A 72089-nucleotide genomic window follows, 5' to 3' on the forward strand; every position below is an offset into this window, starting at 1 on the left:
GTTGAAACAATGAGGAGTACTTGTGGCACCGTATAGACTAACAAATTTATTTGGGCATAAGCTTTCGTGGGCTAAAAACCACTTCATCAGATGCATGGTGTGGAAAATACAGTAGGAAGATATATAGAACAGTACATGAAAAGATGGGAGTGCCTTACCCAGTGGGGGAGGTCGAGACAAATCAGTTAAAGTGGGCTATTATTAACAGGATGAAAAATCACTTTTGTAGTGGTAATCAGGGTGGTTCATTTCAAACACTTAACAAGAAGGTGTGAGTAACAGTAGGATGTAGAAGCCCTCTACACCAACATTCCACACAAAGATGGATTACAAGCCGTCAGGAACAGTATCCCCAATAATGTCACGGCAAACCTTGTGGCTGAACTTTGTGACTTTGTCCTCACCCACAACTATTTCAGATCTGGGGACAATGTACACCTTCAAGTCAGCGTCACTGCTATGGGTACTTGCATGGCTGTACAGTATGCCAACATTTTTATGTTTGACTTAGAACAATGCTTCCTCAGCTCTCGTCCCCTAACACCCCTACTTTACTTGTGCTACATTGATGACATCTTCATCATCTGGACCCATGGGAAAGAAGCCCGTGAGGAATTCCACCAGGATTTCAACAATTTCCACCCCACCATCAACCTCAGTCTGGACCAATCCACACAAGAGATCCACTTCCTGGACACTACAGTGCAAATAAGTGAAGGTCACATAAACACCGCCCTATACAGGAAATCTACTGACTGCTATACCTACCTACATGCCTCCAGCTTTCATCCAGACCACATCACACGATCCATTGTCTACAGCCAAGCTCTAAGATACAACCACATTTGCTCCAATCCCTGAGACAGAGATAAACACCTACAGGATCTCTATCAAGCTTTCTTAAAATTACCATACCCACCAGCTGAAGTGAAGAAACAGATTGACAGAGCCAGAAGGCTACTCAGAAGTCACCTACTACAGGACAGGCCCAACAAAAAAAGTAACAGAATGCCACTAGACGTCACCTTCAGCCCCCAACTAAAACCTCTCCAGAGCATCATCAAGGATCTACAACCTATCCTGACGGATGATCCCTTAGTCTCACAGACCTTGGGAGACAGGCCAGTCCTTGGTTACAGACAGGTCTCCAACCTGAAGCAAATACTCATCAGCATCTACACACCACACAACAAAAACACTAACCCAGGAACCTATCCCTGCAACAAACCCAGTTGCCAACTCTGTCCACATATCTATTCAGGGAACACCATCATAGGACCTAACCACATTAGCCACACCATCAGGGGCTCGTTCACCTGCACATCTACCAATGTGATATATGGCATCATGCGCCAGCAATGCCCCTCTGCCATGTACATTAGCCAAACTGGACACTTTCTTCGCAAAAGAATAAATGGACACAAATCAGACGTCAAGAATTATAACATTCAAATACTGTGGGGTTTGGTCATCAAGTGGGTTATTACCAGTACAATTGTGATGTGAAAGTGGGATAGGGACATGTTAAATCTGTGGCACATTAAGGGGGGGGCAGCTGAAAGTGCTGCTCAGCCCAGCCTATAGAGACCAGGAGCACATAAGGGTGACAGCTTGAAGGTGCTGCTTAACCCAGCCCATTGAGTACAGGGACATATGAGGGTATCAGCTTGAGAGTGCTGATTGACACGGTCCGCTCAGACTTGCTCTGTTAGTGTGTGTGTGTGTGTGTGTGTGCGCGTGCGCGCGTTCATCTAGTTCCAGGGCTGGAGGAATCCAGTCCTGGGGAACCTAGGTACTGCAGGATAGCTCCATTGGGAGGGGACTTGCAGAAGGAAGGAGTAGAGCTCCATATGAACACGCAAGTGACATTAATAGAATTACAGAACACCCCCACCCCAGAAGAGTAACCCTAATAAATGAGCATACCCCAAAGTAATGGGCACATCTGGTAACAACACCCCTGAGCAACATAAGTTACATTTTCTTACAATGAAGTGAGCTGTAGCTCACCGAAAGCTTATGCTCAAATAAATTTGTTAGTCTCTAAGGTGCCACAAGTACTCCTTTTCTTTTTATTGACTTAAGCAGTAGTGTAGACCAGCCCTTAATTGGAGTTTTAAAGGGAAGAAAGGATTTCAAGGACCCGGAAGAAACCCAGACGGATGAGCCCTGTCTACAGCACAGTGATAACTAGCAAGGGCACAAAACTACTGAACTCCGGTAACCATTAATTCTTCTGCGAAACAAGGAGCAACTGAGGTAAGTAAATTAAATTGAAGCAAACTGATGCATACAGCAAATGGGACAATTTGTCCAAGAGGCTTTTGAGAAACCTTTATGAAGATTCTTTGCCGTATTAGCTAGTATTATTGGACTGTATTGTGTATTGATTATTCAAGAGAGGAAATTTAAGCTGAGATTTATGTTGGTAATACCATGTAATAAAAGCAAGGCTAAATGCTCCTGGTCAGTCTATTTACATTGGCATACCGCTGTCATTATTTATACCATTTATCTGTAAATTTACTAGTTTTATTCTAAACTTTGACACTGCGTGGATTTAATCCTATACACTATCTATGTTGCTGGTTGGTTTTGCAAATAAAAAAAATCTTACTATGTAGAGACACTGTATCAATAGTCCATTAAATTTATTATACATATACCAAAATAATTTGTAATGTTCGCGTGACTTAGGGTCTGATTCAGACTCCCATTGACGTCAATGGGGTTTGGATCAGACAGCCCCTTTGTGGATATCTTGCTATTGTATTTGAGGAATTTAAAACCACTTACAATGAGATTACCCCAGTTTTGCAAGACTTTAACCCCATGGTGCATAGAGGCGGACATCTCAGGGAATGGACAAGGCTACATAACAGAAGGTTGCTTTCTTTTCTGAATGTGCGTGAAGTGGATGCTTCATAAGCCCCTATTAGGTCTAGCAACCCAGCTGTGATGGGGAAATCAAGGCAGACGCTGCCACTACTGTTGCAGAATGTACTGAACTGGGAGGAGGGAGGAAAGAAGATATAAGAGGGTAGTTCAATTTGTTGTAGGATTTGAAACTCCAGATATAAGGAGAGTTTAGGTTACTTTCCTGGAAAACTCTCTGAGAAGCAGATGTAGTTCAGGAACACCTTTTCTTATTTTCCCCCCTTTTTCTTTTTCAGGTTTCCCTCAGTTCTCCTGCCTTAATTTGGGTATGCTGGGTCTCAATTACTGCAATTGTTGCCACTTCCCAGAAGCTAAGCTGGCTTTTCTAATGGCTATGCAACTGACATGAGACTTTTCTGGTGGGATAAATAGTATCATTACCTTTCCTTTTTTTATCTACATCTTCTTTTTCACTCCTTTTCTCCTTGTATTGTTTTTATTTGCTCTCCTTTTTCCATTATTTCTCACCCGCTCTCCATTGTCTTTTTTCTCTCAATCCCGAAAACTGAATCTTTTCTTCCATCCCCTCTATCTCTGATTTTTATCTTCTTTCACATCTTCAGCAGGCCTCATTGTCTCTCTCATCTTCTCTTGTACCAGTCATCTGTCTCCTCTGCATGTTCTGTTCCATTGACAAGCCTCAGCATGCCGCACTGAAGCAGTTTGGCTATAGACAGCATCTCCTGCAGTGAGAGAAATCATTGCACCTTGACATGTTGCAACACTTCTGTGGGCCATTGTTTTTAATATTCAGGACATATGGTTTGTTGCAAGAAGGTTCATGTTTCACGTTATTCTGGATAAATACATATACAAGAAAAACAGTCATTTTAAAAATGAAACTGCAAAACAAAATATACTTATAGCCTTAAGTCCTGTAGTTGGCTACTCTCCTGCAGGACTTCTTTTTTTTGCCACCAGCCGCTCCCTATCAGGCCTCACAAAGTTCTCTCCATGACACAACCTGTTTCTATAATCTCGTTATACAACCCAGTGCAGTAACCTCTATTTTTGTCCAGCAGCAGGACTGTAGAATCCATGATCCACTGCCCAACCAAACAAATTGAAATGTAAATATCATGCTTATACCATTAGGGCTTAGAGAAGCTCTCGCTCTACCGCAGATGTCAGTCCCTTGCATGAGCCATCTTCCAGGACTGGTGGAGCCTCTGCTGTTTATCTTTACCATTGCCTTGGAGATAGTAGCATATGCTAATCCCTTAATTACAGGTTTCAGAGTAGCAACCGTGTTAGTCTGTATCCGCAAAAAGAACAGGAGTACTTGTGGCACCTTAGAGACTAACCAATTTATTAGAGCATAAGCTTTCGTGGGCTACAGCCCACTTCATCGGATGCACAGAATGGAACATATAGTAAGAAGATATATATACATACAGAGAAGGTAGAAGTTGCCATATTTAATTAGGCATAATTAGCTTCTTACAGTTTGTATGGCAACTTCCACCTTCTCTGTATGTGTATGTATATCTTCTTACTATATGTTCCATTCTATGCATCCGATGAAATGGGCTGTAGCCCACGAAAGCTTATGCTCTAATAAATTGGTTAGTCTCTAAGGTGCCACAAGTGCTCCTAATCTCTTAATTGTCTCCTTACTAGAGGGGGGTAAAGAGCCGCAGTCTTAGTGTGGATTTAGACACTTGAAACCTGTCAATTTTGTCTGTACTCTTACCATGTTCCCAATATGAGCATCTTAGATTTTTTTTTTCAATTGCTAACCCCCTTGTATAACAGCTACCTTATATTATGCTCTAACCTTCATATTATCCTCAGCTCTTTGATCTGTTTCCTTTTTAGTTTATGCCAGGACAATTCTATTTAATTCCAGTTCATCTCTATTACTGTCTTCCACCCACCGTGTCTCATTATTCTTGCCAAATGTGAGATCTTATCTTTTCTAACATTAAATTACTATCTGCTACTATTCCCTCTCTACTCCTCATCTGTTCCTATCCTCCTGTAGCTGCAGTTTGTCCTCAGTGGTATCCACTATTCTTCCTGCAGATGATGTGAGGAAATTACAGAGTCATATAATGTATTGCTTTCTCCAAGGTTATTTATATCAATGTTAAATAGTATTGGCCCAAGGATCAAGCTCTGGGCTGCTCTGCTAATTACATTTGCCAATTTGCTTGAACCCATTTACTGCCTACCTACCGAATTCCACCCCCACCCAATCCAGTCAGTTTTCTTGCCAAGAAGTTATTGTCTCGCTGATTACAATTTACTTGTACGTTTTAAGTTCTTACATAATATTTTGGGGCCTTAAGAGCCAAGGACTGGATTTTCACAGGTGCAGATCCCCACAGCTCCCTTTGACTTCAATGGAAGTTGTGAGTACTTAGCATTTCTTAAAATCCCAAAGGAGTTAGTCAGCGCTCTAAAGTAAACTCTCAGATTTCTTTCTCCCAGTCACCATCCAGTCATAGTCCCTCTCTCCCCTATGGGAAAGTAACTGATGAGAGCTCAGCAGAGGCAAGGGTAAGGGGCAAGGCTCATAGAGATGCAGGGAAAACCACAGAAAGTTCTTGTGAACTGAACCTGGAGTTCATGCATCAGTGTTTAAGAGCTGCTATCTTATGTTTAATAAAGCCATTTCAGTTTACCTATCAAGAAGCTGACTGGGTTAATCATAGGTGAGTATTCTTTATGGCTTCCCCAGGGGATATACAACATCCCATGCATAGTCCTTCTGCTGAAAAATGGCAGTTTGAATTGAGACAGATATTGACTAGCTGCCACATGAGGTGCATTTTTATTCATGACATAGTCAAAGCCCTCCACGGGTGATCCTGTAAAAAACTAATAGCAGTTTGCAAAAGCTCTTAAAGAGAAATGAAAAATGTATACAGGGAACTTAGAGAAAATTTGGAAATAGCAAAACTTTGTATTTTTCTCCTTCACTTTCAGTGAACTAGATACAGTATACAACACATAGTCAGTCCTGTTGAGAACAATTAAAGGAATCCAAAATTATGAAGGATATATTGAAGTGTGATCCATCTTTCCTTTTACCCTATCACATCATCAGAGATGCCATGGGTTGGCTGTCCTTCAGAGTGAGATTTACAACCCGAAAGAGTGAGATTCAAGGCCAAAGAGTGAGAATTCCCCCCCCCCCCCCCCAAAAAAAGGGCCGGAGTGCCGCCCCTTGAAAAGTGTCACCCAAGCACGTGCTTGGTTTGCTGGTGCCTAGAGCCAGCCCTGAATAGTACAGGTTTTTAATCCAAACAGCACTTAATAGTTTGTTTTCAAATGTACACTGCTTAATATTGTATATGAAACACTTAAATGTCCTAATGCATACTAAAGTCTAGGGCACATAAGAATTCTGTATTCAGTGCAAACCAGTGGATTTTAATAAAAACAATTATTTGCTATTTGCAACAAAAACCTGGACGGTTGGAGATCCTCGAGGACCAGAGTTAATAAAGCTTAGTTAAATAGTTAGATAAATATTTAAAAAATAAACTGTTTTTATATAAACCTAACAAAAAAGCAAACTTTTATCAGTACAGCAATATTTTTTTTGCCTATTACCTTGTCAGAGTAATCATCTGTTTGAAAAAAAAACCCACTTTACAGGACAATTATTTGATGTGTATATTATTGCTCATATTACATTTATAACAAACTAAAATAATCAGATTCCAAAATAAATAAATGCAAAGAAAATTAAATAAATGTATTAAATAAAGTAAAACGCAACCAAACAATACATTAAATGAATGTAAAAATAAATAAAGTAATTAAATTGAATGTAATTAATTTGAAGCTAACAAATCATAGATAAAGGATTCAGATTCCACATTGCTTTTAATACCTAATTTGGTTTAACGTTTTATTCATGTGCGTTGTTATATTGCCGTATAGGCCCCTTTGCTGTTTTGAAACATGGCTCGGGATTTGCCAGCCTCACTTAGATAATGGAGCAGAGTGTCCCATCTAGTCCAACGTTTGGTCTGAATGGTGCCTCACTCTTTTGAAAAAGACTGAACACTCTCTCTTCTGCATTTGAGTGGGGTAAAACTAAGACAAGGCTAGCAACCCTGGCCAGCAATGGAAACTTGAGAAGACCACTAGGGCTTTTGACATTGCTAAGATATGCCCGCACAGTGTCCATCCTGTATTGCACAGTAGCATTATCTGTGTAAGTCTGTAGTGCTGCCTCAACCCACTGAAGGATATCTGACTTCTGCATCAACTGGTAATCAACAAACTCCTCTTGCCGCTTCTCTATCTCAGGTGGAGAGAGACTAAACATGTGCTGGTATCTGTCAACAAAGTGCTCAACCTGTTCAAAAGTGCAGTTTTCTCTAATATCAAAGTTTACAAATGCTGCCATCTTTAACATTTCATCATTAAAAGTAATTTCTCACATGCATACTTAGCTACACTAGTATAGAATGCTCTGGCTGCACAAAAAAACGTCCAATTTGCAAGAGGACTAATATCCCCTTGCTCTTCCAGCATCTGTACAGCCTGCTTTGTGACCAAACCTACAGACACTGTTTGTTGTCTTTTTCAGTGCCTAAGTAAAAATATTTTAAATCTTTATATATTTACTCAAAATGAGTGAGATAAGCTTAGTAATGTGTGCGAGAGTGAGATAGCATGCTAATGAGTGAGTCTCACACCCAGGGAGTGAGACTTGACATGTCTGCATTTCATATGAACAAGAGTAATTCAGTGAAAAGAATAGCTGGCCAACTTAGAACAAGTTAAAGGCGATACTATTTAATACAGTTAATGTCTAGAATTCACTGCTGTAGGAGGTCGTTAAGCAATTGTTCCCAACCCCAAGCATTCAAAAATCATGAGTTGGGACCCAAACAAAATTAGACTGGCTTAAAAATCATGAGATTTTAAAGATAATAAATGTTGGGTTCTTTTTATTTTCTTTGAGTTCTGAGCTATTTTGCATATTTTTTTCAAGATTTTCTCCACAATCCTAAGGGCTAAAATCTTATGAAAGAATATCATCACTTGACTCCTGGAGCTGGGGACTAAAGAGGAAAACAACACATATATTGGAAGATTCATGGTGACAACACTGTAATATTGAGACTGGACATAAATCAATGGACCATGTATAATTATAAAAGGACAAACAATTAAGCTTAGGGGAAATAAATGTCATGCTTCAGAGCCTATACTGATAGCTTGTAGGATTTAGGATGGAATTTTTTCCCCATACACAACACTGCTCAACCTTTCTTGGAAGCATCAGGATCAGTATTGGCACTTGTCAGAAGCAGAATATTGGACATGGTGGGCCAATGATCATATGTATTACTGTTTACAGTGTAATGATGTCAGTTTTCAAAAATTTTCAAACAAAAAATCTTTCCTAGCTTTGTCTGTGTTTTCCATTCAACTTTATCATATGTTTTCTTTGGCTTTGCTGTCAGTACAGTTTTTGTTATATTATATGATAAACATGAAATCTGTTTAGTGTCCCAAACTTTCAGATAAAGTGTATGTGTGCATATAAACACACACACACACCCACACATACACAGAGAAAAGGGAAGCTGTGGAATCCTTATCATTGAGATTAGACAAACATCTGTTAGGGATTGTCTAGGTATACTTAATCCTATTTCAGTGCAGAGGGATGGACTAGCTGACTCCTTGAAGTCTCTTCCAGTCCTACATATCTATAATATACACCAATAGACATTTTTCTGCTTTATGTAAAAGATAATGTACATTTCTGACTTTGCAGAGTCTGTGCATTAAGATTTCAATGACTGCTGTTTGATGTGGAAAATGCAGTGCCTGTACAATAATTGCTACCTCTGCGCAAGACTGTGTGGTTTGTTCTGTGCTATATGCAGTACACACAGACATAAAATAGTCTGGATATAGCCGGGGACACTCACACTGCTCAGATGTCTCAAGATGCACACTTTCAAAAACAGAAAGAAAACTAGTCAGTTTCAATATTTTTCACAGGCCTTTAGAGGCAGTCTCTGGTTAGCACTGATGAGTGGAAATACCTGGGAGTATGGATCAACAGTTCTTTAATAGCTAAAGAACACAAAGAAAATGTTATTTACATATCAGCCTCAAGCTGGGGGGATGCTGAGTCATATTTTGCTATTTTAAAATACAGCAGTATTACACTACAGAGATGTGATGATATCAGCAGACAAGCAGGTCTTTGGGGCCACAGCAACAGAGAACCTATCTGTGACCTCTATAAACAGGTGAAGTTACTATCCTTAGCAGAAAGGACAAAATGTCAATCAAGGGGCCAGGAACAGGGCAGGCCAGGGGGACATGGTATTTGGCAAATATCGAATAATACTATGAACAGGGAAAGGTGAAAGTGAAACAATGAGAGGTGCTAGGACAAAGGAATGCCAGTTTGGGTTATCTGAGGGAAGGTGTTCAAAGGAGTAGACTTAGCCCTTTGGAGTCAGCAGGGTGCTAAGCAAGCATAAAACATTGCATTACATTGCACTGAAGAATGGCATGGTGCACTGGTCAGCATAGTTAGATTGTAGCTGCCCCTTTTAACTACTTAATACTTGGGATTTTGGTTTTTGTACTTAACTGAATACCTATATTATCAAAATATTGGATTTTGTACTCATAACTGAAGACCCAAATGCCTACATTTACTGTGGAGGGTATGCATGCCAGTGGAATCACTCTAGATCTAGGAAGCAATCTCACTTGGGCAATTAATGCACATTAACAATTAGGCAAATCTCTTCTCAAACCCATTCGTCAATGGAGAATGCCAGCACACAGAACTACTCCTTTCTTCTCCAAAAATCGTTGATTTTTTTTAAAGAGAACAATGCTTTTAAATAAAGCTTATTGCAGCATGAAGTATTAACTTTAACCTATATGCTCTCTCCTATAAATCTGAGGATTTTATTGTTCATTTCTACCTGGTATCACATCACGGTGTAGCCTGTCTTGTAGTCAGGGAATAGCTGAAGTATCATGGCATGCCCAAGAAGTTGTATAGCGATCATGAGATGGAATGTTTTCATAGACTCAGATTTGAAAGACCCGAAGGCCTCTTTGACCATCTAGTTTGATCTCCTGCATAACACAGGCCATAGACCACAAGCTGGTAATTTCTGCATCTAAAATATATACTATATATATATATTATAGCTCAAACAGAAGTTTAATTTGTCTTAAAGACTACAAAAATCCATCAGAGAATTCATCATATTCCTTGATACATTCTTCCAATGGTAAACGAACATCTCTTTTAAAAAGTACACCTTATTTCTGGTCTGAATTTGTCTAACTTCAGCTTCCAACCATTGAATCTTGTTCTGTCTTTCGTTACTTCTGCCTTTTTTTTTCTTTTTTTTTTGGACAGAAGGAGGATGCCTCTACAAATTCTCCCCTTTATGCCAATTCTTCTGAGCTAGTCTGGGCCCAGCCCATTTTGTCAGGTAGATGGTGTATGCCTGATCCTCAGGTAGAAGACTGGCAATGCCATACCTCAGTCCCCTGCTCTGTTTGGCAAACTTTTCAGATCCTTTCAATTCATAACCTTTGCTGAAGCCTAGCAAGTCAATGAAGCCATGAATTTCCTTCCTTAAATTCACTAATCAGTTACAAATGTTTCAGTAATCCCTGCTCCCACACCTTTTAAAATCTCTGTACACACTGCAGTAAACTATGCAATGGGGAAATTTCCATCTGAGTCTCTTTTTAAATAATAGCTTTATTCTGGCCATTTTCCAGTCTTCATGGACCTTTCTTGATCTGTGTAAGTTTGTCTAATTTCTTACAGTACTTTAGCCTGCTTAGATGTATGTTGTGAGGTCGTCATGCCTTATCAATTAACAGCTTATAACATTTTTAATGCTCGTTTCTGGTATAATATGTATACTTCCTACTTCCACATCCCATAAATGTGTTATTGGCAAATGTCCATTTTATTCATTTGCAGAAATAGATGGAGAGTAATTATTTAACCCTTGTAGTGCAGGATACACATTTTTATGATATTTCTACACAAGTGAACTGGGAGGAGCTATGGGCATTCAGCACTCAGCAGACTATATTTTTTCCTTAGGAAAAAATAGTATTTGTGGGTTTTTTAGTATTATAATTAAACTCACTAATCTAACGGCCCAATCCCGCAAACACTTATGAACAGGAGTAGTTTAATTCAGTTAATGCAGTTAGCTCAGTGGGACTAGTTACATGAAAAAAGTTATGAGTGGAAGTGTTTTCAGGATAAGAATTTAAAGAGTAAAGTGTATCATGTTTTCTGATTATCGTATTTCATAATTCTTGATTTGTATCTTTTAAAAATTCATTTTCAAATTGGAATTCCAGTGCTCTCATGCTACAGTGGTGGGTGCTACAGAAAACCCTTAGATAGCTCATCAGTCATTACATCATGACCACCTGATCAGTCATGCTCATTAATTTGTCATGAGTTTCCTGCTCATCTTAACTTGGCCTGGAAGTGTGGCAGTTAAAGGAGCAAATGCTTTAAAATTTAGCCCTAAGGGACAAATCCAGCCCTATGTCTGGACTCAGAATTTTGACTAAAGATCACAATTATGCAGTTAGCTCCACATGGACAGACCCCCGCCCAGATGTGACTTTCATCCCAAATGCATAGTGAACATCTCCAAAATATATAACAAAGAGCAACAATGATAGAGGGTGCTTATTGCAGTTGTTGTTTTGATATTTTTTTTTTAAATTTTGTTGTATTTCATTTTTTGTTTGGCTGTATGTAGAGTTACATGACAACACCCACTGAAAATTATTACAAGTGTTGAAGTGTAGCATCTGTATCTATGTCGTTTTATCAATAAAAGAAACCACAGCAGCTGCTGTTTGTTAATAGTTTTCCAGCTAAGAGGGTTTAGCTGAAGCACGATGCTTAGCACTCAAAAACTGCCAGGCCCAATGGCTTAACCAGCTTTAGTCATCTCTACTCCTTCCTCCATCTAGCTGTAATTTGTTATTTAGCTTGAGGGCATTTCTCCTACTGTTTATAAGATCAGGTTCAAGTACAAAGTCAGGACCATTTCCTCTTACTTCCCTCCCCTCCTGGGAATGTGGCATAGGCAGAACATTCAGGAGGCTGGCATGGAATAACTTAAAAGAAAGAGTTGAAATGCAGAGCATTCTGTATAATGCAGAGCAGATGAGATTTCTCTGTGCATATCCTATTGGGAGGGTACACATATTTTTTCCTCATCTTGCTCATTTTCCCCCCGAGTACATAAGATAAAACCCAATGAGAGTGTTTGGAATTCAGTCAAAATGCAGAACTGGTAGCTTTTTCATGTAAACTGGACTCTGAGATTCAGCATTTGGGATTTGAGGATCTCACAGCATTATTTTTTTAGTCTGAGTAAGAAGAGAGAAATCTACTTATCACACAATATTATATGTGAAGTTGTTATAGCCAAATGAAGTTATAGCTGTATTTGAGGAAAAGATAATCATTTAATTGGCTTGTTCGCATTACTGTATAATACTTTGAAGTAATTGTTGGTGGTAAGAGAAGGGCGTGGCTGTTTGGTCTGAACACAGGACTGGTAACCAGGAACTCCTGGGTTCTAATATCAGCCCTGTCATTGACTCTATATGTAGCTTTAGGCAAGATACAATTCTTGCCTCAGTTTCCCCATCTCTACAAAAGTGATACTTACCTAACCTGCTGTGCATGTCTCAGAAGCTGCAGCACAGGATCTAGCCCTGTGTAATCTTGTTCCCTGGTCTACACTGGGGGGTGGGGGGGATCGATCTAAGTTACGCAACTTCAGCTACGTGAATAACGTAGCTGAAGTCGACGTACTTAGACCTACTCACCACGGTGTCTTCACTATGGTGAGTCGACTGCTGCCGCTCCCCCGTCGACTCTGCCTGTGCCTCTCGCGGCAGTGGAGTACAGGAGTTGACAGGAGAGTGCTCGGGGATCGATTTATCGCATCTAGACTAGACACGATAAATCAACCCCAACTGGATCGATCACTGCCCGCCGATTTGGCGGGTAGTGTAGACATGCCCTTAGGCTGTGCAGCACTCAGGTTTAGGCAGCAAAGTCCGTTTGTGAATGTGGGCCTTATACTCTTACATACCTTTGGGGCTGTCCATCAGTTACGTAATGCAGTAGGGGATAGGTGGGTCCTGAACTCTGCGTGTTTGTTTCATTGTTGCAAGGGGTGGGTAGGTCTTGAAAAGCTCCAAAAAGTCTGTTACGTAATTTATGGACAGCCTTTTGGTTGAAGGAACTGAGTCTATTTTAACCTAGTTGTGATATCTTTTGGAGTTCCATTAGCTTTTGTCCTCAAGGGTTGGTTTTAATGCTTTCTTATGTGAGTAACTCCCCAATATTTGTTTTTTCTGACATCTAATACCTTTCTATGTTATTGAATTCTGTGCTCTGTGCAGGTTTCAAGTAACTGCTGTTCACTGATTCTGAACTCCTCTACTCACTCTCAAATTCTCCGTCAGAGCTTCACTAATGGTAAGGCCAGAATAGCTTCTCTCACTAGAGACTCCAGTTTCTTCGTCATAAAATTCTCTTCTGCACAGATTAAGAACCTATTTGATGATAATGCATGTTTTCATGTACTTTGTTTCCCAACATATATCATGTTAGAATCTCACATTACTACAATGCCCTGCAGTTTAGTTATGTGTTTTAGTAATTTTTTATTCTCACTTTCTTCCAGTCCTGGCAGCCCTACCATATTTCACTTATAGCTGCTAGGTCATAGATTCCACCATTTGGTATCACTCCTTGCTCTTGCTTGCTTCTTATGCTCCCAGAATGTGTGCGTAGGCAATTATTTTCTTATCTATTATTCTTAATACACATACCTCTTGGAGTTTGACTGAATCACGCATGGACTGACTGTTTCTCTTCTGCAAGCAAGGGGTCAGTCTCCTTATTTATTGAAGTAACATAGACCTAATTGAGCCTGAATCAACACAGTATCTGAGTTTCAAAGAAATATCACTTCAAGCTTACTTTGCACACTTGGGCCTGAGACTCAAAGTAAATGACAAACACCCCCTGTATGAGAGAGAGTACAGAGCATAAGGTAATATCCTATTTCTCCAGATGATTAGGTATCAGTTATGTGGAGCTCATTTCAATAAAACATCAGTAAGTTATAGAATGAGTATTAAGGTGACTAAAACCACAAATTCACCCCAAAATATTGATGACTCCCACCACTCAAAGCCATAAGTAGCCTGCCTTCTCCTGTTCCTTTAGAGCTAAATCTAAACTGGAATCCTTCAGAGCCACAAACTAATATACTAGAACTAGTTTTACCCCCTAATTGTCAAGTATGGGCCTATTTCATAAATAGCCTGTCCTCCATTTTTAATTCAAAGATAAGCTTTGCCACTGGGAGTAGTGAACAGCGGATGTGTATTAAAAAAAAAACGGACATGAAAGGAAACAGCAGAAACAGGAAAATGGCTAATTTGGAATAAAATACTGCCCCTACCCTATCTTAAATAGGAAGTGATGGAAGGGACAAATAAACAAACCTTTACTTGAAGTTCTTTAGAACAGGGGCATTTCAAATCCCCGTATCACTGAAACACCATTCACATTTCTGGCTTTCAGCTAAGTTTTTTGCCAGAAAAATCAATAAGTTACAAGCATTAATCAGACGCATAGTAGTATGGGGGGGAAGCACAGATTTCAGATAAACTAGATAGATGAAAAAGAATATGAAACATAATTGTCTAATAACCTGATCAAAGGATAAATTAGCAGGAATCAGCAAAATGCAAAGGCTTTTCACAACCTGCACATATTAGACAGCAATATCTTACCCTCCTCTTTTTAGATGAAGGCATATGGGAGCCAATAATCGATGAGCTTGTTTTTGAAGATCAGTTTCTTAGCAAAGATTGATAGCTCAGGATCAATTAAGTACAGGTTTAGTTAAGCTAATGTTAGTAAGGGGGCAACAGTGCCCTTACATCTCTCTGAAGTGGTGCAGGGAAGGGAAGAAATATAGTTAGAGTGATTGGTAAAGCTAATGGTGACCTGTAGCTAAATCAGGGCCTGACTGTAAAACCAACTTTAGCAGGACTCCTGCTGGTGGTATACATTGTCCTCACTCGTGTTTGCAAGACACTAGCATCTGATAATTTTCATTGTTACTTGGATTAAAAATAACTCTTTAGAGCAGTGGCTCTCAAACTGAGGGTCATGACCCCCCAGCGGGGTCACAGAGTTATTATGTGGGGGTCGTGAGCTGTCAGCCTCCACCCCAAATCCCACTTTGCCTCCAGCATTTATGATAGTTTTAAATATTTTAAAAGTATTTTTAATTTATGGGGGGCGGGGGGCTTGCTGTGTGAAAGGGGTCACCAAGACATAAAAGTCTGAGAACCACTGCTTTAGAGGAAACAGACAACTATGTATATGTTCTTGAAAATAATTGGACAATGGGATAAAGCCAACACAGTCTAAGTCTCACTGAAATCTCCTCCTGCTAAGGTTTCATTCTGCTAATTACAAATTGGATGGATTTGTACTCAATGAAGCATTAGGCTTCATCAGAATACAAAGGAACCAAACATCCCTTTCTCCCACAAAATATATACTCTACCAGCTATTGCCTGGGTTCTACTTTTTCTGACAAAGCCTTCGGCAATTCTGCAACTCTTTAGTTGGGGGGGAGAGAAAACCTTTTGTAGTGATAAACACCCATTTTTTCATGATTTGTGTGTATAAAAACAAACATCTTCTGTATTTTCCACAGTATGCATCCGATGAAGTGAGCTGTAGCTCACGAAAGCTTATGCTCAAATAAATTGGTTAGTCTCTAAGGGGCCACAAGTACTCCTTTTCTTTTTGCGAATACAGACTAACACGGCTGTTACTCTGAAACCTTTAGTTAAATGGAGTCTTAGCCTGTGTGCAATAGTAGTTTTTAGGAGTTATTTAAAATTGTAATTTAGTAAATAAAGTATAAATTTAAAATTTAATTCATTAACCTCATTACTTTGTACCTCATCTGATTAGCTGCAATACCTCATAGCTTTGCTACACAGTTTTAGGATGATGACATTCCGATTCAGCCCCCATCAACAAGTTTAACTTGCTCTTTCCTGTTTCCCTTTGTTATATATATAGAAGCATAAAAGCAGGCGAAATTGTAAGTGATTGAGCTGACTACTACATTGCAATCTGCCCTGTTTAGACTCCAGTGCCTCAAAATATGTGTAAGGGGACTGTTGCCCCCTTACTAACATTCAGTGGGGGTGTTTTAGTTTCTAGCTCCCAGTACTAAAACAGGGGGAAGGGTCGATGGGGAATCAGGACCCTGAGACTGACAGCCCCCAGGAACAATGGGGAGAGGCCAATGTCCCAAGTCAGCCTGAATGACAGGATGGGCAGGGTAATCAGGGAGTCAGAAGGCCAGGGAGGTCCCGTCCTCCGTGTGAGCTGGACTTGCCTGGGTCAGACAGAGTGGGACCAAGCTAAGGAGAAAGCAGGCGCCCAAGCTGAGCTAGGGAGCAGAGCTGGGCCAGATCCAGAGAGAGCAGCCCCTGTTGTGGGAGCAGAGCTGCAGCCCCAAAGCCAGAGGCACAGCCCAGAGAGAGCAGACTTGCCCTGGGAGGAGAGCTGCACCAACCAGAGCCAGAGGGGCCAGAAAAGCAGCCCACGAAGCAGGTCAGTGCTGGGAGCAGAGTCACAGAAGCAGCCTGCAGAGCAGACCTGTCCTGGGAGCAGAGCTGTAGCAACCAGAGTCAGAGGGGCCAGAGAAGCAGCCTAGGGAGCTGGAGGCAGAGCAGCAGCAGCAGCGCTGAGACCGAGTGGTGGAGCTGGGGCTGGAGCAGTCCAGAGCTGGGTGTGGTGAGCAGCTAGGGAGACTGAGGGGGACCCTGGGCAACGGGCCCAGCACAGGGAGACGCCTCAGCCTAGAGGCTCTGCAGGCCAGGCTTGGATCGTAACCCCGACAGGGCGGGGATGACACTGGGAAGAAGGGTCCTACCACTTAGATCCTGAGAGCATGTGGCCACCACCAGAGCAAGTGTCCAACCCACAGCATCCCTGCATTACAGCCAGGGCCTGAGAAGAAGGCCTGGGACTTACAAGGAACAGACTGTGAACGTTCCTGACCTGACATTCCAGAGACACTGTTTGTGATGTTCCCTGCCACAGAGCGGGTTGATGTGTTTCCTTTAACCTTTCCCATTTTTCCTTATTCTTTTAAAAAAATTAATTGTTGATTAAATAACTTGCATTTGCTTTAAATTGTACGTAATGGTCAGTGGGTCAGAGAAGTGCCCAGTGCAGAGAGAGTACCCCAGAGTGGGGACACCCTAGCCCCTGTCCTAGGTGACCACAGCAGGGTTGGGGGTCGAGCCCCCCAGGAATTCTGGGCCCAGCCTTGTTGGGGTTACAAGGACTCTGCCAGACAGGAGAGTGGACGGGGAGTCCTCAAGGGCAGGGAGGCCACTGGGTAAAGGAAGTGGGAGCGAGGACTCTGATCCTTTTGCTAGCCCACTTCACCAGGGTAGTGCAGAAGCCAGGAAAGTTCCCCACAATAGCAGGACTATTCCCCCGCTTACATATGGCTTCTTTACTGTCTACTACTCAGACCAAGTACTTCCTCTGGTTTGGGACGCTTGACTGGGAAAATGCAATAAAGCTGTCACAATAAGGCTGTAGTCTCCATTTAGGGATGAGCTGCAGTAGTGAGTCTGTGTAGAATGATAACGGAACCAGCTGGAATATTGTGAATTCCCCCATCTTTTGTCAATAGAAATTAATTCCCCAGAACAGTAGATGGTTTATGTTTCTCTCTCTCTCTCACACACACACACACATGCACATATACTCACTTGTTACAATATTAAGATGGTAAGTTGCAGGAGCACGTCCCACTTTGGGTTATTAGATCTGCTGAACTTAATCTCTTCTTCTGGGCTTTGCAGTTTCCATTTAACTATCATTTTTGTCTAGAAGTAAAGAGATGCTATACATGCCACTGCATGTGTTAAATGTTTCCTTGGTGCCGTTTTGTGGTATTTGCAGCCCTCTCTGACATTATCAAATGGATTGACATTTCAAATATTTGCAGTGCTCAGCGGGTACTAATTCAGTGAAGGTGAACCATGGGCTCCTCACATAGTGGCACAGCAAGTGATGTGTGTCTATTTAATCACAGCTGCTGAAATGAGATCAAAAGGCACTGTGTTGTTAAACCCTTGAAGCTGCTGTTACAGCAGAGAGATCGGGAGGGGCCCACTGCAGGAAGCTGAGCGCTGGAGAATAAACTTGGACCAGCAGCTAATTTAACCCCACTAAAGTGCTGTAGCCAATGTCTCAACCTTTCGATTTACAAAGAGGCTCCATGTTTTAAATGTAAATTACTGTGTGCAGATGTTCAGAATGAAGACTGCTCAGGTGAACCTTTAGCTATTCAGGATTTAAAAGAAATTAACTAGTTCATTAAGGGGCCTCATTAATGTTCTGTGAATAATTTATATGATCCATTTTGTCCATCAAAAACATTTACCAATAAGATTTTTTTCCTTGCTAAGCTAATGTTTGTTTTCATTATGATCTACTTTTATCAGGCTTAGCAAAATATACATATTTTAATTGTAACACTTGGTCTAGGTCTTGAGTGGTCACTGTGCTTCACCTTCAGGCTGTTTGGTACTTCGCTGTTAGCAGTGGCTGATCTCAGAGCCTCCTGCCCCAATGCACAAGCTCCTATTACTTGATTCTCTTTTAGGTGCTGGAAGTTTATGCAGTTGAGCAGTTCCGATTCTTGCCAGTAGAGGGCAAAAGCATACAGACTCACCAGTTCTTGTTTGAGGGCTCTTCCATACATATATTCCAAGGTGAATAACTCACACTCTGTCTGGTCTCAGACACATAGAATTATTACAAGTAGTGTCCATTGGTCCACACCCACACCCTGGCTCTTCTCTTGCTTTGAACGGGGTGGGGAGGACCAATGCCTCTTCAGTTCCTTCTTACCACTACATGGCCTGAATCAGAATCTCCAGTGTATGGAGCCTTTCCTTCTGCCTTTTTTGTCTTCAAATCCCTAAATATTTCAAAGTTTTATACCATTATTTTATACAGTTATATAGAACTGCCTGGCCTCCCTGGTATGGGACTTACTTTATTCCAGGAATGTCAGCCTTTAAGAACTGTGTCTCCTGTCCCTGGGTAGCGACGATCACCACCACTGTCTTAGAGAAGCTCATATCTCTGCTGTTTTCCCACCAGACTTAGCAGGCATGAGAACTCCAGCTGAGGAAGCACCTCATGGAGAAAGCAATGAGGCCACAATCAGACCAAGGCCAGGGACACCCCCAGCCAGAATCATCAAACGGCTTGCCTCTTCGCAAGAGATCTGATGTAGAATCAGAAAGCAGAAAACTCAGGGACCCTTCACCGGGGTTCCAAGTATAAGAGAAGATTCCCCGCTAAGTCCACTCCAAAGAGACTGGATCCCTCCTTCACTCTGTCCAGGTCAGGTGAGACTTCACGCCCACCTTCTGAGAATGCAAACTGTCTTAAACCTTTTATCAGGGTCATGATAAAAAGGTGCTCAGGAGCAAGGATCCTCTGACACCAGACTCCACACCAGGAATGGTGCCATCTGTGGTAACATCCAGGTCAAAGGACTGAGATTCCTTGTACTGACAAAAAGCATCTGATAAGAACTTCATTCACTGGCCATGATCCCTTATATATTGGCCTTCTGAGGAGGACTCTTTAGTTTTCCTAGATCCACAGTCTCCCTTGTTGATGGAACTGATCTTTGGGAGGGAGATTTTAACCCTGCCCGGAGACATGGATTCTGGGAGAAGAAGTCCATCCACTATCCCCACCTACCAGCTGCAGCGTTCCGTGAATGGTACTGACGGCACCACCGATTGAGCTGGAGCCAATCTTTTCAGCATCAGTAGAATCAAATGCAGGAGGAACCATCATCACTTCCACCAAGGGAGATTAGTTCAGATGGGAGATCAAGACCTTCCTGGCACCACCCTCGTCCACCCACCTTGGGACACCTTCCTCATTATCAGTGGTACCTCATTCCTCGGAGACCCCCACAACCCAGATTCGACCCCTCGTACAGGTCTTACTGGAGCCCATGGGACCCATACACATGACCACCAGGGTCTGTGTGATCTAATAGGGAGTTATACCACTCTTTCCCTCCAAAAGAAAAACTAGAACTTGCTACTGAGCTCGTAGAAGATAAAGTATGAGCTGGATACAGTGGTTTCACCAGTACCAACAGGGGTATCCTCCTCATCTCCTGATGAGGCAATCACTCCAGCCTTGCCGACTCCTCCAGATGACCATAAGCAATTGCAGGAGCTGCTATTAAAGATGGCAGAAGAGCTCCAAATCTCCTTAGAGAAGGTCTAGGACACACAACATAAGCTCCTGGACATGGTGAAACCCATGGGTTCCCGCTGAATAGCACTCCCAGTGAACAAAATCACACTCGAACCATCAAGTGCTGTATGGCATACACCAACAACATACGCCCCTATTCCCAAGAGGGCAGAGAAGCATTACTTTGTCCCGGCAAAGGGAGCAGAGTTTCTATGTACCCACCTTCCACCTAACCCGTCAGTTGTTCAAGCACCACAGAAAAATCAAGATACCAACACCCAAAAGCCACCCCCACAGATAAGGAGGCCAAGTGTCTTGATCTGCTGGGGAGGAAGGTGTTTAAATCTATTAGCCTCCAGTTTAGAATATTAAGCACTGTAGGCTAAGTGTGATTTTCTAAATTATTCTAAGTTCCTAGACTTTACAAACAAATTACACCAGCAGGACAGATCTCAAAATCTTCATGAAATCAATGGCTATTGCCATTGTGATGTGAGGGGAATCAAGGCTTCACTCTTCAGGGTTACCCAGCGAAGTCCAGAACATTATTCAGGATTTGCTCTTCTATAAAGCCAATCTTTTTTTACAAAAAGATGGATGAATCTTTGCACACACTAAAAGACTCTAGGGCAACCCTCTACTCCCTGGGTATGTAGATGCCAGCCCTGAAGAGGAAATTCCATAAGCAACCATATAAACCAAGGCCTGTACTGCAACCATTCTACCATCAGAATTCTTGTGAACCACTCCATAAGTTACTGAAGGTGCAAAGGTCATCATATCCTGCACCTTCCATTTCCACGGGATCGAACTAATCTCCCCTGGCCAAAAGATATTTTGGACAGGACGCTTGAGAGTTGCAAATCGGTAGTGTTGCCATCCGTAGCTGATCCCCAGGTCTCTTTTGGTGACCACCTAGCATTTTTCCCCCCACAACTGGAGGGTGTTAATGTCAGACAAGTAAGTGCCAGATATCATCTATTCTGGCTAGACCACTGAGTTTCTCTCTCCCCAACCCCTCCAAAGCCCCTTATCACATTCCTCTTCAGGGACCACTCTCAGTAGGAGGTACGAGGAGGCAGAGTCTCTTCTCCAACAGGGAGCAATATAGCAGGTACCTCTTCAGCATCAGGGAAAAGGGTTCTATTCAAAATATTTTCTAGTGCCCCCAAAAGAACGGAGGGTGTAGACCTATTCTTGATCTGCAATGTTTTTATTCACAAACAAAAATTCCACAAGGTTACATTGGTTTCAGTAATACTATCCCTGGAAAAGGACATGTTCACAGCTCTTGATATGAAAGATGTATATTTTCACATGGACATTTACCATTCCCACAAAAGATTCCAGAGTTTTGTTGCAGGTTCCAACCACTATCATTACACGGTACTTCCATCCAGTCTACCAATAGCCCCCAAGGTCTTCATGAAAGTGTTTTCAGTGGTAGCAGCACTACTCAGATGGGGCAGTTACACCATATTTCCATATGTAGACAACTGGCTTCTCACAGGCAGAACATGCCTATAAGTCCTGACATCAACCTCATCCCTGCTCTGGAAATCAGTATGAACATAGAAAAAGTCTACCCTGACTGATGCAGATTATAGAATTTATAAATCTATCCATACGGAGACAAGGGCTTGTCTCCCTATGGACAGATTTCACACCATGAACAACTTGATAGATCCCATTATGCTCAACCCTTGAACATTAGTTCAGATTTGTCTATTCTCCTAATGCACATAGCATCATGTGTGTGTGTAACGCTATTCACCAGACTCCACTTCTGTTGTCTACAAGCTTGGTTTTGGACAGTAAATATATCAAGTAAACATGACATGAACACCATAGTAACTGTTTCAGTCAAGGTGAGGGTCTTTGACTTGGTGGAAAGATTCTGGGCAAGTGTGTGTGGGTGCTCCTTTTCTATCATCCACACCTGATAGGACAATATTTACAGACACCTCCTTGTTAGGCTGTAGGGCTAACATGGATGGTCACACAGCTTAGGCACCAAGATGTCCTGGAAAACCAGGAAGCACATAAATCTTCTGGAATTCAGAATTGTCCAAGAAGCCTGCAAAGCATTCCTACCATTCACCCAATCTCATTATATCCTCAATGTCAGACAATATAATAACTGTATTTAACATAAACAAACAGGGAGGGGTGAGATCCACTCTCCTGTGTGTAGAAGTGATCAAATTACAGAACTGGTGTATCAGAAACCATGTCACCCTATTGACAGGGCATCTTCCAGCAACCCAGAATTCACTGGCAGACAGCCTCAGCAGGCATTTTGCTGTTGATCATTCATGCAAGTTACACAATGTAATTGTGAACAGTATCTTCACTTAGTAAGGAACCCCTCACCTGAGACCTGTTCATATCCCAAGTGAACAGAAAGTGAAATATATACTGCTCCAAGGGAGCTCAAGACCATTATTCCAGAGGTGATTCTATCCTACTTCTTCAGACAGACCACTTCAGCTATGTCTTTCATCCTTATCTCACTGCTACCTCGGTTTTGGGCATGAATCATCGTCATCACACTCAAATGGCTCAGACAGTTCTGGTTTCTGAGTCTCCTACAAATGTCAACCCATCCAACCATCATCATTCAAACTTTCCCAGATCTCTTGACTCAAGAGAATGGCAGGGCCAGACATCCAAGCCCAAGTGCCCTTCACCTCACAGATTGGTATTTGGGTGGACATCAGACTTACAATGTTACTGATCCAAAGCTGTGGAAGTTGTTCTTAGTAAAAAATGAAATTAATGGGCAGCAGGTTTAAAACAAATAAAAGGAAGTTCTTCTTCACTCAGCGCACAGTCAACCTGTGGAACTCCTTGCCTGAAGAGGTTGTAAAGGCTAGGACTATAACAGGGTTTAAAAGAGAACTGGATAAATTCATGGAGGTTAAGTCCATTAATGGCTATTAGCCAGGATGGGTAAGGAATGGTGTCCCTAGCCTCTGTTTGTCAGAGGGTGGAGATGGATGCAGGAGAGAGATCACTTGATCATTAGCTGTTAGGTTCCCTCCCTCTAGGGCACCTGGCATTGGCCACTGTTGGTAGACAGGATACTGGGCTGGATGGACCTTTGGTCTGACCAGTATGGCCGTTCTTATGTTCTTAATAGCAGAAAGGATTCCAACAGAAAATGTTATCTATCTGGGCATAGCAGTATTACGTGTCTCCAAAGACAGCAGGAATTCCTGTCATTCTGGATTACCTCCCTATCCTTAAGATGACAAGTCTTAGCTTACTATGGGTTTACCTGGCAGCAATCAACTCCTGTGATCCACCAACAGACAATTACTCTCACTTTACTCACCCAGCCACATCTAGTTTCTTAAAATGTTTACTTAGAACATTTCCATTGGTAATGAAGCCAACCCCTCCCTAAGAGCTTAATTTAGTACTTTCACACTCAATATCCCACATGTTGATGTGCTACATGTTTGATGTTTCACCTGTCAATAAATGTCCCTTCCTTGTTGACTCATTGCCAACACCTCAGCCAGGCAGGTGGGTGAAGTTGGAGCCCTAATGGCAAACCCACCATACACAATATTCCATAAAGACAATGTCTCGCTATGACTACACCTGAAATCCACTCCTAAGGTAATTGTGGTGTTTCATAAAAATCAGACTATTCACTTACCTCTGTTATCCCTGAAGTCTCATGCTTCCAGTGAAGAGAAGAGACTTCATTCCCTCAGTGTACGGTGAGCATTGGCATTTTACCTGCAGAGAACAAAACAAATCAGAAAGTAACCTAGAGTGTGTATTGCCATAGCTAAACAAGTCATAGGACAGATTTCTAAATGGATCTCAGATTCTATCCTAGAATCAGTTGGTACATCTCCCTTTCCCCTAAGGGGTATGGGCTCACTCTACAAGATTGCAAGCAACCTCAGTAGCATCACTTCAAATGGTACGTGGGCTTGATATTTGCAAGGCAGCAACTGGAGAGATGGTTGATCTGCACTGCCCTTTATACCCTTGGCACAGAGCATGAAGAGAACAAGGGCATGGGTGTGGACCAACAGACACTACTTACAAGAAGTCTCCAGTCTCAGGCGCATAAAGCACAGGCATGCCCCATAGTGGAATACAGATAGGAACACACATCTTGAAGAACTGCATTTACAAAGGGTACATAACTTCTCTTTCTTGACAGTACTATGGAGCATCAGAAGTCATAGGTTAAGTTTGGTGGGCAGGGGTGACTTGCATGGAGAAGGGATAACTGAAGAAGGAAAATGTGGTAAGGGTGAAGTGGTTGCCTCTTTTAACTGTTCTCTTCCAGATTTTCATGCTTTTGAGGGGTTTCTTAAGGTAGAAGGCTTACTCTGTTGAAAATGATAGTATTTTCTGGGCTCAAGCAGACTTCACTGCTACACACTTTCAACCTTAATTGTTTCCTAATTACAGGTTTCAGAGTAGCAGCCGTGTTAGTCTGTATCCGCAAAAAGAACAGGAGTACTTGTGGCACCTTAGAGACTAACAAATTTATTAGAGTATAAGCTTTTGTGGGCTACAGCCCACTTCATCGGATGCATAGAATGGAACATATAGTAAGAAGATATATATATATATACATACAGATAAGTTGTAAATTGCCATACAAACTGTGAGAGGCTAATTAGTTAAGATGAGCTATTATCAGCAGGATTGTTTCCTTAATTGTTTCCTAATGTTGTTTTGGGATTACTGATCATATCTCACTAGTGCCTGTAGAAAGTTTTCAGATATGAAACTCACAAGCGTCTGAGCTGTATTATATATAGTATGTATACTGTAGTATATTATAATATGTCTATATGGCTTCACTGGCCAGTACACACAGTTCTTCATCTCCACCAAGAGCAAGACAAGAAGTAAATGACTTAGTTTGCAGCAAGGGAGATTTAGGTTAGCAATTATAAAAAAAAACCAAACAACTCTGTGTGTGTGTGTGTGTGTGTGTGTGTGTGTGTGTGTGTGTGTGTGTGTGGTTAAGCATTGGAACACATTACTTAGGGAGGTTGTGGAATCCTTGTTATTGGAGGTTTTTAAGAAGAGGTTAGACAAACCACTGTTAAGGATGGTCTAATTATACTTAATTCTGCTTCAGCACATTGGGATGCCCTAGATAACCATTTGAGGTCCTTATCAGCCCTACGTTTCCATGAATCTAGAATTCTATGATTATTTTGTCAATCGAGTCACAGGATTAATAAAAAGAAAAGGAGTACTTGTGGCACCTTAGAGACTAACCAATTTATTTGAGCATAAGCTTTCGTGAGCTACAGCTCACTTCATCGGATGCATACTGTGGAAAGTGTAGAAGATCTTTTTATATACACACAAAGCATGAAAAAATACCTCCTCCCACCCCACTCTCCTGCTGGTAATAGCTTATCTAAAGTGATCACTCTCCTTACAATGTGTATGATAATCAAGTTGGGCTATTTCCAGCACAAATCCAGGTTTTCTCACCCCCCCCTCCACACACATACAAACCCACTCTCCTGCTGGTAATAGCTTATCTAAAGTGACCACTTTCCTTACAATGTGTATGATAATCAAGGTGGGCCATTTCCAGCACAAATCCAGGGTTTAACAAGAACGTCTGAGGAGGGGGTGGGGGGTAGGAAAAAACAAGGGGAAATAGGTTACCTTGCATAGTGCCACAAGTACTCCTTTTCTTTTTGCGAATACAGACTAACACAGCTGTTACTCTGAAACAGGATTAATAGAACTTTTTCTGACTAAATATTTCTGTTCCTCCCAAAGACCACAAGAAATAAAAAAATGAAGGAAAGGGTAAGTAAGCAAATGCTGCTGCATTTCTCTAAATCTCAAGGGCTCATCCATTTTATGACCATGTGAATAATAAGGGCCAGATCCTGTCACCATTATTCATGCTGAATATTTAATTACTCTGCACGTAACCCCACTGAACTACCCATTATGAAGAAGGATAGCAAAATCAAGTCCTTAGGAGCGAATTCAAGCACAGGCTGTCAGAACACGTGGAGCAGAACCCTCCACTTTTCTTTGCTGAGGCCCCAATATTTCCACCCTTACTCATTTTGAATAGCACTTTATGCTGTGAGTTTCCCACAGATGCTACTCAATATACAGATGACGGAATCTGTCAGAGTGTCTTTTTTTAAGTAAAAATATTATGATTATTTATTTAAATATGTAAAGGTAATTTGTACCCATAGCATTCCCATTTCCATTAGAAAAGGTGTAAGCACAATTTTAAAATCAAGCTGGAGGGTACTGCTGAAATATCTGTTGTTTTTTTCTGAGCTGTCTTTGCTTAAGCAACAAACAGGGCATATGTCAAATAATAAAAACAAATCAATCTACATTTTATTCATATTATAAACAAACAGGAAGCTCAGTGTTTCAGCCACAAACTGCCTTATTTTATAACATTGAAAACGTTTCCAAAATATAGGAGTCTGGAGCAAATGTTGCTCTTGTGTATATCAACCTAAATCAAGACTAACTCAGCTGACTTCATTGAAATTATGCAGATATACTTGAGAGCAGAACTTGCTCCTTAACCCATATTCAAGTATCTGCAAGAGCAATATAATTACAATTAGGAAAGGAGGAAGGGAATCATTTAGATCAAACAGTAGTTGTCCTGCTCCATCCCTCACCTACATTTCTATATCTTTTCTTTCCAATCTGAGTCAGTTTTGTCGTGAATACAGTATTTAACCTTTATCACACAGCATCTGCCAAGTGTATCTTTCACACCCTCCGAATACCTGAAAAGCCCATTCATACAACTAGGCATATATCTATATGAAATTACATTAATCATTTGCATACACAAAGAAAGCGGGGGAAACCCAGGAGTGTGTCAGACTCTGGATCTGAGCGTGTTGCCAGATCAGTAGGTTGGCACCAGAATGGAAGTCTATCAGCATGGAAACAGGTGTTGCAGTCTTGCTGCTACAGTACCAGAGGGCATCATTATTAAAAACAGTGGCAACAAAGGAGCTATTGTTAGGAATATAGAATAAAAGGCTTGCACACTAGGGTTAACATGCGAGGAAGTAAGCAAAATAATTGTGGAGGATTTGTCATATGCTTCAGATTTTCCTTTCATTAGTATGAAAATAAAAACCTAGCCTGAGTCCGGGTAACAGCAGGCATATCAGACAGTGAGAATGTGATTCAAACAAGGAATCATATTTTCTCTTTTGTAAGGATCTAAACAGCAAGTCAGATAAAAGTGAAGTTTTTGGCTCATGTTTTAGTTATAGCAGGTTGAGCAGTTTGGTTCAGATGCATATTTGTGTGGGATCCAGATGTTCATCCTCATGTTCTGAGACTCTTTAGTCCACAAAATATGGTTGAAGAGCTGGCAAAAACAGGCTCTCCTGTGATATTTCCACTTCTTACTTCTAGTCTATTCAGATTCTTACACCTTGCTCAATATCTTAGTGTATGAGTGACTTCCAGCTGTGTGTTAAGCAATCGTGGCAACACATCCGTCACACGTTGTTTGGTCTCTCATCACCTCTCCAGAGGGAAAAGCATGTGCAGGGAGATTTCTTGTTTTGGTAGCGTGGGTTGGTTTCTTTTTAATTTTTTTTTTCAAACATAAATGTGCCTTTTGCTATTTGTTTATATTATTGATGGCAAGGTCAAAGAAATGGGCTTGTACTCAAAGCAGAAAGTGGAGATGTTTGTGATTGCCCTTAGCTCTTGGCAGGAGTTCTTGGACTGCACTCAGAGAAAGTTCTGTCTCCCACAAAGATTAGCTTTACTCTTATTGTTGAGAGTTCCATTATGCCAGAGGGAAGAAGTTGTCAACCACAGCTTTAGGTAGTTTTTTTAGATATCTTAGGCCCAGCCCATGGAGTGCATTGAAGATAAGGACCAAGTCCTTGAACTTGATTCAAAATTCTATGGGAAGTTGGCACACAGAGCAGAGTACTGGGTTGATGTGTTTTCAGGAGCCTGTGGTGCTGAGGAGACTCTGTAGCATTCTGAACTAGTTGGAGTTCTGATTCCTGGAGTGCTCATGGCTTCATGCCCAAGTATATTGGACTGCTGTAGTTCACCTGAGAGGTGATGAAGGTGTGAGTAACTAAGGCCAGGTCTTCATCAGCTAGGAAGGGAGAGTATCTCCCAGCATCAGCAAGGAATCCAAGAGTACTCCTTTACTACAGACTGAATTGGTCAGTTGTGGATGTATATCTTCAACCAATGAAGACTGCACCATGGTTGCAAGCTCTTCAAAATACTTTCCTCTGGTGTAGTTGGAAATATTTTTTGTGGTATTTTGACACTCTCTCTCAGGAACTTGAAGTAACGTACCAATAGTTTTGGGTCAAGGTTCACAGTTTAGGTGAAGGTCTGAGTTGGTTCTTATATTGTCTGAATTTATTTGCCTATATTTGGTTTCTCATTTATTTTTAATTACGTGGAAAGGAAATGATAATTGCATCAAATGTGTTACAGAATTGTTACAAAATCCCATGTTCAGATGAATGCAAGGCTAATATAATCAGATCCAATGTTTTATATTTGAAGTCTAATACCTATGACAAACAAGAGATGGGTTTAGGTTGCAGTGTCAGGATCAAGCCGTCTCCAAAATATGCTCTAGTTTAGGCCCTTAATCTACCAGAATAACATGGTGTTCCCCCAAGAAAGAATTTTACCTCTTCTTCAAAAACATCAGGGGAGCAGATAATCTGGACTGTCAGAAAGTGGTAAAATACTGTAGGGTATCAGAAAACACCATCACTGCATGAAAGCTTTTGGAAAGTGTGTCATGGAAATGGAAATTTTATCAAAAGCATTCACTTACACAGTTACTTCAGTGAAGAGCAAAGATATTCACCTGCAGCCCAAGTTGAAATTCAGATGTATTTTTATCCTCATCATGCAATAGAATTTCCCTGTCCTTTATTTCGTGGAATGAATTGTCACTGACCTATATTTCTCTTCCCATATCACAAGAAGATTCAGATGGTAATAACACAAATGTACATTCATATATAGTCTGCAGAGATATCCTGCTTGGAGCAGTTCTTCACAAATCTGAAGAAATGTTTGCACACCCCATGGGGAAGGATGAGAAAATAATGTATACTGCAGTCTGCTAGTTGTAGCAGGTTTCTGCAGGGCTTGGGTAAAAATAAGTTCTCTACCAGGAAAGAGGTGTGTGATTTAAGCAAACAATGTTATGTTGAGCTTGCTGTGTTTCAGTCATGTTACTATGGCTGGCTCTAGCTTAATAATGAGCACTAAGGTCACACACTGAGGATAGATACATTTTGCTATGAAGTGACAGAAAAAGTAAATAGGGAAAAAATGGATTAAAAAGCCAGAGGCTGAACAGGGTGCCTTCCAGTACTAAAGCTCAGATGTCATAGTGATGAGTGTGATAAACAGATAGCTAAAGTTAGGCAAGCACTGAAATACCTGTGACAAGTCTGTCCAACTTTTCCAGGTTCTACCTCTACTTGAGTATATTTTTACACTACTGACAGTTGGTAGTGTACTATTATCCCCACTGTATAGCAGGCACTGCCTATTTAATATAGTGAGACATACCTGAAGATGTTCGTAGACATGTTTATAACAATCAGTAGAAGGTAAGGTAGGTAGATCGCATTTAAAAATGTGCTTATTGCCCTACACGACCGAATAACATTACCTCAGAATTTGCAGTATTCCCTAGCTGTTTCCCGTAGTAAGTACTGTATAGGGAAATACAGAGAACCCTACAAATAATGAGGTAGTGTTTCCTGTTTACCTAAAGGACACTTAACATGTTTGATAGAGTAACTGTTGTATGCAAAATTAGAGGAAGTGAAATACCTCTGGCTTATACTCAAGTTTTTGGACTCCCCACAGAGGTAACTGAATGAAACACTACGACCTGTGTTATACAGGAGATCAGACTAGATGATATAGTGGTCCCTTCTGGCCTTCACATCTATGAGTATGAATCTATTAATATAACTAAAATGGGACTACTCCTGTTCATAAGACTAAGCGAGCACGTAAGTGTTTACAGGATCAAGGCCCAAGAGAGATGAGTGCTAGCTGCTATATCACCAACCCCATTTTCTGCATCATCTGGGTGTTCCTTTGATGTTTCTTATTCAAGAACTGACTAGGCCCAGACATGCTTATCATGTGTCATCCTTTTTTGTAACTAAGCAGTTTATCCCCTGGTTTGTGACTACACAACTTGCAAATTATGTGTAGTGAGGGTCAGACAGGCCTATGAGATGTTCAGATTCTTTTCAGAGTGCAAAAAAAAAGAGCTACACATATGCACAGGCAGATATGCTGTAGTTCCTCCATAATCATGGTGTTTTGGAAGCTCTCGTGGCTTTTAACTTTTTTTTTTTTTAGAAAAAAAGTTTCACTAACAATCAACAGTAGTTTATAAACAGAGACTTTTTCCTTCCAGCCCCTTGTGTTTTCTGTTTCATCTCACTGAAAAATGTATCGTATTATTTTGCATCATTTCCTATGGGGTATTTCTATTTCTCCTTTGTCTCCGGTGACAAACACCACCATGCTGCATGTAGTGTTTATTGTAGAACTAAATGAAGCATGCAGTGCAGCATCTGAAAACAATTAGAAAATAATTGAAATGAGCCATGGACTCTAGTTAGTCCCATTACATTTTAGTTTTCGTAAGTAACGTTATTTGGGAATTAGAGCTGAACCTTCGCGGTCCCTCTGGTTGCTGGCTGGCTGGCAACCACAGTCCCCTTGCTGGTGCAAAGAAGTCGGATTTTAAACAAAAATGGAGAAGAGCTGCTGTTGTTGCACAAAATAAACTGAGCTGCTGGAGGGGCAGGAATCTGTCAGAGGTTAGGGAAGAGGCACTTCTTATGTGCCCTCACGTGGGAGGAGACTGAGTCCTCCACTCTCTGCCTTTGCAGCAGCTGCTTTATGAATTAATAAAGAGATGTTGCCATGAATATGCACACAAGGTCCTTTCATTAATAATTCAGCAGGCCATCAATCAGGCAGCTGCACATTCCGCACAGGAAATTGAGGTTAGGCCTGTTTTGCCCCTGCTCTTTGAATTACAGCTGAGAAGCCGGGTAGCAAAAGGGCCTTATTTTGTTTATCAAACAAGGGGCGGGGAACAGAAATCCCACACACTGCAAAAAAGTGAGTAAGAAAGAATGCTTAAAATAAAAGTATGTTGTACCTGGCCAGGGAACTCCCTTCCCCCACCGCAAAAAGCCAAGTGCTTTTCTATGCTGTTTGCTACAGTACTTCTTAAAGACTTGTAAGGATGCAATGCTACTTTGATCCTCTGATAGCAAGAACACCTTCAAGACAGACTGTCAGGATTGTGGAAAGTGATTCACATCTTTCTAACAAAGAGGACAACTGAACTGTTGTTTGTAATTATTATTTCTATTAACTGGGATTATGCTCTGGGAAAGAATTAAATGGATGTTCTTGAGGGGTAAAAACTTGAGCCCAATCCTGAAAAGAGTTCAGGATGTGAATAATTTTATGTATATGAAAATGGGACAACTCGTGGGTACAGTTACTCCTAAGTTCACAGGATCAGAGCCTTGATAGTTTTTAAACAAGCAAGCAAGTTCACCTGCGAGGAGAAATTTTTAAAATCCAGTAATTTAGCGCCTGATTCAAGACCCCTGAAGTCAATACGAACCTTTCTCCTGACTTTAATACATTTTGGATCAGGCCCTTAATGCCTGGTTGATATAGCTTTAATTCTTCAGGTGGCACATGCTCAGCAGCCTTTTGTATATCATTGCATTTAATTCATTATTTAGTTTAGATGACCAGGTAGTATCAGTTGGAGAAGAAGCCTCTTCCATCTGCAGTGTGCTAGGAAACTTTGCCTCCATGTGTACACTACCTCCAGGCAGGATTATTTTAACTCACTGTCTACCGGCAAGGAGGTGGGCACAAAGAAGAAGCTGTTTTTTGGGTAGAATCCAGTCACCCTCTCCCTAGATGGGACAAAATGGCAGGAGCATACCACACCTGTGCTTCAATCCCACCACTGGCTCCCAGTACATTTTCATGATCAGCTTAAATACTTGGTCTTGGACTCCAACGCCATCAACAGATCAGGCCCAGTTGCATCAGCACCCACGTCTCCAGCCGTTACATCTGTGCTTTTCTCGGCCAAAGCAAATTACAAAGCTGCAGGATGAAGCGTGTGAGAGGTAGAGGTAATGAATTCTCTATCAAGGGGTTTCTATTCCAAATGAGTTTCTAGATAAAAAAACCTTATACAGAAACTGACCACTTTCAGAATATGCTGAAAAATCCTGTTCTTTAGAAAGCATTTCCACAGTAACAGGCACAAGGTTTTTAAGTTCTATACAGTGGTGCCACTTCAACGTTCATTCTGGTATTCAAGTTCTACAGATATTACCTGGTCCAGTGGCATTTCCCATTTTAAGTATAGATAATAACACAGAAAACAGAGTGAACTTTTAACCTGAACGTAATGGGGTATACTGGCTCTTTAAGACTAGTGGAATAAACGCAGGCCCTGGAAATGGCCATGTAGCAGGAAGAGAAGAAGCAGGCCCTAGTAATTGGGTGGAAAGACCCAGGATACCGTCGCTTTAAGGGCCAGGTACCATGAGCCCTATAGTACAGGGTGGAACAGGGCTCCCCTCTCTCCCAACCAATGAGAGAGAAGGTCTCCAAAAGAGGGCGGTATAGATGCTGCCTTCTCACTCAGAATAGAGTGTGTGCTGAGAGAAAGAAGGAAGCCAGAGCCAGAAGGCTGAGCTCCCATCGGGAAGGACAGGATCAGCGGCTCCATAGACAAGGGTCTGGGGCAAAGTAAGAGCTCAGTTTGCAGCAGAAGAGCTGAAGATGAGTAGAAACTTTTGCATTGCTGTAATGGCCTTTATTTTGGGGACATTGAGGATTATTTTGAACTACTTTTGGCTATTAACCCAGCCCTAGGCAGTGGCTCATGCTAATCTCAAGAAAGGGCCCTGAAAAGGGGAAAACAGAGCAAAGGCACTGCAGAGGCACCTCTGGCTATGAAGGGGTGATCAGTAAACAGCAACCAGCAGTCCTACTAGAGTGCACCATGGGCACACGCTTGTATGCAGACATATACAGTTTCTAACCAGAGAAATGAGAAGAGACAGAATCTCCACGAAGTCCTCTAAGAATCTTACTGCGGCAATACAATTTACCTGGAAAGCAACTCGATATTACCACGATGGGTGCTACAGATGGTGGGTCTGATTGTCTGAACATCTTTGAATTATGATGTAGACTGAGCGTGGCAAATACTGCTTGAACAAAAAGCTGAAAGAGTAGACTCACAAAATGCTGTAGAACCCAACTACTCGAGAGCATATTAAGAACAAACTAGTTATCCTGGTGATTTAGATCCAATGGAATGATCAGGGATGGATCATGTCAGAAATAAAATAAAATAGATTCATAGATATTAAGGTCAGAAGGGACCATTATGATCATCTAGTCTGACCTCCTGCACAATACAGGCCACAGAATCTCACCCACCCACTCCTGCGAAAAACCTCTCACCTATGTCTGAGCTATTGAAGTCCTCAAATCGTGGTTTAAAGACTTCGAGGAGCAGAGAATCCTCCAGCAAGTGACCCGTGCCCCATGCTACAGAGGAAGGCGAAAAACCTCCAGGGCCTCTTCCAATCTGCCCTGGAGGAAAATTCCTTCGCGGCCCCCAAATACAGCAATCAGCTAAACCCTGAGCATATGGGCAAGATTCACCAGCCAGGTACCCAGGAAAGAATTTTCTGTAGTAACTCAGATCCCACCCCATCTAACATCCCATCACAGGCCATTGGGCCTATTTACCATGAATATTTAAAGATCAATTAATTACCAAAATCATGTTATCCCATCATACCATCTCCTCCATAAACTTATCGAGTTTAAGCTTAAAACCAGATAGGTCTTTTGCCCCCACTGCTTCCCTTGGAAGGCTATTCCAAAAGTTCACTCCTCTGATGGTTAGAAATCTTCGTCTAATTTCAAGTCTAAACTTGAATAAATAAATAAAGTATATTGGATCAAAATACTTTTGTGTCCTCTATAAGTACTTCTATTGTCTATAAACTTGACAATAGAAGTGAAATATACCCTGGCTTTCTGCATCGGTTTTATACTTTTTATAAATTAAATATAAAAGCACTTTTTTTTGTACCCTATGACTGTTTAGAAAAATGGGCCTTTTCAAAGTTTCCCTGCTGGCATGTCCTGTTGCAATATTTCTCATTGATTGCGTAGTTCCTGTTACATGACATTATGTCACATAACCCAATACAGTGGACAGGACATGTCACAATATAGTGGGGTAATATTCATCACAGTGTGCAGGGGAATTAGGTACACATCTCCTCCCCTTCTGGTATTGTTAACAGCAACTGCACATCACATTCCCCTGCACATCACACAAGGCACATTTACCCCAAGTTATGTTCCAAGTCAAGAAATATGGTTTCTTGAGGAAAAATGGTAAAAATAAGTAAATCACAAAGGAAAAAAAACCTGTTTATAAGTCACTTTTTACAATGTAATCATTTCCAGTAAAGCACAATGGATGGAAGTTAAAGCCAGACAAATTCAAATTAAAGATAAAGCACATTTTTTTGTAATAGGGAGAGTGATAAACCTTTGGAATAAACTACGGAGGGAAGTGCTGGATTTTCAATCTCTATGTTTTCAAATAAAGATGAGGATGCCTTTCTGGAAGATATGATTTAGTCAAACAAGTTATTGGGCTCAAATGGATGAAATTCTATGGCCTGTGCCCTACAGGAGGTCAGTCTAGATGATCTGGTAGTCTCTTTTGGCTTTAAAAATCTATGAATCTGTATTAAATTGTATTATAATTGTAAAAGGTGTAATTACACTGGATATACCAGACTTGAAAAGATGTCATAAGAACTTACCAGTCCACATGCAAAATCTGCTTATGCACCAGCAGCAAGATGCTGATGATGAAGAAAATAATGATTTCTACTTAACTGTCAAAAACAAGCAAACAAAACCCTACCCACTCGGGACAAGTAGAACTTTGCATGGCTGGAAAATCCACAGGTCTTTTTAGCTATGAAGAAGGTTAAGGAAAAGGACCTGGGGTTACAGTGGACGAGAAGCTGGATATGAGTCAGCAGTGTGCCCTTGTTGCCAAGAAGGCCAATGGCATTTTGGGATGTATAAGTAGGGGCATAGCGAGCAGATCGAGGGACGTGATCGTTCCCCTCTATTCGACATTGGTGAGGCCTCATCTGGAGTACTGTGTCCAGTTTTGGGCCCCACACTACAAGAAGGATGTGGATAAATTGGAGAGAGTCCAGCGAAGGGCAACAAAAATGATTAGGGGTCTGGAACACATGACTTATGAGGAGAGGCTGAGGGAACTGGGATTGTTTAGTCCGCGGAAGAGAAGAATGAGGGGGGATTTGATAGCTGCTTTCAACTACCTGAAAGGGGGTTCCAAAGAGGATGGATGGTAGCAGATGACAGAACAAGCAGTAATGGTCTCAAGTTGCAGTGGGGGAGGTTTAGGTTGGATATTAGGAAAAACTTTTTCACTAGGAGGGTGGTGAAACACTGGAATGCGTTACCTAGGGAGGTGGTAGAATCTCCTTCCTTGGAAGTTTTTAAGGTCAGGCTTGACAGAGCCTTGGCTGGGATGATTTGATTGGGGATTGGTCCTGCTTTGAGCAGGGGGTTGGACTAGATGACCTCCTGAGGTCCCTTCCAACCCTGATATTCTATGATTCTACGATTCTAATTGCCATCAGCTAACCAAGAAGAATGGAATAAAACTGGTATAAATGAGATAGAAATTTGGCCTATCTAGCAAAAGCCACTACTCAGAATAGTAGAGAGGCAAGGTGGGTGAGAAATATCTTTTATTGGACCAACTTCTATGGTGAGAGAGACAACAGAAGTTGATCCAGTAAAAAGATATTACCTCACCTACCTTGTCTCTCTAATATCCTGAGACCTACACAGCTACAACTACACTGCATCCTATTCAGAATATGTTATTGCTTCTCATTCTGAATTGTTTTAAATTACATTTTTTTTAATTAAAGACATATTATGTGTATTTTAATTGGTGATTAGGACACAAAAATACATTGCCTTTATTTAAAGCAAATTTTCAATTTTCATTATTAAATCTTTTTTTTTTCCAGGCATACATCTAGGGCCAGATTTTACTGACATTCACTCCATGGGTAGTTCTGTGGAAATGAACAGAACTATCTGCAAAGTAAAGCACTACTGGGTAAGCATACCAGAATTTGGCCCATAAAGTACACTAGACTTCAGCACGTGGCTATTTGCCAAACAGAGTTTTTCCACTCACAGCTGCAAGCCAAAATTGTAAACTGCAAGGTGTAACTCTCTACTACTGTTTCAGCTTCTGTTTCCATGGAAATGGGATATGGATGCCTCCCCAAAAAGTTGTAAATGTTCTAAAATAACAACTACTTAAAAATTTCATTTACTGTGATTTTTTACTAGTCTTGTTTCCACTAAAAAAAAAAAAAAAGTAAGCAGCTGAAATTTTCATTTGTCCATTTCGGTTGCTAGTTGCCTGCTGAGGGGTCAAAGTGATATTTGATTTCTATAGCACTTCACAGAAAAGGCAGACAAAAAACCCCACCTAAACATAAAAATTGTAGGGAAACTATTTTCTCTAGCATTTTTTCCTTTTGATTTGAGTAGGACTTTGGGGGAAGGCAAATTAGCTCATCAAATCAATCCTGAGTTGTTATATTAGATATCAACCCAGTCAGAATCTTCATTAGCCTCCCATATGGCCAGTTTATAAATTTAAATTCTGGAGAAGAGGTAAACCTATACTAAACACCCTTGTTACCACACGTAACCCTATGACCCCTTTAAACTACCCCATAGGTTTCTAGTCCTGTTTTGTCCAGCTGTTAGTCAAGGACCCCATTTACTAGGCAAATGATTGTACTGGTCCTTTGGGTCACATAGGACAGGTTTCATTCTCTGTGTGTATGAGCATGCACATACACATGTTTAAAATATGTATTAACGGCCTACAGAAACACAGTCTATACCCCGCCAATATTTTGGCCTGCAAGGCTAACTGAACGGGCTGCCCTGTTTACCAGATCCAGTCCATCTCTAGCCATTGCCCTGTGAAGCTTAACTCCACAGTAGTCTGGGAAAGTCATCACAGTTGCTGTGTTCAGTCTCACCATCCATCTTTAGATATTTTCAGTTAATAAAACAAGAAATGCCTATTAAAAGAAAAAACATTGCCTTTTGCTTCTGCAGGACACCTTTGATAAGAAGCCCACAGGACTCAATCATTGCTTTCAATGGAAGAGAGATGGGGCAGAAGAGTACTGTAATATCTCTGACTCAGGAAGCTGCTGGGAGCTAATTCTCCCCATTTAAACGACCTTACATGGTTCAGTAACAATCCACTGCAGGAATCACTGACATGGATGATTGTTTTTTGACTTTTTAACCTCCAGGTAATAGAGATTAAGTGCTAGTTGGATGGAGACAATGTTTTCTAGTACAGTATTGAGACTCAAATAACTACACTGTATTTTACAGTGGAAAATAATGGAGTTACAGCAGTAAGCTATCTTTCCTTTTGCCCCTGTTGTAAATGGATTGCATCCATAGGATCCTGATCTACTCAAATGCAATGTAAATAGATTGAGAATTTTCACATATACTGTGTGCAAACTGTTTAATACATCTGGAGTTTTGTAGTAATTGTTAATCTGCAGTTAAACAACAGATCCACAAATCAGGAGCTCAGACTTTTTAGTAAAGTCAAACGACAGAGGAAGTAAGAATATAATATTGTATGTTTCCATAAATTAGATGAGAATAGGACAGGATTTGGTTAAGGGCCGGAGGTGAAGAATCAGTGATTTTTTTTAAACTAATAATAATATGCTATATGTAAGTACTCATTGCTGCTATAAATCCTTTATTGCTGTTATAAATTCTATTTTCTCTTAAAAGAATACATTGTTTCCCTTAACATTTGATTAACTCCTCCTCCTTTATGAGACTGCATTATTTGCTAAAGCTCTGGGATCCTCTGCAGTGCAATTTACCCACACCAAGCCCCCAGTGTACCTCAGCTCTGTGAGGGAGGAACCAGGGAAGAGATGAGTATGAGTTTCCATGCTGATTCAGCCTTTGCCTCTCTGCTGAGATTGTAAACAAGCACCATGTGTCAACTGGTGTCAGTGATAATCTGTACATCTGTCCTGGGCTAAGACCACCAACTCATTTCACATGAGCCACAACACGGCCTTCAGATGATAGAGGACTTTTGGTCACTACTATACTACAGTAGATCTGAATCAGTGAGCTACAGGTGACAGAATCCACAGCCCATTACCAGTCTCCAGAGCCAACTGTTTCCCTTTCTATTCCATTTGCTTGTTCTTGCAAGAAACTTTCTCTTTTGCCATGTTATTTAAGCAACATATTGCAATGTGCCTAAATAATGAATTCTGCCTCCCTGCTGAAAATGGAAAGTAATGCACACCTACTGCACTCTCAACTCAGAAAACCACAGTTAGTTCATTTAAGATTCATGATGCACAAATTTCCTGTTACACTTTGTTGACCTAATGTGAAATCTGGTAGAAGGAGATTAGCCCATACCTGACTATGTAGTCTCATATTGTGGTATATAATACATTACATTATCTCATGTTACCATTTTTTTAACTAGTACATGCAGGACAGGTAGCACTGTGAAATATTAAAGATGAATGGTTAGGATCTGACGCTCACTATTCCCTTATCACATATATAGTGAAGGTTGAACTCAAATTTACTCTGGTGGATGTGCTGGGCTGCCCAGAAAATCATCCTCTCTATCTGTGGATCAGCAGATGACACAGTTCACTACCCTTTCTGCTCATTTTCCTGGGGTTTAACATAGTTCTGAATCCATAAATCTTTTCTTTATACTGTAGGGCAATAAAACATGCAACGAAAAAATGCATCCAGTTTCTGCTATGAGGAAGGGACCAGCCCCTGCATGCTTAATACACATGTGTGCTGCTCAGTGCCACTGAAAACCATGAATATCCCAAGTATTGTAGAATGAATACACTGCTGACAGTCTGGAGGTTGTTGATTGGCCGGGGAGAAAGGGTAGAGAAGAGAAAAGACAATATTTTTCTATGGGCTGTAAAAACAGGAGATATACTTCCTGTTTTGAAAAAATAACATCACTGACTAACTTTGATGCCCTGGGGGACAGTAATGAAATAAAGCATAAATCAGTGGAGTAAACTAAGACACGAGATGAGCCAATAAAAGAATGACTTTTCCCTGGTCACGACCTGGAGGAACACAAATGCTTTGTCTCAGGGAGGAAATAAAATCTCTTTTCCATGGCTAAGCAAGGAGGAAACTTTATTTCTCATCAAACCTGGAAACACAACAATACTTCCTGACTCCCAAACCAAGGTATGCAAACTACAGAGGCAAGTGTGTCGTGGATACAAGACTCAGTGCTATGCAGAACACTCCTGGGTTGGTACCGGTGTTACTGAACAGCCCAATCTTCCACACTGAGTAAAAGAAACTTCAGCATTAATGTGTAGTACAAATACCAGTAATTATAATAAAATCCAACCCCACTAACATTATATTGACATCATGTCTACTAATCTACAGAGGAAGTAGAGAATATAAGGGGAAATATGATATTTTACAGACCTTCATTAGACAAAATTAAAGGCAATAAAAATGCCCATAATGTTTCAAATAAAGAAACCTTTTGCTCCTTCCTTCTTTTTTTAAAATTTAACATGCACTTAAAGATCAGGAATTACAGAAAATTCATGTTCAGGTTGAATATTGAAAGAACAGAGGGCTGACATGATCATTTTAAATGTACTTCTGGAAACTGTTCAGATACTGCAGTGATGAGGGCAATGTATGAACTTGATTAGAATAGACTAGACTAGAATAGTGCTGCTTTGGCACAGAATTTTACTTCAGCTGCTAAGGATTTTTCCCACTTGCATCTGTGTCACTTTTATTTCACTACTTAGCAAAGGGGCAAGTGGAGCTTCTTTCATTATTTGATATTTACCACACCAGTGATAAATAAATTGCTGTCAATACTCCCTGAAATCTTGCATCGTTATGTCCCAAGTGCTTCTGAATATCCCACTCAACATCTCTTTGCATTTTTATACACCTAAATACCTTTTAAAATCTGTCCATCAGTCACTTTTGGAAATGGAACTTGGGTGCCTAATTCACTTACGCATTTTTTGAGAATTTCACCCATGGAATTTCACCAAAGGCATTTCCATTAAATCCCTTTGGATAAAAGCTGTGCTCACATTTGTGTGCACAAATATCTGTAGCTAGATATCTAATACCTATTTTCAACTGTAACTCAGATAGTTAGATGTTTACTAATATGTGCACCTGCAATTTATTGATGGTTAAAAATAATGCAACATTTTGCACATGCAATAAAAAATAAACGGAAAAAAGCACATCCAAAAATGGACTCGAAATGTCTTTGATCATAGTTAAGTAATAGGGATTGCAAGAGCCAAAGAGCAGATAGATGGTCCTTGAAAGCAGTGCAGGTATGGAATTGGTCTTCTCACAGAACTGCAGCATGAGAAAAACACAATTATGAGCCACTGCATGAATTGTTTTAACTCAGTGAGTGCCTTCACTCCAGAGATATAAAACTAGCTGCAGAAGAAGAAAAAAGAGATTCAAAATAAAATCAATATCATCTGTTATAACTGTTCTCCAAGAAATACTGCAATGTTTGGGAATACTGTGGGAAGAGAACATAAAATTCCCCACTGACTTTTCTATGATTTCTGGTTATTTAGGTTTACCTTTCTTAATTCTTTGTATTTCAGATTTCTTCACCAAAGCCCAACAGTTAGAAAGTAAATTGTATTTGTTTCCTTAAACATTTTCTATCTCTCCGATTTCACCTCTTATTTCCTTCTGCTACCAGGTACAAGCCATTGTTTCAGTATTGTAAATGGTTACTTCATGTGCATTGAAAGAAGAGCTTTTGAAAGGTAATATATAATGAAAAAAGTAGATCAAGCTGCTGTGTCCTCCCTACGGGATAACAGATTTCTCTCACATTTGACTGAAAACGGTGGTGCCTAAATTCAATGGTAAAGTAATAATGGCTTATTTCTTCAAGTTAACTCCAGCTGGGAAGAAATGTTTTTTTTTCCCCTAAGATTTAAGCATTTATTCCAGAATCCATTTCAAATGGACAAAGAAGGTTTAAGGATCCACAACTGCATGAAATATGATTTACGTTATTGCCTAATGATGATATTATGCCTGGCACTGTACAATATAAAGACAACATTGCCCCTGCTTCAAAGGTCTTTCAACCCAAATGAGACAGGCAAGGCAGACAGTAAACTGCTTGGTCAAATAAGATCCCATTTTCAATGCACAAATGCTGTATGTAAGTAAACTAGTAGGAATGTTATATAAATCCTCAGTACACATACATTTGCTACTGATAAACTTCAAAACCAAATAGTAAGTGCACATATCATTTACACAGAAGTTGACATCACCACCATCCCAAGGAGTAAAATGATATAACCTACCGATAAAGTTAATTTTACCCACACTGACCTTATTAAATAGGCAAGTATTGCATATTACACACACTGTAAATATTTATTTTAAAATCTTGGTTGACATATATACTATACATAGGTGTTAACAAATATATAAGACAGACATCCAGGGATATCAGTTTAAGTTACTAGTTTACAGCATATACATATGGAATTGCCAAAATTTTCAGAATTGGCCACCTAAATTTTGCTCCTCCCCCAAAAAACTGTTCAATCACATGGCCCACAAAAGCTATAAATGTATAATTTGAAGACAAAGAGGACGATGCTGTCAGTGACCAGTGCTGTGTTTGCAAATGCTCATCCTGATGCACTGAGGTGGGGCTTTGGCAATACTGGCTGGGGAGGAGAAGACCTAGAATCCTGTGCCCTGCTCTTACTCCCATCCATTACAAAGTTGGGCACCCAGTCATGGGGACTGGCCAGTCAAATTCCACTGGTCATGTCACTGGTTTCCTCACTCTTCTTATTTGATAGGAGAGGGTAGAATTGTATGTTGGGACCAGAAGAACCATACTGGCTCCAAGTGGACAAAGTGTCAACATGAAAAGAGGCATGTGATAGAAGGTTCCAGCAAGCACCTGGTATTTGACCGTGACACATAAAGGCCAGCCAGCCAGAGGTAAGGGCAGGAAGTCAAAATGATCAGCTGTCCTTCCACAAAAGCCAGACAAAGGGCTTCTCCAGGTGCATGCCTGACTGACCTGGCAGATGGCCGATCAGCAGTACCCATAGTGAGTCTAGTCTGTGAAAAAAGCTTATTGGAACATCTCTGAGGGTGAGATTTTATTTGTATTCAGTTTCCTACTGTATTAGGCTTAGACTTGCATGTTTTATTTTATTTTGCTTGGTAATTCACTTTGTTCTGGCTGTTATTACTTGAAACCACTTAAATCCTACTTTTTATATTTAATAAAATCACTTTTTGCTTACTAATTAACCCAGAGGAAGTATTAATACCTGGGAGACCAAACAGCTGTACGTATCTCTCTATCAGTGTTATAGAGGGCCGACAATTTATGAGTTTACCCTATATAAGCTGTATACAGAGTAAAACAGATTTATTTGGGGTTTGGATCCCATTGGGAACTGGGTATCTGGGTGCTAGATACAGAAGCACTTCTTAAGCTGTTTTCAGTTAAGCCTGCAGCTTTTGGGGGATGTGGTTCAGACTTGGGTCTGTGTTTGCAGCAGGCTAGCGTGTCTGGCTCAACAAGACAGGGTACTGAAGTCCCAAGCTGGCAGGGAAAACAGGTTCAGAGGTAGTCTCAGCACATCAGGTGACAGTCTCAAGAGGGTTTCTGTGACCCAACCCATCACAGCTACTCTCACATACTACATCATCAACAGGAACATTCTGGCCCCAAGGCCTTGTGGAATGGGGCCGGGGTGCATGCCCTGTCTCCAGCACCCTCTCTCCTTCTGATATCAATTAGCATTTTTCTCAGAATGTATATTGGTGTTCATTGTGAATGATACAATACTCAGTTTTAATATGACCCGCCAGACATCAAACCTGTCATCTGTTCTGTACACTTACTTCCCATTGAATCTTGAATCAACCTCAAGGTCTCAGTCTTTGTCTCCAAAGCTGTCAATGGCAGGGCCCTGCATTTATAAAAGTTCATGTAAAGTTCTGAGGTGAGGACTGTGGGCAACAACTCTGCTCCTCAGCCTCAATGGAACTTTCTACCTCAAGGGTAAAGTGTGATACTGTTTGAAATATGGGAGATACTTTATGATATTGTTGATACCAATATTATAAAATTGCAAGGAATCTGACAAGATATGCCATGTAAGGTATCTATGAAAATGTTATGATTTGCCAAGTAAGATAATCTTGTTTATATGTTTTATCACCTTTGTATTGTGAGTTATAGATATGTAGGGTATATCTGTATTTCAAAGTTGTGCTGTGTTTCTGGGTGACACCCCCAGACAGAATGGCATCAGCACTAAACCTGCTTGATGGCCCATCAAGAAACATCAGCTGTACAATGAACCCATTGAAAAAAAGCCAGTGACTAACCATATGAGTCAGCAAGAGATGTAGGGGCATGCCTATGGACAGAACTCTAAGACTTTTTCATTCCATGTGCTGTGAAACTTGTGTTTGGGACACAGGAATTATAAGTCACATGGCAAACGATATAAAAGACAGCTGCATCATCTCCATTTTGTCTTTAATCCTGCTTCCTACCTCTGGAGCAACTTCTCTACAAACTGAAGCTCTGAACAAAAGGACAATGACCCATCAAGCTGTGGATGTGCTCCAGAGGGACTTTCAAGCCAGCAAACTCACTAACATTGGTGAGAACCTGATATATGGACTTTGAAATCTTATGCATATATCTGATTGCTTGACCATTTAAAAACTCTCTTCTTGTTCTTTCTTTCATTTATAATAAACCTTTAGTTTTAGATGCTAAAGGATTGTCTGGCAGTGTGGTATTTTGGGTAAGATCAAACTAATATTGACCTGGTAATGTGGCTGCACCTTTAAGGTCTGAAGAACATTTTGTGTAGTGAGCAGAGTTTTTAAATAACTTCTCACTGTACTGGACCTATGTTCTGATTGGGAGCCAGAGAATTGGAATACAATAAATGAGGCTGTGTTATTTCTTTTTTCAGCTTTTTGATAACCCGTGGGGGAGAGGAGAGATCAGGAGCACAGTTTGTGACTGGTTGGTGAGTCTAACTTCAGTGTTAACCATCAGTTTTGGGAGAATCTGCTCTCCTTCTTGCAACTGCCCTGACCTTGGCATTTTCAGGGAGGGCTACCTGGGTCACATAAAGCTGGTCTGTGCAGGAAACAGAGCTGTCTAGGTGGTGAGTCTGAAACTGTGGAACAACCTCCCCACAAGACTATTCCAAACCTTATTTCCTTCCTCTCCAAGTGCAAAGTGTTCTTCTTCCACCTGCCTTCTCTTAAAGAAACCTGAAACAGCATGTACATTTTAAAAAATCCTCAAAATCTTACCAAAACAAAAACTACACTGCACGCACAATTTTCCTCAAGAGATAAGACAAGATAAGAGAGAGAATGAACTCTCCATGACAGATGCTAGTCATGTCACTTAATGCACTACTGGAGGGCACTCAGATCCCACAGTGATGAAGGCAGTTAACAAGAAGTAGAAGTGAGGCCAGAAGTGCAGTTTGGAGTATTGAGCTACAACACAGAAACACAAAGTAAGGCATCTTGTGAGTGTCCTAATTCTTCACACACTGAAAGGATTGAATAGAGATTTTCAGTATGAGGCTAGATGCTGATGGTTTGATATAGAGAAAGAAAGCCCTGGGTGGCTTTTCTCTGGTGGTTAAGGGCCTTATTGCCTATTATTAATTATGGTGCTCCACCTGGACATATTCACTCTGGGTAAGATCCGTGGGGAGTTTAATAATTAAAGTGCTCAGTAACAAAGTTTGGTTATTTGGTTAATAAAGTTGTGGCCATCCATTTTAAACCATAAACCATCTATGAGGCATATTTTTACTCCACCTTCCATGCCCATGCCAACTCCAGGTAGCATTTGCCAAAATGGGATTTGCAGGCAGCCATACACACAAATTTTGAAAGCACAGTATAGGCGGTCAGTTTTGAGAATCTGGACCACAATAAAAATCTTATTTTGCATGCAATGGCAGTTGCAGGCAACTCTCCCCCTTCCTTCTTCCATATCCACCAAACAAATGCTGCACGAAAGAGGAAACTGGAGTTCCTTGGTTAACATTTTCCACCTATTACAATCACAGATAAACCCCAGGCTGCCTATTTAAATTAGAAACCAATGACTCCCTGGTACTGTAGTTGCTTCATCGTTGCTTTTACTTTTTTATCAGGAACTGACAATGCCTTATTTTCAAGAGCTGCATGCCAAAGAATTGTAAAGAATTAATAATATATAAACACATAACAGATAGTGTACAGCACTGCATAAATGCCTTACATATAATTTATGGTATATTTGCAGCACAGAATAGTTTTAAACACATCAACCATTGCAGTTATTTTATTTTAAAGGTATGTATTCCATTATAAATGGCTTGTTAAATAATTAGGGAACGCTGATATCTGCGTGCTTTCTGGGAATGGTTTATAAAGGAGTTATAAATGGGTCCAGCACTACTGAAAATGCATTTACTGTGTTTTAAGAATGGTGTGTTTGATTATAAAATGCTTACTGAACATAAATTCACCACTTGGAATAAAATGTGAAGCCCTATTTTAATAGTAAATGCCTTTACAACAGAATTATGACCTATCTGTAGCAGACATATAAATATTAATGATGAGTGAACTTCTTTGCATAAGAAGTGACCTGAACCTTCACATTCAGCACATGGTCAAACACTTGTTAAGTTTAGGGAAGTATGGTTAACTTTTATAATTGCATTTCATTTTTTTATTTGCCTCCGTTCAGCCTGATTCAAACCAAGACTCAGAGTAAATGTGCAAGGAAAGGAAAGCAAGCCTCACAGTATCTACTACTTGAAAGGGAGCAGGAATTACAGTGAATCTCTCATGAGACTGCCAACTCCCAACTCAATGCTCCTTTTCCCAACTCCTTCCTTTTGTATCCCTGGCCAATTGCCTGATTACAGAGGCATCCCAGTACTAGCTCCATCTCTTGAATTTACACTGACCCAGAGGTTGTGCCATGCCCATCATTGTTAGCTTTCTATTGCCGTGAACTCTGGATCAAAACTGACCATTGATTGCCTGTCTGGTTATCTTGGCCATCACTTCATTATCCACACACTCCTGCTCTTTACACAGCTCCAGTGATAAAAGCTTAAATGGGATCTCGCTTCCTCCTTATCACCCTCAACAATATCCTTATTCCTCTGCAAATCCTTAAATCTCTCACCCAAACTCCAACAGATGTTCTGTCTTTGGGAGCATTTCATTAGGAGGCCTCTCTTCTTATTTTGACACTGCTGGTCTTTAACAGCACTCTGTTTAAATGTCATGTTCAGGAGCTTTCCACTAGTATACTAGTGCTGAAGAATGCATTGCAACATCCTATCTTCCCTTTCCGATACAAACCCAAGAACTCACACCCCAGAAGAAACTCAATATATATTTTAGTAAAACAGATTTTACCTTGGGACGTGTACAGATCAAAAAAGACTGAAGGTGTTTGTGTGGCACAAAAGTATGTGAACCTAAAGAGTTTGTAGTTTGTTTGAGATTCAGGATGGTTCTACAGTTTTCTTTGCTTATGGACTATGTTTAAATATGATGCTAAAATCAAATAACAGAAGGAAGAAAGTTATGCACTTGGGGACTTGAAGACTCAAAATTTTAAATACAAAAAGAACCTGTAAAATCCATGCTGAAATTAACTGGAATACAAAAACTAATATTTGCAAAGACCTTTTTTTAAAAGAGAACCAGCTATATATACGTTCTTTTAGAAACAGTTTCCCTTGTTTCTTCAAAACTGTTGAAATTTTGTTTTAACAATATGTTTGGAAAAGGAATAAAGAAGCATTTTCTTTGGCTTGAGAAACAAAGACAAGCATTTGGCATCAGGACAAATGCATTGCCTAGAATGAATCAGATCTAACAGGGAATCTGACTACATGCACCAAAGAAGTCATAAAAAAAATCCTTCATTGTGCTACTTTTCTGATTACAAGATAGTGTTACAATAAAAGTAGCTGACTGCACACTAAGGAGGTCTATAACATAAAAGTGACAATTTCCCAGTCACAAAGATGCTCAGTAGGTAGTAAGCCTGTTTAAAAACTATACAATTCTGAAACCCTCAGTTGCTTCATTACAATTATAAAATAGCAAACAAGAGAATTTAAAGGTTTTAAAGCCTTTGAGCATTAGTATATTAATGTGGTAAATGGGAATACAAAGCAGAAAGTAAAAACATTTACCATTATCCCTGATCTATGATTTTTATAGAGAGGAGGAGGAAAGTAAAGTGTATGAAGGAATAACACAATACACAAGACCATATGATATGTGAAATTCACATATCACAATACACAAGACCATATGATATGTGAAATCCCAAGAAATACAACCAAAAAACTACAAGACTGTTTTGTAGTTACTTCAACCAGTCATGGAAAACACAAACTACACACACACACACACACACACACACACACACACACCAATCAGGACATAAAATAGTTTTTGTCCTACCTGGTCCTTTGGATCATTTTTACAGTGTCAGTCTGGACAACATGCGGGATTAGGAAGTTGTCCTCATCTAAACAACTCTGGTGTGTATATGCCCATATTGAGTAGCCTAATATCCTGCTGGATTTCCAGTCTAAGTAATCTCATTCTACTCACCTTCCTGAAGTTTCAGTTGAATACAGTACTCTTCTTCACTTCCTGCCCTAAATGTGTGTGTAGTGTTAAAACAGCTGCTATGAATACACTTGGGATGGTTGCATTTCAGTGGCAGGGTGAAATGACTGCTGTAGATAGTATTTGTAAAGTGCTTTGATAGGAATACTTCAGCATAAAAGATATGCTGTCCACTGGGAAGGACAGAGTTCCACTGAGAATGAAGGGGGTAAAACGTTTTCAGGAGTAAGTTCTCAGACAACATGGGAAAACAATTGTGTGCATAAAATCTACACATAGTTACGCTGATTGCAGAGACAAATCAGGTACCTACATGTACAAACATGTCTAATTACCATTGTTGGCCCTCACCTGATTTGATTTTAGAGGATGAAAAAACTGAAGAAAAACATCTTGTTCTACTGTAAAATCACTTAGAAGGCCAGTCCCACAGCTGGAGTAAAGGAACCCATGAAGACCTGGCTATAACATTTTATCGTGCATTCATTGTAAAACAGATCTTTGAGGTTTGCAAGTTTAACGTTTTCAGATAACGAGTCTCCACTGGCCTCTAGCCCAATGTGCACAAACAAAACAAAACAAAACAAAAAATCTATCTATGGTACTGTGAGGTAGGGAAGTGCTATTGTTTTACTATTACATTTGACAGATGGGAAAGTGAGGCACAGAGTGACTTTCCTGAGGTCACACACAAAGTCAGTGGTAGACCAGTGAGTCCCAGGCAACACCCTTAACCACTGGATCAAGCTTCCTCTCTAAAACCTTCTGTTTTAAGGCATTTTAAAATCAGTGCTGTCCGAGAGCTTTATGAAATTATCACTTCAGTAATATATAGTTACAATATTGTTTGACTATAAAAATTTATTAGTACTTAGGGCCAAATTTTCTTTTAAAAATGGCCTCTGTTTTGTAGGTATAGCTTACCCTGCAAAATTTCCACCTACATATTTCACTTGCAGCTGAAGGGGGCTAGGACTTAACTTATAAGACCTACCCCATAATATAAATTATAGCTTGTTATTTACTGTTATATTGTGGAGATTCTACTTCCATATATGAGCTTCTCATAAACAAACTAGGGAAATACAACCTAGATGGAGCTACTATAAGTGGTTGGAAAACCATTTCCAGAGAGTAATCAGTGGTTCACAGTCAAGCTGGAAGGGCATATCAAGTGGGGTCCCACAGGGATCAGTTCTGGATCTGGTCTGTTCAATATCTTCATCAATGATTTAGATAATGGCAGGGAGAGAACACTTATAAAGTTTGAGACTGATATCAAGCTGGGAGGGGTTGCAAGTGCTTTGGAGGGTATCATTCAAATTCAAAATGATCTGGAGAAATGGTCTGAAGTAAATGGGAAGAAATTCAGTAAGGACAAATGCAAAGTACTCCACTTAGGAAGGAACAATGACTACCTAGGAAGGAGTACTGTGAAAAGGGTTCTTGGGGGATATAGTGGATCACAAACTAAATATGTGTGAACGCTGTTGCAAAAAAAAAAAAAGAAACAGCATTCTAGGATGTATTAGAGGAGTGTTGTAAGCAAGACACAAGAAGTAATTCTTCCGCTCTGCTTCATGTTGATTAGGCCTCAACTGGAGTATCGTGTCCAGTTCTGGGTGCAACATTTCAAGAAAGATGTGGATAAATTAAGGACCATCCAGAGAAGAGCAACAAAAAAGATGAAAGGTCTACAAAACATGACCTATGAGGGAAGATTGAAAAAACTGGGTTTGTTTAGTCTGGAGAAGAGAAGACAGCGGGGACATGATAACAGTTTTCAAGTACACAAAAAGTTGTTACAAAGAGGAGGGGGGCGGTATTGTTCTCCTTAACCTCTGAGAATAAGACAAAAAAACAATGGTCTTAAATTGCAGCAAGTTGTGGTTTAGGTTGGGCATTAGGATAAACTTCCTAACTGTCAGGGTGGTTAAGTACTGGAATACATTGCCTAGAGAGGAATCATTGGAGATTTTAAGAGCAGATTGGACAAAGATCTGTCAGGGATGGTCTATAATAGTTAGTCCTGCCATGAGTCTAGGGGACTAGACTAAGTGACCTGTCAAGGTCCCTTCAGTCCTACAATTCTATGATTCTCTGATTGACAGTGCAGCTGTAAAAGGGGGATTATGACATCAATCTGTTTTTCTTTAAAAAAAAATTAAATACAAAATTTACAGTAAAAACCCTGTAGCTGATTTCACAAAATACAATATATGTCTGCATATCTAATATCAGAATCAGGTCTAAAGTTCACTGTGTCACTGTCAATGTGTTCTTGTAGAGGCTTCTGAACTCAGCTGATAGTTTTCCAAGCCAGTATACGGTTGTATGTGAAACCAGATATAGGAACAGTTAAGTGGCTGCAGGCTGGAACAAAAGTTTCAAGCAGCCACTTACAAAACCAGATTAATGAATGGAGAGGCTGTTAGAAATGAGAGTTGAAGATATGTATAAGGGAGCTACTTTACTCCAAATTAATGCCAACATTTTGGAGGCTCATCTCGAAATATCCAAACTCAGCATCTTCACTTTTCACTAGTTGGTTCAAACATTTTCCATAGTATTGATCTATGTTGTTTACCCCCACTGAATTTCACTTTAAGCTTTGGATCTGAAGAATGAGCAAAAGGAAACTTAGTTGAAATCACCATAACAATGAAAATTTGTGAATTTTAATATGACTTAATTGCAAACGGAAAAGCTGACCAGTTTGCTACTGTTCACTTATGAATGCATGATGCTTAGCAAACATTCTAATAAACTTGTGTTAGTAACTCTTTATTATTGTTAGTAATAAGTGTCTGCATAAAACTCCTCTCCAATGTGATATTATGAGATCAGATCCATTTTAGGTCCTGATTCTGCAGCAGAATATCTCATGTAAGTTTTACTCAGTGGGAGTGTGGGTTGCAGAATCAAGCCCTTAAAGGGGAAAAGAGGCATCCTGCACTGGTAGGAGAAATGAAAACAAACACATTATTTTTTCTTAGATCATTTGGAGAACTGCAGAATGAGGTCTGCTATGTGTGATTATACAAAATGCCTTCCTCGGGGTCCTTAAGATCAAAGTAGGAGCTGCAGCCTGCTTGGTTTTCAGGAGTCCTTTATTTCTGCTATTCTGCCAGTGGACAGTATGCGACAGCAATGGTGGGAGTCAATGAGTCGTGGATAATTTGGTATTTCTGCAGTTCTTTTGCTGAATATTTTTCTCTCATTCTCTTTACTGAATTATTGATTTTTAAAAATGCATGAAGTTCTTAAAGGGGCATGATCTTCTATTTGGCAACTTAAAAATTAACTTCCTCTTCCTCATTGTGCCACCATTTCATGCATCTCAAACTCAAAACCATTCTGTTATAAAATCTTGCTGTAAGGAAACATCCAATATATCTTGTGATTAGCCTCATATTGTAGAATAAGGAATAAGTCAAAATCTTTTCATGAAAAGATCTGGATGTGTACAGCACAGACTTTCAGACATTTACCAAGCCAGATTCAATGCACTTCTATGCAGAACTACAATCTATACTGGCACTGGGAGTGTGTGTGTGTGTGGGGGGGAAACAAACAAAGTTAACTGAATCAGATATGTTTCAGAGTAGCAGCCATGTTAGTCTGTATTCGCAAAAAGAAAAGGAGTACTTGTGGCACCTTAGAGACTAATCAATTTATTTGAGCATCAGCTTTCGTGAGCTACAGCTCACTTCATCGGATGCATTCAGTGGAAAATACAGTGGGGAGATTTATATACATAGGATTTATATACATGTCTATGTATATAAATCTCCCCACTGTATTTTCCACTGAATGCATCCGATGAAGTGAGCTGTAGCTCACGAAAGCTTATGCTCAAATAAATCTGTTAGTCTCTAAGGTGCCACAAGTACTCCTTTTCTTTTTGTAAATCAGATACAATAGTGAAAACTAAAAAGTGTGAAAAGCCAAACAAATGTACTGGTGTGCAGCTGTCACACTGCCTGGATTCACTTTTACTTCAACGTCAAATTGCTGAATGCTGGTGCTCAGAGAAATGACAAAGCTACAATGAAGCTTTAGGAGGAGAGGACAGCAGTTTTGGTCTCATGGACTTCTAGAAGATGAGAGGTGGTCACTACAAGCAGCCAGAAGAAAGAAAAGGAAAAACATAAGATCCCCTAGAGGGCGCACATGGAAGAAAACAGTAACAAGAAAACTACCAAGAAGTAGCAAAGGATCATCCTTTATATCATTTTGCATGAACCCAAGATAAATGAAATCATCCTTCCTCTTTAATCCCAGATAGATATACATGTAGTTCCCAAACAAGCAGAATAAATGGTTTAAAGTTCAAAGAAGATGATGTTTGGGCATCAGATATATTAACACTGAGTAGGCATAGTTAGACACACTTTAATTATGGAACTCCATTAGAAGTTTAATTTATTATTTTTGATTATTTATTTATTTATTATTTTTGATAATATCTTGCAAGAGGCTGTTAAGGAAATCTGATAACATAGTGAACAACAGGTTCATTCAAGGTTAATTGATAATCTGAAAGATGGGCTGGATGATCACAGGAGCTGGTCCCAACCCTTCTATTTAGGTTTCTTAACATTTTCCATTATCACATTTTTTTCCTTTGAGAAGCTGTAATGCCCTCCCTTATTTTCAAGCCTTTGATATTTGACAGGAGGAAAGTCTTCAGGCTAGAAAACTGCCCTTTCTTTGTGCAATAAAATTACCTGCAGGTTTAGCTGATCTAGAAACTGGTAAAAAACATCATCTTTTCCCTTCACTCACTTGCATTCCTCACGAAAATTCCAGCAGCCTGACAAAATAATAATAAACTTGAGCCAGGCCCATGTCACCACCAAAGCAGCAGCACGCACTGTGCTGGGAATGGCTAGGTAATGATAGATCAGTTGTGTGGTGGCTGCGGGGATCCTGTAGGTCAGGGATCAGCAGCCTTTGGCACGTGGCCCGTCAGTGAAATCTGCTGCCGGGCCGGGCCGGTTTGTTTACCTGCAACGTCTGCAGGTTCGGCCGATCGCAGCTCCCACTGGCTGCAGTTCACCGTTCCAGGCCAATTACAGTGATAACTGTGTACACTTGGCTGTTGAATTTTGGGAAACATAATAACAGCCAGTAGTTACTTTAGCTGTCAGTTTCTTTTCCTAGTGAAACAGTAATTAAAGAATATAAAAACAAAGCACCTAAATTCTGCATAGAAAATAAATAGGCAGGCAGATTGAGTACTAAGTATTGATTTCTGAGAACAAGCATTACACTTAGTTTCCTTTCCCCAAAGATATACCTCCTGTACACTCTTATTAAAAATTATTAGATCATTATGACCCAGTTTTCCAAAACAAGACATCCCTAATCCTCCCACAACTAAAATTTGACCACCAGCCATACCCATCTACTTATTCCTTCCCTCCTTTCCTCAACTGACACTACTCAGAGAAAGCATGGCAAAAAAACAGGCCTGGCATCATATCTTGAAGGACAACAAACAAGGGCTCTGGTGAACTCACAATATTATCTACATTTTTTCCATGTATTTCCTTCATCCTATCAGCAGAATCTCTGAATCACCAAGCAACCAGTTTGCCCTTATCCAAGCCCTAATCCAACAGAACTCTAGGCAAGCCATGCAATTGCACCAGTCAGATCTGACAAACAAGAGATATAGAACTGAGCATGATCTAATAATGGAGATATTATAGTCCATACAACATGGCCTTCTCATCTCCTCCAACAGTCTCTCATACACATTGCACAGGAAGGGCAACAGAATAGAGCCCTATGATACCGCATGTGAGAGAGCCTCAAAGCTGACAGCCATGGACACAAACCATGAAAAAGTAACTCCACCTATCCTGGCCAAGGGCTGCAGTCATGTGTACACCACTTTTTGGGTCAAAAATATCTGACAGATCTGAAAGCATCAGCACTGGTTCTTGGGTTATGTCATCACCAGCAGCAATCCACCAACCAACATAAATAAGACACAGTCCATACTACAGCTCGTCAAAACATTGTAAAGATTTTTCATGAAAACTTCTGAAAAAGCAACATAGTTTTCATTCCATGAGTTTGTAAAATGAATAATTTCTCATTTATACAGTTTTTATTTCCAAAAATAATCACATTTTCAGTTTCTCCCTTTTCCCTCCTTTCCACCCCTTTTTTTCTTCTCTTCCCACCCCTCCCCTTCTTTGTTTTGTTTTTTGTTTCTCCATTTTATATATATAACATTCCACTGGTGTTAACTGCTAGGTCACGCCAATCCTCGACTCTGGGAGCCAGCCTTACCCTGCGCCGCTGTGAGAACCCTCACTCCTGGGCTGTTCACGCACAGCCTCTAGCATTAAGCTGCCCCCAGCTAAATGAGTGAGCACATTTGGCCAGCCGTTGCTTGGATTGTGCAACCGAATGACACTAGCCAATATCCCCAGAGCCAGATGCAACCCTAGAGCCTCCATCTTGCAGTGTCCAGTTATGCCCACTGGACGCTGCAAGCTTATATGAGTACGTCAATTTAACAAAGAAATTGATATGTACCAGGCTTGTTATCCCAAGGGGAATCTCTGAAATGCTTCAAACCAAACACACTGCTTCAGGTAGAATAAACAAACAAATGTATTAACTACAAAAGATTTTAAGTGATTATAAGTCAAAACACAACAAGTTAGATTTGGTCAAATGAAATAAAAGCAAAACACATTCTACGCTGGCAAACTCCTTCTGTTAGCTGCTGTGCTGTTCGCTGCTCAGCTGGTTCACAGCTGACTGGCTTTTTATACAGTCAGGCCCACTTAAGGCTCACCTGGAACAAAGCCCTCCCAGTTCCCGCCCTTTTCAAACAACCAATCAAGCACACGGTCAAACTGTCCTCACAACAAACACTCAGATACTCACCAACACAGCCTCCTTAATGCAGCCCTTAGCGTACCTCCTCTCAGGCAGATCCCAGGCAAACTCCTTCTGTTAGCTGCTGTGCTGTTCGCTGCTCAGCTGGTTCGCAGCTAGCAAGAGATGTTAAGAGTAACAAGAAGGGTTTCTTCAGGTATGTTAGCAACAACAAGAAAGTCAAGGAAAGTGTGGGCCCCTTACTGAATGAGGGAGGCAACCTAGTGACGGAGGATGTGGAAAAAGCTAATGTACTCAATGCTTTTTTTGCCTCTGTCTTCACGAACAAGGTCAGCTCCCAGACTACTGCACTGGGCAGCACAGCATGGGGAGGAGGGATCAGCCCTCTGTGGAGAAGGAAGTGGTTTGGGACTATTTAGAAAAGCTGGACGTGCACAAGTCCATGGGGCCGGATGCGTTGCATCCGAGAGTGCTAAAGGAGTTGGCGGATGTGATTGCAGAGCCATTGGCCATTATCTTTGAAAACTCATGGCGATCGGGGGAAGTCCCGGACGACTGGAAAAAGGCTAATGTAGTGCCCATCTTTAAAACAGGGAAGGAGGAGGATCCGGGGAACTACAGCCTCACCTCAGTCCCTGGAAAAATCATGGAGCAGGTCCTCAAGGAATCAATTCTGAAGCACTTAGAGGAGAGAAAAGTGATCAGGAACAGTCAGCATGGATTCACCAAGGGCAAGTCATGCCTGACTAATCTAATTGCCTTCTATGACGAGATAACTGGTTCTGTGGATGAAGGGAAAGCAGTGAACGTGTTGTTCCTTGACTTTAGCAAAGCTTTTGACACGGTCTCCCACAGTATTCTTGCCAGAAAGTTAAAGAAGTATGGGCTGGAGGAATGGACTATAAGGTGGATAGAAAGCTGGCTAGATTGTTGGGCTCAATGGGTAGTGATCAATGGCTCCATGTCTAGTTGGCAGCCGATAACAAGTGGAGTGCCCCAAGGGTCGATCCTAGGGCCGGTTTTGTTCAATATCTTCATAAATGATCTGGAGGATGGTGTGGATTGCACCCTCAGCAAGTTTGCAGATGACACTAAATTGGGAGGAGAGTAGATATGCTGGAGGGTAGGGATAGGATACAGAGGGCCCTAGACAAATTGGAGGATTGGGCCAAAAGAAATCTGATGAGGTTCAAAAAGGACACGTGCAGAGTCCTGCACTTAGGACAGAAGAATCCCATGCACCGCTACAGACTAGGGACAGAATGGCTCGGCAGCAGTTCTGCAGAAAAGGATCTAGGGGTTACAGTGGACGAGAAGCTGGATATGAGTCAACAGTGTGCCCTTGTTGCCAAGAAAGCCAATGGCATTTTGGGATGTATAAGTAGGGGCATTGCCAGCAGATCGAGGGACGTGATCGTTCCCCTCTATTCGACATTGGTGAGGCCTCATCTGGAGTACTGTGTCCAGTTTTGGGCCCCACGCTACAAGAAGGATGTGGAAAAATTGGAAAGAGTCCAGCGGAGGGCAACAAAAATGATTAGGGGACTGGAGCACATGACTTATGAGGAGAGGCTGAGGGAACTGGGGATGTTTAGTCTACGGAAGAGAAGAAAGAGGGGGGATTTGAGAGCTGCTTTCAACTACCTGAAAGGGGGTTCCAAAGAGGATGGATCTAGACTGTTCTCAGTGGTAGCAGATGACAGAACAAGGAGTAGTGGTCTCAAGTTGCAGTGGGGGAGATTTAGGTTGGATATTAGGAAAAACTTTTTCACTAGGAGGGTGGTGAAGCACTGGAATGCGTTACCTAGGGAGGTGGTGGAATCTCCTTCCTTAAAAGTTTTTAAGCTCAGGCTTGACAAAGCCCTGGCTGGGATGATTTAGTTGGGGATCGGTCCTGCTTTGAGCAGGGGGTTGGAGTAGATGACCTCCTGAGGTCCCTTCCAACCCTGATATTCTATGATTCTATTATTCTATGCAGCTGATTTTAACACTTCCAGTGCCCTTAGAAACTTAGAAGCTTCTCAACATAGGCTGGCTGTTTGCCCTTTAGCCAAGCTCTCCCCTTTGATCAGCGCTTCAGTGCCTTGGTGGTGGTGTCTGTAGATGGAAGTGGAAGAGAGAGAGCATGGCAAATGTGTCTCCTTTTTATCCTTTCTTCCCTCTTGGCTTTGCCTTCTCCCCCTTTCAGAGTCAGGTGAGCATTACCTCATCGCAGTTCCAAACTGAGTAAGGGAAGGGGGGTGACTCACTCAAGAGTCCACCGGATCCTTTGTTGTTGCCTAGGCCAGTGCCTTCTGTTCCTGTGAGGCTGTGCTGGATTTGTCCCATACCGACCTTGATGAGGTGTGAACTGCCCCTCTGCTGCTGGAGAGTTTTCCTGGGCTTGTTTTAAGCCATGATGACACATTTTCAGCCTCATAACTACATACATGAAATTACAACCTATAACATTACTATAACAACAATGCTCAGTGAATCATGAGCCCTCTGAAGACACCTGACATGACAAACTGACAAATTTTGCATTGGATACTACACAATTTTATTATAAGGATGAACATGGGAGTGCAGCGTGTTCCCCCGAGGTACAGAGTGTCTAAATATATTATACGTACATATAGGCACTGAGAAAAGTAAAAGGGAAAATGGAGGAAAATTGAAAAACAAACAAACAAAAAGATTGAAAAGGGACAAAATCATTGAAGTTTCCACAAAAAAACCTGAATTAAAAAAAGGAAAAGTATTATTGTTTGAAAAAAGCATAACCTATGCTAGTTCATACCACACTCAGCCTAAAATTGGAATGACAAGGATCAGGTAAGTCTGAGGGCTCAAGCTATTGTGACAGTTGTCTTGTACCACATTTTCTCTAAAATTACTGTAAAAAGAAAGATGAGAGACTAGACAATAATTAATCAAATGTCAGTATCATCGATGGAGTGGCTCTGGGTTTACACTGCTGTCACTGAGATAAGAAAATAGCTCTTCAAGTGAAACTCAGTTTAAGTCAAAACCATGAACCAGCTTATGCCTCCTTCACAAAGCCCCAAGAGCTACTTTACTTTTTTGGTCTCCTGAACAACTTATTTTATGTGCATGTGCTACAATATTAATGGAAAACAAATTTAAGATTAGTGATTGTAAGTTTCTATTGGTTTTAACAGTTATGTTTAGGCTGAAAGAACAGAAACATACTATGTGATTTATGTGTCCAACAGAAAGAGCTCAAATTTTGAATTGAAAATATCAAATACACATAGAATGTACATGGAAAACTTTTCAAGCAGCCCATAGGCTGAAATACATTTGCATAAAATATTTGTTGAATAATTTTGAACAATGTACACATTCACATTCAGTTGCAGACAACTCACAAGCAGTACAAAAGAGTTAACTTCAATGAATAAATTGTTTGCAATGCACACTTCTCCCAGTTGTAGTCACAAAGACAATAAGCAGCATTAGACTAGATTATATGTATAATACAAACAAGCAACCACCTGCTGCTAGATTATGTAAATATCCTAAACAGGAGAGGAGTAATATCCACTTTCCAAGCAGCAGCATTTTTTTTTCTGCTAAGACAGTATTATCCCAAATGTAATACTCTGTGTGGCTCCTATTTGCTGGCAGCTCATAGGGCGGTATGATCGTAGCTCCTATAACAGATTTAAAGTTCTTGCTTTAACCATTATTAATTGACCAAAATGTTTTAGTGATCATAGAATCATAGAATATCAGGGTTGGAAGGGACCTCAGGAGGTCATCTACTCCAAGCCCCTGCTCAAAGCAGGACCAATCCCCAACTAAATCATCCCAGCCAGGGCTTTGTCAAGCCTGAGCTTAAAAACTTCTAAGGATGGAAATTCCACCACCTCCCTAGGTAACGCATTCCAGTGCTTCACCACCATCCTAGTGAAAAAAGTTTTTCCTAATATCCAACCTAAATCTCCCCCACTGCAACTTGAGACCATTACTCCTTGTTCTGTCATCTGCTACCACTGAGAACAGTCTAGATCCATCCTCTTTGGAACCCCCTTTCAGGTAGTTGAAAGCAGCTCTCAAATCCCCCCTCTTTCTTCTCTTCCGTAGACTAAACATCCCCAGTTCCCTCAGCCTCTCCTCATAAGTCATGTGCTCCAGTCCCCTAATCATTTTTGTTGCCCTCCGCTGGACTCTTTCCAATTTTTCCACATCCTTCTTGTAGCGTGGGGCCCAAAACTGGACACAGTACTCCAGATGAGGCCTCACCAATGTCGAATAGAGGGGAATGATCACGTCCCTCGATCTGCTGGTAATGCCCCTACTTATACATCCCAAAATGCCATTGGCCTTCTTGGCAACAAGGGCACACTGTTGACTCATATCCAGCTTCTCGTCCACTGTAACCCCTAGATCCTTTTCTGCAGAACTGCTGCCGAGCCATTCTGTCCCTAGTCTGTAGCGGTGCATGGGATTCTTCTGTCCTAAGTGCAGGACTCTGCACTTGTCCTTGTTGAACCTCATCAGATTTCTTTTGGCCCAATCCTCTAATTTGTCTAGGTCCCTCTGTATCCTATCTCCACCATCCAGCATATCTACCTCTCCTCCCAATTTAGCGTCATCTGCCAACTTGCTGAGGTGCAATCCATACCATCCTCCAGATCATTAATGAAGATATTGAACAAAACCAGCCCCAGGACTGACCCTTGGGGCACTCCACTTGTTATCGGCTGCCAACTAGACATGGAGCCATTGATCACTACCCGTTGAGTCCAACAATCTAGCCAGCTTTCTATCCACCTTATAGTCCATTCATTCAGCCCATACTTCTTTAACTTTCTGGCAAGAATACTGTGGGAGACCGTATCAAAAGCTTTGCTAAAGTCAAGGAATAACATGTCCACTGTTTTTTCCTCATCCACAGAGCCAGTTATCTCATCATAGAAGGCATAGAAGGTTAGTCAGGCATGACTTGCCCTTGGTGAATCCATGCTGACTGTTCCTGATCATTTTCCTCTCCTCTAAGTGCTTCAAAATTGATTCCTTGAGGACTTGCTCCATGATTTTTCCAGGAACTGAGGTGAGGCTGACTGGCCTGTAATTCCCCGGATCCTCCTTCTTCCCTTTTTTAAAGATGGGCACGACATTAGCCTTTTTCCAGTTATCTGGGACCTCCCCCAATCGCCATGAGTTTTCAAAGATAATGGCCAATGGCTCTGCAATCACATCCGCCAACTCCTTCAGCACCCTTGGATGCAGCGCATCCGGCCCCATGGACTTGTCAACTCAGAAACATTCCACATGTAAATGAAATCTTTAGAGCTATTAATTTTGGCTGAGATTTTAAAAAGCGCTCCATGTTAGCCTAAATCTGTTTCCAAAGAAGTCAATGGCAAAATTCTCATTGACTTCAGTGAGAGTAAAAGGCCAACACTGAACCCTTTTGAAAATCTCATGCTTAAAAGTCTCTGTGTTCCTTTCTATTTCTTCTAGACATAATCTGTACTGTCTACCTCTCAAATATAGATTGACAATGTGTCCCATATTTTAAAAATACTCTCGTTATTTCACACCACACCCCGTAGCTATTTTTTTCCCTATTCAAAGGCTGTTTTCAAGGTATTCACTATGTCTGACTGGTCATCTTGGACATATGACATTGTTTCTCTTTCATGACTGGACACTTCAGAGTTTTTAAACAGAAGAAAATGAACGGTGAATTGTGAATAATGCATAATGAATACTCTTTGTTCATGCACAAATATGGGTATTTGTATAAATAGCAGCCATTATGCAACCATTTGGACAAACAAAAACTGATCATCTGATTGTTCAAGAAAAAATAAAGAGAGGCATGAATCTGAATCGCAGCATGAATATGATTTGTGAACACATTCCGGAATATATGTTGCCATTAATTGATGGCTCTAACTTTAATTCTTTGAGCTGCCCATATCTACCACAAGTTTTTCAGGTAATTCAGGTGCTACTGAATGGCTTGCTACTTTTCTTTGTTTTAAATCAGGAATCATAGTACACAGTTTGATTAACTCTTTACCCAGTCTATTGCCTAGAGCAAAGTGGCTTCAGTTCTTCATTCTGATAGCATCTGGATATATCTTATGGCAAAATAACTCTTGCAAATGTGCTTCATGCAGAATAAAGAAAAGTGCACATGAAACATAGCATAGGTGTTTGCAACATAAAGATAGGAAAATAACTGGGGAATATGTATTCATAGAAGAAAACTCATTTAACCAGTCACATTTATGTAGACAACTGAATACTTGTTACGTGCAAGTAAAACAGGAGGAATGAACGGCAATGTGATACCAGATGTCAAAGTATATGGGGATGGATACTATCTTCAGATCTGGCAACTTTGTGCCACTTGGCTCAAAGGGGCTAGAAACAGACCACAAATGGCTTGCAGAGAATTCCCCTGTGTGAAGATAACTCTTTGATGGTGCAAAGGGACTGTCTCTGGGCCCCTGCACCTGCTGTACCATTCTTCACAGTAAGAGGTGGAAGGGTGTGGGCTCAGCGGCACTCTGCTTGGTCACAGCAAGCCTACCTTGGTGCAGGGTCTAATCAGGACTGTGTCAGTGGAAGAAGTTAGCTGCTAGGAAGTGGCTCTATCTCTTTGCTGGGGCTGGCCATAAGAATCAGTTCCCTGTTGATCCCTCCTTTCTGCGTCCTGCAGTAAGCAGAGCCTGGGCACAGGAGAGAATCAAACCCATGGTTTCAAAAATGTTGATTTCCACATGCAAAGTCATTAAAAATTAACTATCTAGGGCCCAGACAAACTCATCTCTGTACTTCCAGGAATGGAACTTCTCTCATAAAAGCTTGAGGAGTTACTGCAGCCATGTTGTTTCTGGTAGTGCTCTACCACATTCCAGAGATATGGCTTCTTGGGAGGAAACACTAGCAAAGTGATTGTGACTTCCACTTGCCTGAAACCTCAGCAGATTAGTTATGTTTTTAGAAAACACTTGTGAGTGTTGTGTGTTGCTTGGCCTCTCTTTAGGCTTGGTGCCTCTGAGTAAAGTACTCAGAAATAGAATATATGTCCATAAGATGTACTTTCTGCTATTGTGAGAGGATGCAGACTCATAATATCTATGGTTGGAGACTGTGGGTCAATCAATCTCCTCAGGAGGCAGGCAGCAGAACATTCCATATAATTATGCTAGGAGGAAAGAAGGGGGTGGGAGGGACTGGGACCAAGGAAGATGCTATATCCACTTACTCCCTCCCTCTTGCAATAACCCAGACTTTTATTATTATTATTATTATTCCTTTGTTTGTTTTATAAATGTTGCACTCTAAGGCCACTGAGAAATAAGAGTTTTGAGGAAAAATTTGATCAGCCTATAAGGCTATTTGGTTGTGGAAGTTAGACAGTGAATCATTACACAAGCCTACAAATATCTCAGACAATGTAATGTAGATTAGGTGAGAAAACAAATGCTGGGAGAATAATTCATTCAGAAGTACATCGCTTCCTGCACTTCTTCCTTTGGCAAGCCTAGTGCCACTCTAAGTACTAGCCTGGATGCAAGGACTGTGATACCATCTAACTCTTGTGCACAGGAGCACAAACAAAGGAGGTTGGCAATCCCCATTCCACCCCTCAAATATACCAGCAGCACCACTGCCCTCCATTGAGCACCGGTGCAGAGTTTTGCTAGTTTTATTTTTTGTATCTTCTTTGTAAGTGTGAATCTCTCTTGTTTTGACAGAAGACAAAGAAAAGAGAATCAACAAAGATTTTCAGACTTAATTTGAAACATTTCTCATTTGGGATTTCATTATTTCAATCCTATGATCTGATTGTCTCATCTCTTAACGCTCTCGATAATCTCAAAGGAAAACAACTCGCAGGCCACTGTGATGCCTCTATAAATCTTCAAAATCCTGCATCTGAGTTTGTTTCATCTGTTGTAAACCTGCAGCTTTGCACAGGTGAGTAATCATCCATGCCCTAATAAAGTTGGTAATGTAATTCAAAATGAAATTGATTCCTCCCTTTTAGGAAGGAGCAATATTATTTGAAAATGAAAATAGCAGTCCATTTGTTTGACTGATTCTCCGTTATAGAAAATCATCCCTCCTCTGTGCACAATAAGAGCAAAACACAAGGAACTGTTGTCTTTCCATGAGGAATATGATTTGATAATTGCGCAAGTAATTGGCAATCCTAATTTTGTTAGGTGATATTAGTAAGCAGATGGTGCTTGGGAAATCACTCTCCTGGCAAAAGTAAAATTCTACTGTTATATTTCATATGAGTTTTAAGGTGACAGTTCTACAAGCTTAAGGGTAAATACATATTTAACATTACAGTTGGAGTTGGTAGTGCATGGTATACACATCTACAGATAAACTCTTATTCCTAGAGCAATAGTTGAGAGGATAATGCAGGCACATAAAGCAGAAAACCTACATTCATCCAAAGTAACTTTAATGTATCTGTTAACTATTAAGTATTCACAACTTTGACACAATGTGGCTTCAAGACAAAGGAAACAACCATTCTCTAGCTAATAGTATGCAGGAATTGAAATGTAATATAAAGGGCCAAGTCCTCAGGGTGCAAACCAGGAAAACTCCATTGAAGTCAGTGGAGATATGCTGTTCTACACGAGTTGAGAGACTAGCCCAAATATTCTCCAGAAATGTTGTATAAGAAACCCTCATTGAAATCGGAGGTGCCCTTTGCTGCTATTTTTGATATTGTATATAATACTTGTAAACTGTTATGGGTGAGATTCTTAGCTGGTGTAAATTGGCTAAATTCCTTTGAGGTCAAGGAGGTTTACAAGCTGAGGCTCTCACCCATATATATGTGCTATTTACTTTGTATTAAGGTATCTGATAAAAATTGAATGCCTGATTATTTAAAAACTAGAGATAAATGGATGAATGCTTCCAAAAAAATCTGCATGTACTCATTCATATTTAATAATGAAGTCCCTTTATCCAGGTTGCTGTCTTTTATATGTTTGCTCACAATAACCATTCAAGCAACTGAGTTTTTCCTGCACCAGAATATATAACACTGGACACTGTTTTCTTAGTCTTCAGGCAGTTTCCCCAAAACTCTTCACTACAACCTAGTGAAAAAAACAATTAAACAAGCCAGGGAGGCATCTGATTCCACCCTCCCTTCACAATTACTACAACAAATGTGCATGCAATTACTTTGTGAGAAGTTGATGTGAGAAAATTAAATTTAAGATCTGCACCGAACCAATAAGTTTTCAGTGGTCTAGTTTTTCTAGGAAAGATACCTTGTGCAAGTCCTGTGTGTCACAGAAAGGAAAAGATTATTTTCCCCTCTAGAATTCCTTAAATCTGCTTATCTGCTACTGGTATCTCTCCCTCAGAGTGGGTTTTTTCCCCTGCCCCAAGTCCTCCTCCTGCTTAAAGCAGTTATGGTCAGCCAATTAGAGAACAGAAACAATATCATCTGATTTAGGTTACCAGTGATAACCAATGAACATGGTTACATTTCAGATGGATACTCATAACTAATTGATCAATCCATCCAAAAATTCCTAAAAAAATGAAAAATTTAAGTAATCTGAATGATAAATATTCAAAAAACTCGTGATCCGCTCGTAGACATTATGCGATTTGAAACAGAAACTTAATTTGCTGAGTAAATTATTCGCTCAGTTCTACATAGAACTGTAAAATGAGGAGACACATCTGGCTTCTTCAATGTAGTCAAAATACCTGTTTCTGAAATATGTGATTATTCCAGCAGTTCTGACATTGAGTGGGTATATAATCTCCTCAATATGAATTCAAAAAACTTAATATTAATCACACATATAAGTATCTTGACAGAAGAATAGGCTAGTATGATTTTAAGATCTTCAGAATCCCTCACTATATTTTAAAGTCTTTTCTCTCAGAGTTTCTCTACTTATTTGATAGAAGGCCCCAAGACATCCAGGCAGGCATCTGAATACTCTATCATCTGATTAAAATTTAACATGTCAAGCAAATGGTTAAGACAGATGAACAAAGTGAAATCAAATATAGGAAAACATTCCTTTCCCCAGAGGGCTTTTGACCAATGAAGCTCTGAGTTCTGTTTTGCTAAATACATGTAGGAGGCTCTTTTAAGACAATGTTGCAGCAAAAACTCAGTCATGTATAGTGTGCAGCTGTTATAACTGAAAGCGTGTATTTCAATGTTTTGTTTTGTTATCTGTCTTAATTGACTTAATCTGTTCCTTTATTTAAATGAAGTTATTTTGCTATTTTATATTTTCAGTTGTAAAAGTGTTGGAAATGACATATTAGCTACTTGCTAAAATAAGTGAAGCAGTTATTGTCTTGTGATCTTGACTTTAAGTGGCAAGTGGGATCTCTATGGTGAAAATATATTTACTTGATATAAAATGGATAAATCAGGAACCTACCATTCAAACACCTCTTGGCTTCTAAAATTAATACACCAGCATTCCCATGGTTTGGATTTTAGGTTAGATCCCAAATTAGAAAAGCCCAATTTCCCTGTTTGGATGCAGCCAAAATATTTCATGAGTTTCCTTTCTAGAGAAATTTCAGCTTAAGATGTCAAACATCTTTCAAAACCAACTAATCTTTCAAGATTTGTGATATTTCAGGTAAAAACTAAAAAAAAAAAAAAGAGCTTGTGAAGTTACAGCATTATCATATTTAAACCTTAACACAGGTAGGTCTATTCGGATTCTGAAACAGTATTAGTGCCATTTTAGCAAGAATATTTTTTTAATCAGGTTTCTCTGCCTAACACAATTTGAACACTAGTGAAAATATTTTCTCTGACAGAAGTTATCAAAGTGTAGTTCAAAGTAGTCTCCAAATAGAATTGAGGAAATAAATTGTCATTAATAAACTTATATGAATGCCACTTCCTTTTTATGATCATAAAATGTCTGGAAATGAATCATGATTTCCTTAGATGCATTAAATACCTGGACTTTAGCAAGGTTTTTGACACATTCCCACATGACATTCTGATAAGTAAGCTGGAGAAATTCAGTCTCAGCGGAACTACCATTAAGCGGAAACATAATTGGTTAAACAACCACAAACAAAGAGTAACTATTAATGGAATGATGTCAGATTGGAAGGAGGTCTCAAGTGAGGTTCCACAGGGATCTGTTCTGGGTCTGGTGTTATTAAACATCTTTATTAATGACCTGGATGTAGGACTAGAGAGCTTACTGATCCTGTTTGCATATGACACAAAGCTGGGGGTGGGGGGCATTGCAAACACTTTAGAGGATAGAGCTAAAATTCCAAGGGATCTTGATAAATTGGAGAACTGGGCTATAGACAACAAAATACAATTCAACAAAGACAAATGTAAGGTACTATACTTTGGGAAGAACAACCAAATGTACAAATACAGAATAGGGGATAACTGGCTTGGCAGCAGTACTGCTGAAAAGGATCTAGGAGTTGTGGATCACAACCTCAACTTGAGTCAGCAAAAAAAAAAAAAGCAAATGCAGTTTTTGGTTTCATTAATAGAGGCATAGCATGCAAATTAAGGGATTTGCCACTATTTGGTGCTGGTTAGGCTTCAGCTACAGTACTGTGTTCAGTTTTGGTCACCAATGTGTAGAAAGAATTTAGAGAAACTGGAAAGGATCCAGAGGTGAACGACCAGGTTGATCAAAGGGAAGGAATGCAAGCTATATGAGCAAAGGCTGAAGGAAAGGGGTATGTTTAGTTTGGAAAAAAGGAGATTAAGGGGGAGACATGATAGTGGTCTCCAAATATTTGAAAGGCTGCCACAAAAGATGAAAATTTGTTCTCTTGCCACAGAGGGCAGGACAAGAGGCAGTGGGTTCAAACAGCACAGCAGGTGTAGATTAAATCTCTGGAAAAACTTCCTAACTGTAAGAACAATGGACAATGGAACAGACTGCCGAGGGAGGTCGTGGAAGCTCCTTCACAGGAGGTTTTCAAAAGGAGGCTGAATAGCCATCTGTCTTGGATAGTTTAGACCCTTTGGGGCCCTTCTAACCCTATGTCTCTATGATTACTTATCCTAAGTTATTCTCCAAACAATTTCACTGAATAATTCTTGGTCTGTTAATGAATGGCTTTTGAGAATTCAAATTTTGGGCATGCAGGTCATGCGATATATTTGCATGGCCTGATTGGATGAGCATAACAATGAGAATACTTGCACTTATGAATACAAAATTTGTCTTCTGTGAATATTTTGTAATGTTCATAGGCAGTAAGCTTTTTGGAGCAAGGTCTGTCTGTTTGCTACGTGTATATAGAATGCCTACCATGATGGCACAAACAGGGCCTCTGACACTACTAGAGTAAATTAACAGCACTTCAAATTCACTTTTTCAGTTAACGTTCGTGACATTGACTAGAAAATTCATGAAAAATGAATGCAAAAGGGAGACAGATAAATGTGAAGCGAATACTTTTAAATATTTGAATATTCAAAATTTTGTGTTTACTGTTGGTCCAGTGCTACCTACAAAATGCCTGAATTTTCTCAGTAAAATTCATTTTTTACAAAAAAGTTGTATTGATCATCATTTCAGAAAGGCTGATCCCCCCCCTCCATTACTCCTACTCCAAAAGGAAAATGGCCATTGACTTCAGAAAGTTTGAGTTTACCCTAATGTGCAAAATATGCTGTATCCAAAGCTTCCCACCAGGTCTGCACAAAATGAATATTTACACCCCATTTTACTTACACTGTTTTTGCTTTGGTTATAACTTCTCGGGTGTTTCTGGAAGAGAAAGAATTGAACAAATCATAGAATCATAGAATCATAGAATATCAGGGTTGGAAGGGACCCCAGAAGGTCATCTAGTCCAACCCCCTGCTCGAAGCAGGACCAATTCCCAGTTAAATCATCCCAGCCAGGGCTTTGTCAAGCCTGACCTTAAAAACCTCTAAGGAAGGAGATTCTACCACCTCCCTAGGTAACGCATTCCAGTGTTTCACCACCCTCTTAGTGAAAAAGTTTTTCCTAATATCCAATCTAAACCTCCCCCATTGCAACTTGAGACCATTACTCCTCGTTCTGTCATCTGCTACCATTGAGAACAGTCTAGAGCCATCCTCTTTGGAACCCCCTTTCAGGTAGTTGAAAGCAGCTATCAAATCCCCCCTCATTCTTCTCTTCTGCAGACTAAACAATCCCAGCTCCCTCAGCCTCTCCTCATAAGTCATGTGCTCTAGACCCCTAATCATTTTTGTTGCCCTTCGCTGGACTCTCTCCAATTTATCCACATCCTTCTTGTAGTGTGGGGCCCAAAACTGGACACAGTACTCCAGATGAGGCCTCACCAGTGTCGAATAGAGGGGAACGATCACGTCCCTCGATCTGCTCGCTATGCCCCTATTTATACATCCCAAAATGCCATTGGCCTTCTTGGCAACAAGGGCACACTGTTGACTCATATCCAGCTTCTCGTCCACTGTCACCCCTAGGTCCTTTTCCGCAGAACTGCTGCCTAGCCATTCGGTCCCTAGTCTGTAGCGGTGCATTGGATTCTTCCATCCTAAGTGCAGGACCCTGCACTTATCCTTATTGAACCTCATCAGATTTCTTTTGGCCCAATCCTCCAATTTGTCTAGGTCCTTCTGTATCCTATCCCTCCCCTCCAGCGTATCTACCACTCCTCCCAGTTTAGTATCATCTGCAAATTTGCTGAGAGTGCAATCCACACCATCCTCCAGATCATTTATGAAGATATTGAACAAAACCGGCCCCAGGACCGACCCCTGGGGCACTCCACTTGACACCGGCTGCCAACTAGACATGGAGCCATTGATCACTACCCGTTGAGCCCGACAATCTAGCCAGCTTTCTACCCACCTTATAGTGCATTCATCTAGCCCATACTTCCTTAACTTGCTGACAAGAATACTGTGGGAGACAGTGTCAAAAGCTTTGCTAAAGTCAAGAAACAATACATCCACTGCTTTCCCTTCATCCACAGAACCAGTAATCTCATCATAAAAGGCGATTAGATTAGTCAGGCATGACCTTCCCTTGGTGAATCCATGCTGACTGTTCCTGATCACTTTCCTCTCATGTAAGTGCTTCAGGATTGATTCTTTGAGGACCTGCTCCATGATTTTTCCAGGGACTGATATATATACTTCCATACAGGCTTTCATCTTCCTGCCAGAAGTTCTTCGTATTTGGTACTGTGACATTTATGTGGCAGCTTATTTTTCTAGTAACTGATGATTTTGGGGGTTATTTTGCTAGGTGCTGTGATTCACACAGCTTTTTGATCAGAGGGAGCAGGATTTGAGGCTCTGCAAACCCACAGGAGATTGATTGAGTGCAATCAGTGTGCTGAGTATGGTCTATATGTGTGACAGTTGACACACGTATTTGCATCTTGACTGACTCCTTAGGAATCTGGAAAGCATGTATAAAAGCATGTTTCAAACAATCTACAAAAGATGAATATCTAAATTAGCAAAGGGAAACAAAAGATCAACCACTGTACACAAATATGGCCAAATTCTAAAGTTCTTACCAAGGCCTGATCTTGCAAGCTGCTGTATGTGCATTGACTTCTGTGCCTACATAGAGCCCCACTAAATTTGGTGGAATTCTTCATAGGCACAAAGATGTGTCCACATGGAACAGCATGTAGGGTCAGGGCTTTATTTTTTACATAGTGCTTACTCAGGCACAATCCTACTGAAATAATAAATAAAAAAATAGATCAACATGGGACAAATTCAGCCATAGTAACTTCAGTGGAGATGTACCAATTTACAGCAGGGCTTAATCTGCCCCGAATGTGTTCTATATATGAACAATCTATGGGCCAGATCCTCAGCTGATGAGAATCACTGAAGTTTCACTAAAAGTGAATGTGGGTAATGCTGATTTTACACCAAGTAAGGATTTTCTCTGATTGCTTAGGTAGGTTATTGTACAGCCAAGATATGTACAGCAACTGAACCGAGACGTATAGTATTGACAGCTCCAAGTACCTTATTTAGAACTATTCTTTTAGCAAGCATAATTTTGCTCAGACTTTTATTAGAGAAAAGAGACAAAAAAGTATATATTTGTTAAATGGCAGAGACATAGCAGAAGAGAGAGTGACTAGAAAGAATGCACAATGCTGGCACAAAAGCCAAAGCTAATCACATATTACAGCAACTTGGTGCACTTCTTTTTACTGCTTTTGATTGTTCGAATACCACTATTTTAGCTAATTCTCCAAGATTTAGATGACAAAAGGGCAAAATCCAACCAATTTAAATAGTGTTAAATTGGCAAGTGAAGACATTTTATGCCTCCTTAGCAGCTTCAAAACCTTTAACTTTCATCTGAGCCATAAATATTCTCTAATTACCAAAAAGAATATAAAACAAATTCAAATGCACCAACCCAACCTTTTTATGAGTAACACTTTCTTTGAATGGTACATTTAGCTAATACTGAATTACAATGGCATTCCTGTGGAAGTACATATGACATCCACATTAATATCAAATTAATTCATTATGATCAATGCTATTGCCAGGAACACCAGCTGAATTAATTAAATTGGACACTTAAAATAAAGTGCTCTCCTTTTATGCAGCTATTCCTCCCATTTAAAGTGTTAATTACCCTTCTCCTTAGATTCAGAAGATCTACTTTTTTCCATTACATTGCATGCCTCAACCAGAGATGTGAGCATCTGCAGTCTGCTATGATCAAGGGGAATAGATAAGACATCAGTCATCAAAGACCAGCAATTAACCAGCATTAGCCACTACTAGAACTAGTTAAATAAAGTAAAAAGGTTCAAGAATGGTTTATTAAATTAGAAATCTGGTATCCTTTTTCAATGATAAAACCTTACTGCCAACATTTAATAGGCTATTTGAGCCAAAGATAATTAACCAATGATCCAGAGCCTATTAAAATCAATGAGAGTCTTTTCTTTGTCTTAAATGTGTTTTGAATTGGGATCTTAATCTTTAAGTATATGCACAGAGATGTCAATTTCCTAAATCAAAAACTGTTGCATCCAACATAGGGGAATTCTATATTAGGTCTCATGTTGATAAATAAAGAGGAACTGATCACAGACTTAAAAAATTAATGGTACAAGTGAGCATAACTTGGTCACATTCATAATGTGACCAAGACAGAATAGAGTCCAGACTAGTGATATATTTTAGATATAATGGGGGGAGAAGGGGATATTGATTAAAAAAAATAACAACATAATTTAGAGAAGTGAAATCAGCTATAAACAAATGGAAAAAAGGGGAAGTTAGTAGTAATAAGTATAAACCCAAAACTAGGAATTGTAGAAAATTGATAAGGGAAGCAAAAGGGATATAAGGCGAAATCTATGTGCAGCAGCGTTAATGAAAATAGGAAGGATTTTTTAAAAGTATATTAGGAACAAAAAGAATCCTAGAATTGGCATTGGTCCATTACTAGATAGAAATGGTAGCATTATCAAAAATCATGCAGAAAAGGCAGAAGGGGTCTATAAATAATTCTGTTCTGTATTTGAGGAAAAACAGATGATGTAATCATAGCATATGATAACACTCTTTCCATTCCATTAGTATCTCAGGAGGATGTTAAACAACAGCTACTAAAGTTAGACATTTTGAAATCAGCAGGCCAGAATAACTTGAATCTAAGAGTTTTGAAAAAGGTGGCTAAAGAGCTTGCTGGACCATCAGTGTTGATTTTCAATAAGCCTTGAATAGGGGAAGTTCCAGAAACTGGAAGAAAGCTAATGTTGTGCCAATATTTTAAAACGGTAAAAGGGATGCCCTGGGTAATTATAGGCCTCTCAGTCTGACATCAATTTCAGGCAAGATAATGTAGTGCCGGATATGGAACTCAATTAATAAAGAATTAAG

At 40.3% G+C, this 72089-nt stretch overlaps 1 long non-coding RNA gene across 1 annotated transcript; it reads right to left on the reverse strand.

Annotated features, from left to right (window-relative positions):
* Positions 1–3194: 3194 nt before the first annotated feature.
* Positions 3195–55363, reverse strand: LOC141983952 (uncharacterized). Its single transcript, XR_012638590.1, has 3 exons — positions 55259–55363; positions 23985–24067; positions 3195–3620 (listed from the first exon to the last, which is right to left on the reverse strand). It is a non-coding gene; the product is annotated as an uncharacterized LOC141983952 (long non-coding RNA).
* Positions 55364–72089: the final 16726 nt, after the last annotated feature.

Source organism: Natator depressus, chromosome 3, assembly GCF_965152275.1.
Source record: "Natator depressus isolate rNatDep1 chromosome 3, rNatDep2.hap1, whole genome shotgun sequence".
Lineage (NCBI taxonomy): Eukaryota > Metazoa > Chordata > Testudines > Cheloniidae > Natator > Natator depressus.